Source organism: Ananas comosus, linkage group 4 (genome assembly GCF_001540865.1).
Source record: "Ananas comosus cultivar F153 linkage group 4, ASM154086v1, whole genome shotgun sequence".
Classification (NCBI taxonomy): domain Eukaryota; kingdom Viridiplantae; phylum Streptophyta; class Magnoliopsida; order Poales; family Bromeliaceae; genus Ananas; species Ananas comosus.
Genome location: NC_033624.1, coordinates 6,964,796 through 7,036,884, shown reverse-complemented (window position 1 = coordinate 7,036,884; position 72,089 = coordinate 6,964,796). Strand labels below are relative to the sequence as shown.

Genomic DNA, 72,089 nt, shown 5'->3' with positions numbered 1-72,089 from the left:
AAAGGTATATGACCCTCGCATAATCACCCGTGTCTGAAAGCATATAACCCTCGCATAAAGCATGCGGGCTCATGGGCTGGCACTCTCAACTACTTTTTTGGAAAAGAATACCCTCTTGCGGTGGATCAGACCGTTGGTGTTCGTGAAATGCATACGAGCAGTGGTGATCGATGCTGATATGCTCAATAGCCAAACGTTGGCAACTACCCAACAATCCTACCCCTTAGGGTCTGTCGACCGTATATGTCATCGAACCGTAAGAAACACAAGTACCGACCACTCAGGTTAACTAGGATAGAACAACTCAACATCCTTCCGAAGGTATACAAGTACCGACCACTCAGGTCAACTAACATATATGCACAAGAATCGACAATAGGTCACAAGGATGTGACGTCATGCATCAATATAATCCAGAACTAGCCGTCAGCCACTGGCCAACAATCCTACCCCTCAGGGTATACCGACCGTATAGGTCATCAAATAGTCCAACTGACCAAGTAGGTCACAATAACAATGCAATAAGCCGATCGAATAGGTCACAGATACGAGATGCAAGAATCGACCAACTAGGTCACAATACCAGATGCAGCGCATTGACCGACTAGGTTACAATACCAAATGCAACGCATTGACCGACTATGTCATAAATCTCACAAATAATCACAAAATCGCTCTACTTCTAAAATATGATACTGGGTATGCAACCAACTAAGTAGAGCAATAAAGAGATATGGTATAGGTCCTAGGCTCAACATATAACATGCAAGATAAACAATAAGAAAAGAGTGAAGGGAATGTCACCAAGCGTGCACCACTGTACGAACTTCAGGTCGAAATACCTACCTGTACGAATACGGTACTGGCCTTCCTACTGCGGAGGAAGTATCAATCGGACCTACGAAGGATCCATCGAGTTAGCATCTAACTGACAAATATGAACTACTAACTCACAATCCCCACAAATAAACCCACAGAAATCGGTTTACCAAACCGATTGCCGTAAAACGCTGGAAGACCCAAAAATCGCACCGGGACTCCGCCGGAAACCACGAACTGTTCCGAAACTCAACGACTCATGCTACGAGTCACCCGCTGCCATTAAACACAACTATTCGTGTGACTTGGCAGCAAACACACCTTCTCATATCGAAACGATTATCGTTGGATAATCGTTCTTATCCGACTTTCCGGAAGTGTCAAATTCGACACTGGTATCCACCGTCGCTCACTCATCATTTCTGAACCCTTGAAATGACACGAGTGACCAGCCAACAAGGTTCAGCGACAACACAAATTAACCATGAGGCACCGTCGGAAGAATTTAGAACCGAAATCGCATTTCGTCGGCGGATTTCGTCGAAAAACACACCGAAAATCAACTTTCGATTTTCGAAAAGGCCTGGGGCCTTAGACAACTAGTCCAGAGGTCACCCGCTGCCCGCACACGATGCCAACAGCAACCACAAAATATACAAATGCATAAAAACCACTGTGACTACATAAAATCACATTATTTTATGTGATTTTCGGGGTTTTACTGCCCGTCAGCGCAAACCAAGAATTTTCTGACCAGGCCGAGACACCCGCTGTCAAGTCTCGACATGCCAGAAGTCATGCTCACACTTCGAAGCGCAGCCTCCACTGTGGCAAGAGCGCAAGCGACGCGAAGTTCAGCGAAATAGCACGCACTGCGCCTAAATCGTGTTTAGCTCGCAAACCAGGGCTTCGCTGACCCCAAAGGAGGTGAGCACGATGTTCGGCACGGATCAGGGATCATCGTGCTCACTTTCGGGAGTGTCGAGGTGTCCTTGAATTGCCAGAACAGCGATTCGAACCCGAAACAGTGCGCAGAAAAGCTGAAATTAAGCTTACCGGAGCAAGGTGGGGCACGGTTGGCTGACAGCGGCCGGATGGCGGGTATGCTAGCAGGGGGAGGTTGCAGCCGGTCGGAGGGGACCCGAGTGCGCACTGGCTGGCGACAAGAGACGGCGGCAACGACGGTAGAGCAACCCATGTCCGCGTGGGTTGATGGAGAACTCGTGTAACACACTGGACCTTTACAAATTGCGAGGTTCGAGTGATTGGTTGTGTTCCGAGCTTTTTCATACTTTGTGGACGGTCGTAGACAGTGTTCCGACCCGTGGTTCGAGTCTCGAGGATTGAGGTTAGAAGTCTAGCACCGAAACCCGAAAAATCAAATTTTTGATTAGCTCTCGGGTAGCCTTCATTGGGCTGTGTACCGGTATAGGATTGATGGCTGTACCGGTATAGGGTTGATGGTTGTACCGGTACGGGATGGTGTACCGGTACACAGGCGGCTTTCCTGCCAACCCGAGGCTCGGGTTTGGCATTTTCGTGGGTGGTGTACCGGTACGCGGGCCCGTGTACCGGTACGCAGTGACAGAATCTGAATGTTTGATTCTGCAGGGGGTTTTTCACAATTGTGGACTTCTATTATACCACCCACGCCCCTAGGGCTTTCTCCTGAGCTTGCCACAGCAAGGATAGAGGTAAGAGAGCCCTCTTTGATTTTTCTTTTGCTCTCTTTGGATTTTGGTGGGATTTTAAGAGATTAAATCACTCTTTTTGCCCTTTTGCTTGATTGGAGGCTTTTCCACCTTTGGGGCTTGGTTTTGGAGCTTTGTTGAGAGGAGATCCTTGGACTTGGAGAGTTTAGAGCTTGGATTGAAGCTTCTAAGAGGTAATCTATTTGTTCTCTCCCTCTAAATATGAATTTTATTGATGGATTCAAGATGAAACCCTAGATTGTAGATTTAGGGTTTATTTTGGGCATTTTGATTTTAAGGCTTTTAGAGCTTGATTGATTGGATTAGAACCTTCCTCTAGGATAGATTGGAAGGGTTCTAGCTCTCTTTTGGAGCCTTGGAAGAGATTTCTTCTCTTGAGGTGAGTTTTGGCCCCTTTTGCTTCTAGATTAATGTTTGATCTTATAAGATGATCGTAATGCCCGTGTATCTTTTCGCTCAATACTTTTAGGGTATTTTGAGACTCGGGGACAACTTTGTTCGGCGAAACGAGACACTACACGACGGTTTGATGGGTTTGACCTAGCCACACAATGAGAAAATCTCATTTGTGTTGATTTGAGTACTGTTTAATGTTTATTCATGCATTTCCATGCTAGATATATTTATTATGATTTTTAGAAGGCTTAAAATGCCTATGTTACATGTGGTGAAATTTCGGACCTCTATGTAGTAGAGAGTTGCTTGAGAGATCTATGGTTGCATTTAGCATTCTATATGAGTGTCACGCCTGGGAATCAGCGGAAGCATATCCGGTACGTGCACAGACCCGCCATACACCTGCAGTATATAAGGCGTCTACAAGAAACAAGTCGATAGGAGTAAAAAAAAAAAAAACATAAAATAACCCTATCCAGATATCAGAGCATAGTAAAAGTCACAAGACTATCACAATAGAACAAGGAGCAACAATACCAAAACGGCTTAAGAATCGACCCTAAACTATAAACTAGAGAGAAAATCAAGTTAATTACCTCTCTAAAGCTTTCACCCAGCTTCTCAAGCAGTAACCTCACAGAAACCTCAGAGAAAAGCTTCCTCCCCACGTGCAGGAAGCATCCCAAGAGTCGCCAAAGCAGCGAGCAACGAACACGGCGCGAAATCGACTCGAATGGGCGGTTTTCTCGTAGAGAGAGAAAAACCCTAGAGAGAGAGTGTGGAAGAGGTGGGAGGAGCTCCCTCTGATCACCAGCAATGTATACAAGGTGTCCCTGGTCGAGCTGGGCAAAAGGGATAAGTATGGAGGGTGAAAAGTCCAAAAGAACCCTGCTGTCCCGCAGCAGCTGACTCTGCTGTCTCGCAGCAGCTGACTCTGCTGCTTGCTGTACCGGTACAGCATGATGCTTGTACCGGTACACCAATGCAGAAAATGCAATTCTTGATATTGCAAAGCACTTTCTCATCTCCCCCATTCCTATCACTCTCAAACTTAATTGTAAACCTCTTTAAACCCTTTAGAACATGTGGGAAGATTCCAAATGTCATTCTCACTCGAACTTTATAATCTGTTGAAGTTCAGTATACTATAATGCAACAAGTTTAGGAATCGCTTCGACGACGCACTTTCTTACATCCAAAAGTCTAATAGCTCTCAAAATTGACCCAAAACACCTTTAAAAATATTAGGACCTGTGGTTACATGCCATTCCTCAACCCTACTTCCAACTTTACAATTTTTGCAAAGTTCAAGATACTACATTCACCCTTCCTACAAAAAAGTTTCGTCCGCGAAACTTGTAATCCCTTATCTCAAGATTCCGCCGAGAAAAGATAGGGGTAGTGTTCTTGCATTGCACTCTCCAATTCCCAAGTGGCTTCCCGTTCATCGTGATTGCCCCAAAGGATCTTCACGTAAGGTATTTTGCGATTTCGAAGCTATTTTACTTCTCGAGCTAGGATTCTCACGGGATGCTCCTCAAAGCTCAAATCTTCTCGTAAATCAACTGGGGTACTCTCAAGTATGTGGTTTGGATCAAAAACATACTTTCGAAGTGTAGATACATGAAACACATTATGCATTCCCGATAGATTTGGCGGTAAAGCAAGCCGATATGCCACGGGGCCTATTCGTTCCAACACCTCGTAGGGTCCAATGAATCGAGGACTCAACTTTCCTCGAATACCAAATCTCCTAACCCCTTTTGTCGGTGAAACCTTTAGGAATACATGATCACCAACTTGAAATTCCAATTCTCGCCGACGTTTATCCGCATAGCTCTTTTGTCGACTTTGGGCTGTCAGTAGACGTTCTCGCGCAAGTCGAACTTTAGCTTCAGCTTCTTGTAATACATCTGGACCCAAAACCAATCTCTCACCCACTTCACTCCAATGAAGTGGTGATCTATACTTTCTACCATACAGGGCTTCAAAAGGTGCCATCTGAATGCTTGCTTGATAACTATTGTTATAAGCAAATTCAGCCATCGGCAGGAACTGTGGCCAACTGCCTTGGTAATCAATCACGCAGGCCCTCAACATATCCTCAAGGGTCTGGATAGTACGCTCGGACTGCCCATCACTCTGGGGGTGGAAAGCAGTGCTAAAATCCAATCGAGTACCCAAACCTTCCTGTAAACTCCTCCAGAAATGTGAAACAAATTGGGTGTCTCGGTCAGAGACAATAGAGGCTGGTACTCCATGTAATCGCACAATTTCATCAAGGTACACTTGTGCGAGTCTCTCCCCTGACCAAACTGTATGAATTGGGATAAAGTGGGCAGATTTGGTCAATCTATCTACAATTACCCAGATTGCATCATGGCCTGCTTGTGAACGAGGTAATCCAACGATGAAATCCATAGTGATCCTTTCCCACTTCCACACTGGTATGGGTAAACTCTGTAGTTTCCCTGCAGGAAGTCGATGTTCAGCCTTAACCTGCTGACAGGTTAAGCATCTGGCCACAAAATCAGCAACTTTCTTTTTCATTCCAGGCCACCAGTAAGCTGGCTTCAGATCTTTATACATTTTTGTGCTCCCAGGGTGTAAAGTATACGGATCATCCACCATCATGATCATCCACTCGAAAATCACCACCATCATGATCAGCAGGGATCTTTGTTCGAATCTTTTGCAGAGACTCATCTTGAGCTTGCTTTTCTTTAATTCGATCGATCAGGGTAGGTTGCACTACTAATGACATAAGTCGCCAAGGTGTGTCAGGAGTTACAACTTTCAAATTCAACTGCTCCATTTTCTTTACCAACAGTGGTTGCATGGTTATCGCCATCGCCAAATTTTTCGTCGATTTTCGACTTAAAGCATCTGCTACAATATTAGCTTTTTCTGGATGATAAAGGATAGTCAAATCATAGTCCTTGAGCAACTCTAACCATCTACGTTGTCTCAAGTTTAATTCCTTCTCCTTAAACAGATACTTTAAGCTTTTATGATCAGTGTAGACTTCACAACGCTCGCCGTAGAGGTAGTGGCGCCAAAGCTTTAAGGCAAAAACTACAGCTGCTAACTCAAGATCATGTGTAGGGTAGTTTTTTTCATAATCTTTCAATTGGCGAGATGCATAAGCAATTACTCTGCCATTCTGTATTAGAACACACCCTAATCCATTCAGTGACGCATCGCTGTAAATCACATAATCTACTCCAGTAACAGGTAATGCCAGAATTGGGCCGGTTGTCAATCGTTACTTCAGCTCTTGAAAGCTTCTTTCACAAGCCTCATTCCACAAAAACTTAGTCCCTTTATGTGTCAGTCGGGTAAGTGATGTAGACATCTTTGCAAATCCCTCTACAAATCTTCGATAGTATCCTGCCAAACCAAGGAAACTTCGAATTTCTGTAACACTGGTCGGCCTAGGCCAATTTTTAATCGCTTCAATTTTCTTTGGATCCACAGCTATTCCAACCTCTGAAATGACGTGGCCCAGAAATACTACTCGAAGCCAAAATTCGCATTTCTTTAGTTTTGCAAACAATTTCTTTTCTCAAAGTACTTGTAACACCACTCTTACATGGCTTTCATACTCCTCATCACTTCGAGAATATATCAAGATGTCGTCAATAAACACGACCACAAACCTGTCCAAGTAGGACTTAAAGACACGGTTCATTAAATCCATAAAGGCTGCTGGGGCATTTGTCAATCCAAATGACATCACTGTAAATTCATAATGCCCATACCGTGTCCTAAAAGCGATCTTGAAAACTTCTTCAGGCTTGATCTTAAGCTGATGATAACCTGACTGCAAATCAATCTTAGAATATACTTTCGATCCTTGCAGCTGATCGAATAAATCATCAATTCGGGGTAATGGATATTTGTTCTTAATTGTGACTTTATTGATTTCTCGATAATCCACACACAATCGAAGAGATCCATCATTTTTCTTAACAAATAACACCGGTGCTCCCCAAGGAGATACACTCGGTCGAATGAAACCCTTATCCAATAAATCCTGCAACTGTGCCTTCAGCTCTTTCAACTCAGCGGGTGCCATCCTATAGGGTGCTTTCGAGATAGGAGTTGTCCCAGGGACAAGATCAATCACAAACTCAACTTTCCTATCAGGTGGCATACCCGACAACTCAGCTGGAAACACATCCCCGAACTCCCGCACAACTGAAATATAATCAATCTTGATGGCTTCACCATCACTCACAGAAATATTAGCCAAATAGGCTACACAACTTCTCCGAATCAACTGTCGTGCTCGCGAAGAACTAATAGTCATTGCGAACAATGAACTCCGACACCCCCTGTAAACAAACTCCTGCTGGCCTGGTTCCCTAAAGATCACCGTTCTGTTCGTGCAATCTATGGTGGCATAATACTGAGTCAACCAATCCATACCCAATACTACATCAAACTTTCCAAGTTTGTGTAGTGCCAAAAGATCCACTGGCATAATCCAGTAGCCTACCCTAATTGGGCAGCGAGGGCAAAACTCACGAACATCAAGGATATGGTCAGGTACAATCACTCGTCCAGGATGCAAAGTAGGTACTACCTGAATGCTATGCAACTCGGCGAACTGCCGATCAATAAAAGAATGCGAAGCACCAGTATCAAATAATGCACGAACACGAATATCAAAAAGCATAATGATACCTGCTACGACCTCCTCCGCTGCCGCGGCCTCCTCAGTCTGGGCGGCATACATGCGCCCACTCGAACCCTGTCGAGAACTCTCATACTGCCGCTGACCCGGTGGTCGTCTGTACTGCGAGGGTGCTGACGGGGTCCCCTGACTGGGAGCTGAAGATGCACGTGCTGATGCTGATGAGGGTGCAGGTGAAGAACCTCTCGGGCACTCAGAGCGAAAGTGGCCCTCCTGACCACAAAGAAAGCACCTGCCCCCACGTTGTGGACACTGTGGTGGAAAGTGAGGCACACCACAAATGACACAACGTGGCTGCCGACGGCGCTCGGGTGCTCCACGGGATGCTGAGGAACCTCGACCTCTCGACTCGCCTGGCTGGCCCCTCGGATACTTCGGTGGTCTCCTGAAGGGTTGCTGATCACTACTCTCAGCTGCTGGCCTTTTTCCTTTACTTCGATCCACCACATCTCTTTCTTTCATAATCTCGGCCCTTTTTTCCACAATCAAGGCCCGGTTTACCACCTCTCTATACGTCGATAGGTTTGACGCCTGGACTAATCTGAAAATCGTAGGCCGCAAACCTGCCTCAAAAATCCGAGCCTTATCCTCATCATCTCTGACTACAAAAGGAACACAATGCAGCAATCGGGAAAACTCTCGCTCATACTCTGCTACTGTCCTGTCCCCCTGCCTCAGATTCCTTAAATCCCTTTCTATCTACCTCTTCACACTCTGCGGAAAATAGGTAGTCAACAATAATTCCTTGAATCTTGTCCAGGTGATAGCGGACAAATCAGCACGGGGATCCTCACGGATATCCACCCACCACCTGTAAGCCTCACCGTCAAGATGGTGCGTCGCGAACCAGACCCGGTATCGCTCCTCAACGAAAGTATCATAAAATAACTTTTCCATATACATTAACCATTTCTCAACCAACAAATGATCGGCTTTTTCCCCATCAAAGATACGAGGGTTGCAATGGCGAAATTCATTCAGTCGTTCCATCATCCGCTCTCGCTCCTCAGCCCCCACCATCTCGGGTAACACTGTTCCTGATGCCGCTACAGGTACTGGTGGTGGTACTACTGTCTCCTGTCGGGTCTCTGCCATCGGAGCTACTGGGGGTGTGTCCGGTACCGGTGACAGTGCTCTCACTGTCGCATCCCTGTTTGGTACTGGAGGTATAGAATCAGGAATCTCTCTATCGGTCGTCTGCCGCAATAGTAAATCCTCTAATCTCTTCATTCTGTCTTCCTGTCGGTGCGCGGCATCCATCTGCTGTCGAGCTGCCGGAGCCTGCTGAGCAACCAAATCCGTCAGCTTCGCGACTTGATCCTGCAACTCATGGATCCCACTAGCTCCAGAAGTAGCGGAGGTCCCCACTTCCTCCGCATTCGCCGCCTCAGCTGCCCCGGCGGCTTGCGAACGAGTCACAGGCATTTTAAGCTGCAGCACAAAACAAATATAGATTAATAAAACCTATACTATTGAACCTTTACTTTAAATATAAACCAACTAGTCAAGCGAAAGTAAGGAAATTTAACGCGTACTAACTTCCGATGTCACGTTGTCGGCCGCCAACATGACCCTTTGCAAAGTTAGTAATTGCACATTCCGATCAAACTCCTACCATTCGGAGTTTATGAATTACCCAATCAAAGTACTTTCGCTAACAACAAACTCAACTAGACCTCGTCTCTCACGAGCTTATTCTTATAGTCCAACCAGCCTAAGGTTTGCTAGGTCTACTAAGACTCAACCCTAGGCTCTGATACCACTATAATCTGTCACGCCCGGAAATTAGCGGAAGCATATCCGGTACGTGCACAGATCCGCCATACACCTGCAGTATATAAGGCGTCTACAAGAAACAAGTCGATAGGNATTTTAATATCTTTGGTTTTTTCCAAAGTACACCAACACGACCCTTGGTCGTTTCGGGATGAAGTCAAATCCTCGTATTTCGAGAATTCACTTCCTCACATAGAGAATAGTGTTGGATTACTTGGACTTACTTCTAGCATAGTTTGGGGTACTTGGATATACATACATATATGTAGCATGCTAGGAGATGTTGCTTATTGCATCCATATATACATTGTCGCCATGATAAAGCATGATCTTCATAATTTCATAAAGCAAATAATGAATATTACTTGTGGTCATGTTGGGACGTACTTGTTCATAATGAAATAGGTGTACATCATATTTGACACAATGTAGTAATTTAACAATTTTAATTATGTTTTCACATTTGCAATTTATTTATTGTTATTACTATCTTGAACTTACCCCTTTCCTTTTGGGGCCTAGTGGTGCGATGAGCTGAGGTCAGTAATTGCCCACTGGGAACTATAAATTATAGTTCTCACGCCCTCTGTTTTATGTTTTCTTTCAGAGCCTTCCACGCAGGGAGAGGCTAGGGACCGCGGGAAGGGAATTGCTTCGAGCTAGCTTCCTTCGAGGACGATTTGATAGGTGGTCTACCTCTCGTGGTTTTATTTTGTGGGAGGTTGTGAGTTGTACCCGTATATGTATAGAGACCACCCTTCTTTTGGATCTTTGCATTCCTTTTGAGGAGATAGCATTGTACTACTTTGTGGCTACTTTTATTGTCTAGTTATGTTTCTTTTACTCTGGTTTAGATGATAGAACTTTACTCGCTCTGATATCATTAGTTGTTATTTATCCTATTTGTTCTATCTCTTGCTTCTACTTCCGCTTTTATTGTAGACGCCTTATATGTGTAGACATATGGCGGGTTTGGGCACGCTACTGGGAGGGCCTCCGCCGGTCCCGGGGCGTGACAACTCGGCTCCATTCCGGCTGGTAGGGGGCTCCGGCGGTGGGAGTGCCAGCGGTAGCCAAGGGAGGGTGGTAGACCAAAGGAAGCCGATGCTTGGGTCGGCTGGCGATAGGAGGCGGCAGGTGCTGCGGGCCACGATGCCCTAGCCCGCAAGCACCCGAGGAAGAAGCCCAGGCTTCAACTCCGGCAACGGCGGCCACGGGGCGGCGCCGGTCAGCGGCGGGGGTCCCCCGAGGGTATCGGGAAGAGAGGCGCAGCCCCAGGCGACTGAGGCGATAGCGCGCAACCGAGCTTTGTCCGCCTGTGCTCGGCTTGACTGCGGTGGCACCCTGGTCGCGCGGCGGTACCCTGGGCGCGGTGGCACCCTGGGCGCGCGGCGGTGGTGGCTATGCCGATCTGGTGCGGGAGTGCCAGAAAGTCGAGAGAAGGGTAGAGCAACCCTCGGGATGCACGAGGGAGATCCAGCGAAAGCTCTTGCCATGCACGAGCTCCTGCCGCTCCCCGCAGGCCGCAAGTGTAGCGGTAGCGCACGGCGCGGGCGCACGGCCGGGGAAGTGTCAACTGGGCTTAGGACGACGTCGGCGACAAGCAGAGGTGGCCGACAACCCAGTGCTTCATCTCCAACCAAGAGGGAGAGAGGAAGGTGAAAATGGTGGCAATGAGAGAGGGAGAGAGAGATAATGGCCGAGGAGGTAGCTGGCCGGCCGGAGCTCGGCCGCAGGTGGCCGGAAAGCGCGGCGCATGTAGGTAAGAGAGGAAAAAGGAGGTGGCTAGGTTAGCTAAGCTAAAATTAGGGTTTCCATGGTGCAAACCCTAAAAGCTATATATATATAAGAGCTCATTTTGCGCAAAAGTCCTCCAAAACTCCATATTTTAAACTGAGTCCCTCACAGCGTGAGTAAAGCGCGTGAACACACCCCCACAATCGATTTCACGCAAAACAATATATAAAATGTAGGGCTTATCGCAAAATTACCATTTTGCCATTAATGACCCCTCCTCGATCAACGCGCGACATAAGGAGATCCGTTCGTCGAATTTTCGATCAGATCCTGTCAGCGCGTGCAGCACGACTGGGGCATCGAACCCACGAATATGTTTAGCCTGTTTTGGCCACAGATTCATGACGAAACCCATATCCTCTCCAATATGAAAAAATCTCTTTTTGTGATAAAATCCCCTTTTCTCGAAAATCGTGCATCAGAACCCAAATCCGTTAGTGTAAGGAAGTGAATTCTCGAATTTCGAGAGTTGAACTTTGGTTGGAATCGATAAATTGCCGATTGGCTATGCTTCGGAGAATCTGAATGCGATGGAAATGCAAAAGGTGCATTGTGGAGGACCCGCGAGAGCAACCTGTGCAAAATCTGCACAATTGCTGATTTTATGCTCTCGGGGACCGGTCCCTCAGTCCCCGATCCCTCAGGGAGGGGATCGGTTCCCGTACACGTGTGGAGGCTGAGCTAATGCTCAACCTGGGTAAACTGCCCTCGGGGACCGGTCCTCCCTTAGAGGGACCAGTCCCCGTAGCCCGAACAGCCCCAAAATGGGCTGTCACATGATGGTATAGTTGAGGGGGTTTCTTGCAAATGTGGCTTAGTGGAGAGTGTACAAGAGTGCTAGGGCATCTCTTCTTCCCCACTCTTTACCATTTCACCCAAATAGCTTCTCTCTCGCTCTCTAGAGCTCACTCTCTCTCTTTCTCTCTCTTCAAGGTGGAAAAGGAGAGGAGGCTTGGTGGAGATTGAAGCTAGGAGCAAGAATAGCATCTTCTTCTCCTCTTTCTCAAGCTTGGAGCTAGGTGTTGAGGTAAAGCTCTAAGCCTTTCATGGCATCTTCTAGGGTTTAGATCCTTTTACTCTAAAATTGGTTTTAGGTTGACCCTAGGGGATGATATAGGTGTTTTATGCTTGAATCTAGAGCTAGAATGGTGAATTCTTGCATAGGCTTAAACCTAGGGCTCCAATTTGGGGTTTTGAGAAATCGATGAGTTTGATCTCATTTGGTTGGTTGTAAACCTAATTGCTAGGTGTTTAATAGCGTTGGCGAGGACGGTTCGACGATTCGTCCAGTCGGTGAAGAGTTATCGGCGAAAAGGGGCGGTCGTAACCTTCGTTTCTACTTGGAGGGCCGAAGCGACATCCTAGAGTTGCTGAGTTCCGTTCCACGAGTCGCAGCATCGCCGAGAGGTGGGTGGTGCCATCCCAAAGCAATTGGACTGCTCCCTATGTCTAAGTGCTATGATTGATCAAGTTGCATATTGAGCTATCGCATTATAGGGTGCTTAATTAGATGGTTCTTATATGTTCTTGCATGCTAGTGGTAGCGCAATGTTGCTTGCTTAACACTTGAACCTAGTATGCATGAGATAGAGACATAATGACCTAGAACCCTATAATGAGATGATAAATGTGGATTGGACCCTAGGTGAATGAAAACCTAGTGAATGTGTAATTATTGTATTGAAAACACTTAACTGATAACAAGTGGCATCTAGTTAATGTTGAACACAAGAACGAGTGGCATATGGAAACCTTAGTGTAGTTGGAACACTAGGATAATGAGTGTAGAAATACAGTGATTCCATGATAATGATAACCCTAGTTGTTAGGGTATCCTCAGTTGACGAGGATTGGATCGCGCTCGCGTAGCTTGTTATATGCTTGTTGTGGTCGCTCCACACAAGCCGTGCACTCCAAAGGTTTAGTCATATGATAGGGCAGTAGCTAGCTGTCCGCAGGTGATCTCGGGTGAGTCGAGCGGCTTGGGACTCCTCACCTATGGGATTGAGACGTGAGTTGAGGGCGAGCCTTCGGACTAGCCGAGTGATTGGGTGATTTAATGAATAGCATTGTTGTTGAACATAGTAGCATGATAGCTAGTCTTTTACTATGTAGTGCATGCATTCATTATAGCGGATTGAGGCATGGTAGATTACTTGTATACCTTTTTACTATGCCATTGTTGCTTCTATACCTGCCTATCTATCTATCTATCTATCTATCTATCTATCTGCCTATGCCTGCTTAGACCTAGTGGGGAGATCGGCGGAGTTAGCGGCCGAACCCACTGGGAACTATGGACAATAGTTCTCACCCCACTTTGTTGCAGGGCCGAGTTCGAGCACCCCCGGTGAGGATCGTGGTAAGGGCATAGCGCCCTAGTGGTTGTAGAGACCTCCTTTTGTATTAGAGCTACCTATGTACATGAGTGTAGATGATGTATAGGTGGTGAGGTATTTTGGAGAATTGTAAACCTTTATGTTTGTATTTTGGAAGAATAAATGGTAATCAAATGTGATGTAATAGTTAGAAATCTCTCTTTTGTTCACTTGTTTATCCTAATGACACTTGCTTTTATTTGTTTAGCACTGGTTGTGCTCTCGCTATTGTTGTTGATTGTGTATGTATTTCAAGTTGTTTTTCCTGGGCACTTGTTGTACACAATCTTGATGCTTAGCCTTGGGCGGACAGGGGAGGTGCTGTCCGTACGGCGTCTGTTCGACGCGCCCGAACCAGACCAAATTGGTAGCGGTCTTGAGGTGTGACAGTTAGTGCCATTGGGTCCAGGATAATTGAACCATTGAAAACGAGTTATTGGATCACTATGAACGGAGTCCAATACACACCAGAAGCCATCTCCACTGATCGGCCTCTCCAAAAAATCGGAGTTACTATTCACTTTAAGTGATTAGTAATGATCGCATAACTTTTTCATCCTAACTCGTTTTCTCCTGAAACTTGACAAGTGCTTATGTAATTAAATTATACACAAAAATATCGTCAACAAAGAGTTTAGCTACACTGTCAAAGTTTTAGTCTTGACATTATCCCCTATTAAAAGAAGTTTCGTCCCCGAAACTTGACTACGCACCTACCATAATCAATTTCGGATACCAAACCGCTATTGTGGTTTATCCTTCGAGTATTGATGCTACTTCCAATTCAAATTTCTAGTCTTGAATCTGGAAAGATCAATCTCTGATGTAGGGGAGAATAAGACTGCGGTTCCACTCAGATGAGACGAGGGAAAACATACCAGCCCAAAACTCTATGGACCAAGACCCACCGGGATCAACACCATCCTATAACCTACGGACAAAACAATTCCGCGAGCAGGATTATCCGATTCCAAATCTGCCAAATCTGAGATAACAATTCACTACTCAGAAACTCTAGGTCTATTCAACCTTGGTACGCGTAGCAGTAGCCGACTCAACTTCGTCGAAAGTTCATGTAGAAAAGTCACGGGACAACGCCACAAGTCTAGAGTATATTTTAGTAGGTCAATACGACACACTCCGACTAGCCAACAACATCAACCGGCTCACCCCGAGCGAAGGCATATCGTTGTCTTAAAACCTGAGTCAATAACACTCACCTTAGAGATCACAATCTCCCACCAGTTTAAAACATTAACAACCGAAGTCAAACCCCTATCATCGAAAAACCATCTGCGGCATTCGACAATCCTAGGTCCAAGACCGCACCTTCTACCTTGCGAAAAGGTCCAAGGCTAACATTACCAATTGAGCTCGACAATTTTGTCTCTTCAAAAACTTAATCCGGTACAATCAAACTAACATATGCTTCATGCAAGTCTATCACTTGAAGCACAGGATTGCCAATCGCAATTGCAATAATAACCATCAGTGATGCCCAATACCTGTCTCTACGAGACCCTGTCGCTGCCGTCCTAAAAAGGACCCTAGCGATCGATGTTCCCAGCAACACCAAATACCTGTCTCATTGAGACCCAGGTGCACCTGTCACCAAACAACCGAACAAACATACCATTCCAAGGTTTGCACGATAAGTCGAGACGCAAACCTTATACACTATCACATACCGTGACAACCGAAGTGAACAACCAGGCTCAAGCCACTCAGCAACCGTGATTCTGAACCTCCCGACAAAAGGCCGAGACTACTAACCAAACAAACCTTTTAGCTACGGAAGGCACAACTATTGAACTAACGAGCACCCAGACTCGAACCAGAGTCAAAACTATCAGTAGTGACGATAATCAACTGCGCAAAACCTGCCGGGGAATAACCTAAGGCTCACAATGTGGTCAGAGATGACCAATACTCAAGTTTTCTCACAAGACCATCTATAGAGATTGTCTTGCAAGAGAAAACACCGACCCAATCCAAAAGTCCTAAACGGGGAAGGGTATTCCGTCTGAACTTCCGATAGTACATTGTCTGCAGCCAATGTACTTATCAAAAGAAAAGCGAAATACTCGAAGATCCACTACCAACAACAAGTTGGAAGCACGACACATCAAAGTATCAAGCCACCTGATACCTCTTTATTGAACTAAAAGTTCACAACCAAAAATCGTTGAAACATTGACTTTGCAAATCGACATTCGAAAGCAGATCGACCTTGAACCGACTCACTGGGAGTTCCACAGCTTTCAACATCCAGAAGCTGTTAGCGACACTAAGCTGCGAACCGTACAAACTGAGGCTTTAGAAAATAATTTCTCTAACCGATTTTCGCACCACAACTGCACTATACCCAAAACTTCGAGAACTTCGACAATACCCTGGAGTATCTCGAGTCAAGACGAATCCTACCATAAACCACAGACTAACTCACAATACACCAATTTAGGTGTTAATAAAACCGCATATGATGTATGCATCAATAGAAACTTGACAACAAAACTATGTCTACTCGGTTCTAGTACACGTCAGTCTGACGTACGTGCTAGTTAAAGGTCAAAAGACCCGCACCGACAATTCCACCAGCAATCGAGAAGGAGAGATAGGCATCATAACCCTATCAAAAATCTGAGAAAGTAACACCAACGTTGTTGTCGCCTAAACGGCCGCTTTCCAAACCTTGGGCTACACCCTAGTAGACCCACTGAAGTCGCGACCGTATCAAACCTTAGTGTCGTCTCCGTGGAGACGCTCGCAACAGCTCTCGTGCCCTAAGTAAGGATAGTGGCCTGGGCGCCGGTAATTAAGACAATCGTCTAGGCCTAAATAATCACTGGCCCTTCAACACCCCACCTGACAGAAGTGGCTATACCTGGTAAACGTCACCCAGCCACTCAATGTCCGTATATGTACACCGCCACTACTCCTGACTGTGACACGAGTTTGTGCGAAAATCGTAGCATGTACGAAAATCCTGACCCCCAGGGTATGCAAGATCCGCCACAAATATAGAGAGTCCACTGTTCACACAGACAGAATCTTTTCTGTATTTGCACGGCGTCACACATGTACAAGATACACAAAACAAGATACAACCACCAAATATGAACATCCACATATTCATACACCATTCACATCAATAGTTATTTCATCATAAATTTTCATAACTCCACATCTATCAGTTTAAAAATATTTTCTGCCCGGAAACTCGTTTTGAAATACTAACATCCAGGAAAAACCAGAAAATTCTTTTAAAAATCGTTTACCACACGAAAACCTTTTCCTTTTAAAACTCGCAACCACGAGGGGTAGAAAACTATTTTATTTTTGCAAGAATCATAAATCCTTTATTACATTCATAAAGCCAAATGAATCCAAATGTAATGAACCACTGAACCATAATTACTGTCTAAGTCATTTATTTAAAAGAAACTGAGTTTAAGAGTTTAACAAAAAACGGGACGGTAGCTCTACCGATCACTAAGTATGCTCCTCACGAACCGTCCCACTAGGACCCGTGACATCACCTGTAATGGGGGGTGGGGGTGAGAATATATATATACACATGTCTCCTCTCTCAGTAAGTACCGCAAGCAGACGAGGGCGAGGGGTACGCACCAGTCAAGGAGAATAAACAAAGGTATGGATAAGTGTAATACAGTAGCAATAATAAATACATAAACGAGATGTATAAATGCATAACTACCGCTACTGTATGAATGCATCAACCGCACGACAAGTCCAAAATACCCAATCTGAAACTGCTATATTGGTTTGCACACCTCAGGCCTGTGCCACAACTGCTCTAATCTGTAAATGACCCTCGCATAAGCACTAGGGTCTAAAAGGTTTCAGACCCTCGCATAAGCACCCGGGTCTGAAAGTATATAACCCTCACATAAAGTACCCGGCCTCACGGGTTGGCACTTCCAACCACTTTTTCGAAAAAGAACACCCTTTTGCGGTGGATCAGACCGCTGTTGTTCGTGAAATGCGTATGAGTAGTGGCGATCGATGCTGATATGCTTAATAGCCAAACGTCCGCAACTAGCCAACAATCCTACCCCTCAGGGTATGTCGACCGTATAGGTCATCGAACCGTAAATAATACAAGTACCGACCACTCAGGTCAATTAGGATGGAACAACTCAACATCCTTCCCAAAGTATATAAGTACCGACCACTCAGGTCAACTAACATATATGCACAAGAACCAACAATAGGTCACAAGAATGTCATGTCATGCATCGGTATAATCCATAACTAGCCATCAGCCACTAGCCGACAACCCTACCCCTCAGGGTATACCGACCGTATAGGTCATCAAATAGTCCAACCGACCAAGTAGGTCACGATAACAATGCAGTAAACTGACCGAATAGGTCACAGATACGAGATACAAGAACCGACCAAATAGGTCACAATACCAGATACACCACACTGACCGACTAGGTCACAATACCAAATGCAACGCACTGACCGATTATGTCATAAATCTCACAAATAATCACGAAACCGCTCTACTTCTAAAACATGATACTAGGTATGCAACCAACTAAGTAGAGCAATAAAGAGATATGGTATAGGTACTAGGCTCAATATATAACATATAAGATAAACAATAAGGAAAGAGTGAAGGGAATGTCACCGGGCGTGCACCACTTTACCTACTTCAGGTCGAAGTACCTACCTGTACGAATACGGTACTGGCTTTCCGATTTCGGGTTAGCATCTAACCCACAAACACGAACCACTAACTCGCAATTCCAACAAATAAACCAACGGGAATCGATTCCCCAAACCGATTGCCGTAAAATGCCGGAAGTTTCGAAAATCGCACCGGGACTCCGCTGGGACCCACGAACTGTCCCGAAACTCACCGACTCGTGCTACGAGTCACCCGCTGCCACTAAACACAACTATTCGTGTGACTTGACAGCAAACACACCTCTTCACATTGAAACGATTATCGTTGGATAATCGTTCCTATCCAAGTTCCCCGAAGTGTCAAATTCGACACCGGAACCCACCGTCGCTCACTCGTCGTTTCTGAACCCTCGAAACGACACGAATGACCAACCAACAAGGCTCAGCGACAACACAAATTAACCGTGAGCCGTCGGAAGAATTTAGAATTGAAATCGCGTTTCGTCGGCGGATTTTGTCGAAAAACGCACCGAAAATCAACTTTCGATTTCTGAAAAGGTCTGGGGCCTTGGACAACTAGTCCAGAGGTCACACGCTGCTCGCACACGCTGCCAACAGTAACTACAAAATATACAATTGCATAAAATCTCCTGCGACTAAATAAAATCACATTATTTTATGTGATTTTCGGAGTTTTACAGCCCGTCATGTGATTTTCGGGGTTTTACAGCCCGTCAGCACAAACCGGGGTTATACACCATCGAAGACACTCATATATGTTTCCATTTACTTATATCATAGCTCTTCTATGAACTACTAGTTCCAATCCCATGCATACTACATGTAAACTTGCATAAGTTTCCTTCAAGTACGTCATTCTCTTGCTGTCTAATAGAACCAAATAATACTATTCCAACTACATAGGAGTTTCCATTAGATCCATTATGAAAATGCATAATTAAACATGCCCAAATTCAATCAAACAACTTAGATTCATATAACTATGTAACGATTCCGATTCCATATGTCCAAGATGGCATAGAGGGAATTCACCCTTTTCGGAAAGGTCTGACCCACCTATTACTAAGCTCAATTCAGCCTAAAGGAGTCCCAAAACTCAGCTCAATTGGTTCTCGAACCTGCTGAAATCAAGTATCAAAACCGCGTTAAAATTAGGATCAAAATGTCTGAAATCGGCACAATTTTCACTTAGTGTAATGTCGTAACTTAAATCCCTGTTTTGGTTCGTTTTAGTACCTCAAGTTCAACGTAGAAAGGCTCTCCAATGTCAACCGAAGATAATCCAAAGGTCGGTTGCACTCTTGCTGCAAACAGCACCAAAACGGCATTAAAATCCTCGTATACTAGTTAATTTAGCCGGAAACTTGCGAAATCAATTTTCTAACGGAAATTTCTACTTACCCCTGGCTTAAACACCTTCCAAACCAGTTCCCAAAGTCACCAATTTAGTTCAAAGTGGTTTGGAAAACCTGCTGCGAAGAAGTAATTCCAAACTGCGTCAATTTACACATTTAACACGCGTATAGTCCCAAAATTGATTCAAAATCACTAATTACCTTTATCAAGCTTTAGAGCAACTTTTTCCTGAACTAGAGTGGATAAACCTCAGCCAAATAACTCTTCTTTACTGCTGGAAACTCCTTCTAATTCATCTGGGAGCAAAGAAATCGGAAGAACCCGAAATCCGATATTAAACTTCAATTTAGAGAAGTCTTGAGCAATATACCTTTCAAAAGCTGCAACTCAACTTCCTCTATAGCTAGGACCATAGAAAAGCAATAAGAATTCTTCTCCCTACGTTCCAAGGACTTCCCTTGAGGCTCCAAACCAGCGAACATCGAGCGGAACGCGAAATCGGCGCGAATCGGCGGCTTTTACTTGGCGAAAGAGAAACCCTAGAGAGAGGAAGTGAGAGAGGTGCAAACCCTGTTCTCAGGGCTCTAGTATACTCCACCAAGCTCCAGGAGTCGTGCTGGGGGAGATAAGGATGGGTATGAGGTGTGAAAAGACCAAAAACTCCCTACTGCCACGCAACTACTGCCCCTCTGCTTGCTGTACTGGTACAGCATCATGCATGTACCGGTACACCAATACAAAATGGCCAATTTCGCAGGAGCAATGCACATTCTTGCTTCCCACATCCCGATCACTCTCAAACTCATTCATAAACATCTTTAAACCCTTTAGAACATGTAGGAAGGTTCCGAATGTCATTCTCCTTACTCGAACTTCGCAATTGACCCAATTCAGAGCATTGCATTTGAGTCAAGCATTTGCAATGCACTTTTCCATTTTCAGATATCTGTTTGCCCCCAATAATTTGCAGAAGCCTCTCAACAAGCCTTCAAAAGTTGTAGAAGAGTTCCACTCACTATTCCAACCCTCAAATTCGCAGTTTGCCGAAGTTCAGTGTATTACAGCAACCCTCGGGACGCACGGGGGAGATCTAGCGCACGCTCTTGCTATGCACGAGCTCCTGCCACTCCCTACAGGCCGCAAGTGTAGCTAGAGCGCACGGCGTGGGCGCGCAGCCGGGGAAGTGTCGGCTGGGCTTGGGATGACGTCGGCGACAAGCAGAGGTGGCCGACAACCCAGTGCTTCATCTCCAACCGGGAGGAAGAGAGGAAGGTGGAAATGGTGGCAATGAGAGAGGAAGAGAGAGATAATGGCCGAGGAGGTGGCTGGCCAGCCGGAGCTAGGCTGGAGATGGCCGGGAAGCACGGCGCACGAGGGTGAGGGAGGAGAAAGGAGGTGGCTAGGTCAGCTAAGCTGAAATTAGGGTTTCTATGGTGCAAACCTAAAAGCTATATATATAAGAAGCTCATTTTGCGCAAAGTCCTCTAAAACTCCATATTTTAAACTGAGTCCCTCACAGCGTGAGTAAAACGCGTGAACACACCCCCACAATCGATTTCACGCAAAACGGTACATAAAATGTAGGGCTTATCGCGAAATTATCATTTTGCCATTAATGACCCCTCCTCGATCAATGCGTGACATCAGGAGATCCGTTCGTCGAATTTTCGATCAGATCATGTCAGCGCGTTCAGCATGACTGGGGCATCAAACCCACGAATTTGTTTCGCCTGTTTTGGCCACATATTCCTGACGAAACCCATTCTTTCTCCAATATGCAAAAACCTCCTTTTGCGATAAAATCCCATTTTCTCGAAAATCGTGTATCAGAACCCAAATCCGTCAGTGCCATTGGGTCCAAGATAATCAAATCATTGAAAACGAGCTATTGGATCACTATGAACGGAGTCCAATACGCACCAGAAGCCATCTCCACTGATCGGCCTCTCCGAAAAATCGTAGTTACTATTCACTTTAAGTGATTAGTAATGATCGTGTAACTTTTCCATCTTAGCTCGTTTTCTCCTAAAACTTGACGAGTGCTTATGTAATTAAATTATACACAAAATATCGTCAACAAAGAATTTAGCTACACTGTCAAATTTTCAGTCCTCACAATCGTGCAGGTCACTACACTAGTTTCATCATAATTTCTTCTAAAATAAAAAAAAAATCTATACTTTCTCTCAAAGGGAGAAATTTGATAGATTGAAACATAGATGATGTGCTACCACTGGTATATAAAACACTGCCGCATCATCGACAAGCTATTTTGAAATAGATCTCTCAATTTTAAAAATTTACTTGGAAAACTAGCTATCTAAAGTGGTAAATGATTTATTGCTTTCTCATTGTGTACAAACCGTCGACGATCCACCTCCTTCTTGTACGTACGGACAATATCTTATTAAAGAGGAAAACTATAAATATATATATAGATAACATAACATATGTAAATTAAAAGATAAGGAATTCTCCACTCGAAATTTTAGGTAATTTTATTTTTGTCAAAAAAATTTATGTATAACTAAGTTGTGAGTAACATATTAATAATACATAACTAAGCTGCATCGAGACATCAATTTGAAGTTTCACATTATTTATATTTTTGTTGTATAGGAAGATTTCGAATTATGTATAAATAAAAGGATGATATCTTTTAGTTATGCACATAATCAAGAAATCATTAAGAGAAAAGAGAGAAAAGTTATTTTTATTTCTGTTAATTGTGTATACGGCTGCTCGAAATTATGCACACGTGTAAAATTATGCATACATGAAAAGAGAAATAAGTTATTTTTTTCAAGTAAAAATGTACATAATTTATTTAAATTATGGATCTTTTGAATCAGTTACCTAACTTTTCTTCTCCTTTTCCTTTATCATGCATACAGATGTCACAAAATAATCAAGAAAAAGGAAAAAAATAGTTGTTTATGTAAAAAGCAGTATATAGTTCACCGAAACAAAGACAAATGATTTTTATCTTCATAAATGAACATGATATAATAGAAAATAAGTTTTGTAAATAAAATTTTCAGGAGATTAAATCTCAACCTTTTTATTTTGAAAGGATTAAATTGAAGAAAGCTCCTCAATTAGCTACTTGTAGTTAATTAATCTAGTTTTATTCATCACAAAATACTTTAAAATATTATGTTGTTACATTTTTTATTATTAAATATGAAAATTTAATTTTTGATAACTCCTGCATTTATGGAGAAATACAAGTTACTTCACTTTACCTCTCTTTAATATCTATAACTTCCTTTGCTCTAAATGAAATCTAACCTATACTTTGGTAAGCTCCTAAGCTTTAACTAAATGTCATGTAACTTATGGGTTTTAATTCTAGCTTATAACTCCTATTTTCGAAGCTTATATGTAGAGTGCTTCTCTATTCTCTTCAACACAAGAATACAACACAACAACGAAAAAAAGTGAAGGATCAAATGACAACTAAGAGGAAGGGTGAATTAGTTGACAACTAAAACTCAAGTAAAATTAAATCAAGATAAAATTGCACAAGCAAATAAGAAAAGAAAATCAAACTCAAAAAACACAGATGATTTATTCTGATTTGGCCTTCCGCCTGCTCCAATCTGCTTATTCTTCTCCTTGAGGTACTGATTTGATCACTATCACTTGGCCTTTTAAATAGGGTAAGACGAAAGCCGCTTATAATCACACATAATTTTTTTACTACCTCTCAATAAAGCTCACCATTACAAAATAAAAAATTTTCTAAAGCTATCTCACAAACAACATCTAAACCCCTCTTTAAATACTGTAGCCATCATTTCAAAAATAGAACAAAAGTATGATTAAATTATAATTGATTTTAATTTGAATTTTAACCGTACTTGCTAATGCATTTGAATTAATTTCAAAATAAATTTGATTTTATACCACATTTGCAAAACACATTTGAAATATTACTATATTAAAAGGTTCATTTGAAATTATATCGAATTTGTAAAACCTTTTAAATTAATATTACAACTGTAAAACTTTTTGAATTCATCTCATATTTGTAAAAGCTTTTGAAATAATACCATACTGGTAAAACTGATTTATATCATATATTATATTTTTTTAAATTCATGTCATAATAGAATTATTTTTGAATTTATACCATATATCAAATCTTTTTCATACCATATTAAAAATAATGAGTAATTTGACGTTAAGCTCAAATCAAACCCAAACAATGAATTGGTTAACTAGACTAGGTTGACCTGCTCAAATCCAATAAATTGTAAAGAAGTCCTCCAACTTACTGTTGCGGTATTTGCATCCAATTTGGTACAATTTGATTTTGTCTAGGTCAATTTAAACAATTTGATTGAATGGTTATCTTTGATCAATTCCGGTTTAGTTTGAGCCACTTTAAATTTAAATACAACCTAAAATTGCTAAATGACAAATTAAATCTAAAATTTATTTGTTATCATCAAAATTTATTATTGGATAAAATCCAACAAAAAGTACAACAAAGAAAAATAAAAAGAAAATTCTATTCTATTTGAGAGAGAGAGAGCGGCTAAAGAAAGTTGTTTCATTTGATGGAGTTTTTGGCTCGTTCACTTGTACAAAGTTGGTAAAACTATACGACGAAGGTCGAGCCGTTGTATTGGACAAATCATTATTCTGTTGCATCGGTTTAAAAGTTTTGTCAATCGCAGAGAACTTGAATTTTCTTAAAGAGAGTGAGATTTCCGTGGTTCGACTTATCGACTCGTTGATACTTTTTATATTATTTTATAACTGACCTCTATTTTTTTTAATATATACACCAACATATTAGATTTGCTTAAATTATTAATTAATTCGAAAAAATTTTTAATTTATTTAGCTAAATCAGTCAATTCTACAAATTAAAAAGATTGAGAGAACCTCAAACCAAAAAAAAAAAAAAAATCATAATAATCTATAGTTGAGCCTATTGTTGAAGTTGTCTCCACAAATTTTTTCTTTAGAAAACATATTCTTAAATTATTATGGGAAAAGTGTCGGAGCATGCCGCTATCATGATTACACTTGTAAAAAAGTAAACCTTTAGCGAGTGGCGTCTACAGCATTTTTATCAAACAAGCGTCCAAGCCAATTGAACATTTTATAGTGTACCTTGTAATTTTTATCATCTGACACTGTCCACGCAAACTAATATTGGTATAATTCTAAAGAGCTTTTTTTACAAATAGCTCCTGATAAAATTTTATTTTAAAATTGGCTCTGTCAAAAATTTATTTGCAAAAATGGCTCTGCCCCTGCCACGCAAGCGCCACGTCAGCGCCACGCGGGCGGGGCAGGAGTTTAAGTTAAACACGGTGAATGGTTCACCGTGTCAAATACAAATATCATATTGGACACGGTGAACCATTTAACTTGGCTTAACCAATTTTTGACTAAGTGGGGATATTTGTATTGGATTTACCGTGTCTAACACAACTACCTAGGACTTAGTCATTTTTTGGCTAAAGCTGTATTAGTATTGAACGCGGTGAATGGTTCACCGTGTCCAATACAATATCATATTGGACACGGTGAACCATTCACCGTGTTCAACTTAAATTCCTGCCCCGCCCGCGTGGCGCTGACGTGGGGCTTGTGTGGCAGGGGCAGGGCCATTTTTGCAAATAAATTTTTAACAGGGCCAATTTTAAAATAAAATTTTGTGAAGGGGCTATTTGCAAAAAAGGCCCAATTCTAAACTATGGCTATTATAAAAACGACAAAAGAAATACGCCAACTATTAGGTTTTCTCCCTCTCTAAAAAAACAAAATAAAAAAATTGTGGGTTTAAAATTTAAGAATAATTCCTACGTAAAATCTTTCCATATTCCGTACAACTTTACTGTAAGGTACAATTTTGTTTATATGCACATGAAAGTTCAAAAGATATTTTGAAAGAATGGGTTAAAAAATAAGAAGTTTCACGTTTGGTTAATTCTTACAATAATCTGATGTGGCATAAATTTTTAATTCTTAAAATAACTTCTAATCCTACAAAGAATGTGAAAAATTCAAAATCCACCTTCTCATTTGGTAATCTGTTCTCTCTTATAAGAGTTTGATTTTAGTAGACCAAATACTACATTTAAATCTGGTATCTATCATAATTTTTGGTACACGATAGTGTATAATATCAATCTCTATTGATAAGCATATATATTTAGGGATGCAAACGAGATGGATCACGGAGCGGGAGGGAGCGGGAGTGTCCTCTATCTTCCACTCCATTTCTTATCGAGGCGAAGCAGATTCGAGACAGGTTATTTTTTATTTCATTTTTGGCTCTCAATTACCGCTCCGTTTGGGGTGGATTGGGGCGGGACCGGATTTTTAACAAATTTTTGACGGATTGGAGCGCATATTGAAGGAAGAAAAGAGTTTTCTACCTTCCACTGCATTTATTTGGTGGATCGGGACGGGTTCGAAGCTAGTTATATTTTTCTATATTTTTTATTTCCACTTACCGTCCCATTCGGGATGGATCGGGGCACGAGCTCCACCAACACTAATTTATTTGCATCCATAAGCATATTACAGTAAGTTTGTCCATATACTCAACTATTTTTCATATTAAAACAAAACACTGAAAAAAAAAATAAAATATTCTAGGTACTCTAGGACATTTCTAAGAAACTAATGTTTTGTGAAAATTTTAAATCTTGTGTACCAAAATAGGCTCCAAGATTTTGATCACTTAGAAAATACGCATATGGTCGATCTTTTAAATAAAATGAGTGAGTCGATGTATTCATTCATTTTACTCATAGGTTATTTTACAAAGAACTAGACATGAAAATTTACAGTTAATATATAAGAAATTAGAAAAATGTTCTAGTAAAAGGCATGTAGACAGTTGTAACACCATCATATATACTATTAAATACAAAATGATTAATTGTATTATCAGTCTTCAAGCTTTATTCTATTTTTAAACTGATATCTAAATTTCTAATTTTTGCAATCGAGCCGTTAATGTTTACTAAATTTTGCAATCAAATTTCTTTCGTGAACATAGCTATTAATTTATATAAAAATTATAACATGTGATGAATTCACATTGGACATGTCAACACTAAATCTTCTCATGTGTCAGCAATTTTTGTCAAACTAAACAAGAAAAAAAGTCTTCATTGTACTAATCTTTCCATGCAGTAGGAATGTTGGGCCAACTAACCAACACCCCACATATCATGTACAGCAACAACAACAACAACAACAACAACAACAACAATGATTGCTCATAATAACAGTGTTACTTTGAGATAGCAATAATGTCTCAGTTTCACGCAAATGTAATAAGAGATTGGGACATGTTTGTTTGGGTACACGTTTTATTATAGGGATAATTATCTATATACCCCGATTTATCCCTATTTATTTTCTCTTTTTAAAATACCCCTCATATGTTCCACCATTATTGCAAAATATTTCCGAAGTTATTTCTGTTAAGTTAACTCGTGAGTTAAATATCTACCACAGTTAAAACAAATTAAAATAACAATTTTGCCTTTAACTTAAGGGCAAATAAGAAATATTAGTGGCGGTAGAAGGGTATATTTGAAAAGACCAAAAGTCAAAATACTTTTTATGCTCCTGATTTTAAGGACAAATAAGAAAGTCGGTGATGGTGGAAGGGTATATTTAAAAGGGCAAAATAATAATTTTATAGAGATAAAAGAGTTAATTAACAGATATTTTTTTTTTTTTTGAGAGATAGATAGCATGCTATCCGTTTCGTTTATTTCATTTAATTAACAGATTTTAACTCTAGAAATATTAGAAATAGTTTATAACGTAAAAATGGTGAGAGAGAGAGAAGAGAGACAGAGAAAACTAAAATAAGGTTCAAACATAGTCCTACTCACAGTCACATGAGGGGAGGGGAGGGGAGGGGAGGGTGGGTTAATATGGTATGGCAATTTGGTCGCGCGGGGGCCGAGTTCGTTCGTTGTTTGGCCAAAGTTCTAGTGTAACACGCACGCACGCTTGCGTACAAAACGCCTGCGCGTTCGACGCGTGTCGCAACTGCGATGGTACGTTGCAGCCGCTCGCACACAACGGCTCGAACTGAACTTTGTAATGGCTCACAACTAAATAACCTCGACCCCGCGCATTTTAACGAAAATGCCCTCCCTCCTACGAACGAACAACTGACGTGCGAGAGATTTTTATAAACTCCTAATGGGAGGGGTGTACATGAGTATTTTTCAGATGGAAATAATACAAGTTCCCATGTTATCAAGATATTACACTTCAGTCCTTATATTTTATTTATTTTAATTCCAACTTCCTCATGGCTTTTAAGTAAACTGAAATAAATAAGTTATTTTCTTTTTAACATAACTATTTTCATGAATAATTGATATTTTAAACAAGGATATATTATACTTTAGATAAGAAATTATAATGTATTAAAGTTTTAGAGACTAAATAAATTGTTGAGCGGCCCATGTTTTGGTTTGAGAACCAAAAGTGTAATTTACCATTTTAACAACTGGAAACTAAAGTTTAATATGTGAGAAACTCAAAAAAATTAAATTGCTCCAATTTAAAATGTATGGGATGTATAATGGATGCCCTCTAGGCTAGCTATTGGCTATATTTTTTTCCGTTGACACTGGCTTAACTTCTATTTTTCTAGATTAAATTAATTATTTTAGATAATTAAAGTAGAACTTTTATTAAATTTGTTGGTGATTCTATTAAAATCTAATAATTAAAATTTTTTTTTAGCAAATTAGACTAGAATAATTAATAATTTATGGCTTATATTATTAAATTCAATAAAAATTTTAATTTAAACAATTAAGTTATTTTATATTATAAAAGGGAAAAATGGACATTTCACTGTACCCAATAGTTGAGGACTAGAATAATTATTAATAATCAAGGTAAGATGCTATCAATAACAAAGAATTAATTAGCGTTAAAGAGGCCACTTCAAAATACCCAATAGTTGAGGGGGGCCTCCGCACTTTTTACCTGACTCTTCCGCACAATTGTAATTTCGCTCAGCTACGGGGGCCTTTTCATTTAGAAAGAGAAGATAAACGAATAACTGGTCTAATAGGATAATAATAAATACTAATAAATTAAGGAAAAAGGACGAACACGGGGTCCCGTGGCGGAAATTTGAATATCAGGTGGAACGAACCCTAAAAAAAATTTTCCTCCTCAGAGGGGGAGAAGCGTCTTTGTTCCCCACATCTCCGGCTCGCGGCGAAATTTTAGGGTTAGGGTTCGTGATTTCGACCTCCGTTGTCCAGTTCCCCTCCTCGCAAACCACTCGCTTTTTCCCTGCCATCTTTTGTAAAGATCGCAGCTTTGGGTCGGCCACTTTGCGTGTTGGACGCTTAATTCCGTGGATTATATGGGTATGGCCTCGAAACCCTGTTGATTTTGTTCGTTTTCCTGCGAGAAACTGCTGGGATTGTTGATTTCCTCTTCAAAATCGGTTCTTCCCGCGGGAAGTGGCGAATATTTGTGGTTTGGAGGCCTTTGGGCAGGAAATTGAGGGGAGATTTAGGGTTCGAAATCGTTGGATTTGGGAATTGGGGATTTGCGGTGCGGCATGTTAATGTCGGCAGCGAATATGGCTCCTGCGGCGGTGAAAAGCTCTTTGGAGGTGATGCTGGACACAATTAGGCAAAGGGATGAGCAGCCGAAGGACGTCCCTCCGGCATTGCCGGCCCGGCCCACTTCGCGAGGGCGATTGCCCTCTGCCAGAAGGTCTCTCCCCGTCGGATTTAAGCTTGAGAACGGTTTGCCCGACGGCTGTTCGGCGGAATTCCTCAATGGGGAAAGGAAGATAGAGGGGCAGGACTCAAGGGAAGGTCGGGAGGTGGGGTTTGGAAACGGGAATTTTGGAAACAATGGGATAGCTCAGGTGGATATGATGGAAGAATCTGCAGATGCTAATATGATGGAATTAGATAGATCAGAGAAAAGAACCCTAAAGAAGGTAATATGCCATTTTGGTTCACTGCTTTCGTAGAAGATCTATTTATGCGTTGGTTTTTTTACTCTTTTCTATCTCTCCTTTTCTAAAGCCAATTATTTTGGTCCTAAGCTTGATGAATTAAGATGCTCTGTTTGTTAGACCATGAAGATTGAACGATACTCCATGTAACTTGGGTATAAAATTATGTTTGGAAAAATGCTATGCTTACAAACAAAGTCTACAACACAACAGTTTACAGATATGAACTTTAATGGTTGGATGTCACTATCGGCCTTGTAATTCGCAACTAACACTTCATGATTGATGCCTTCCTATCGATCAAATACGGCCATATATGTGAGTTTGTAAAACGATGTAGAGTTTGTTTGTAGGCATAGCATAACATTTTCTTTGCTTCTGATATATTTTACAACAGTTGTGATATCGTCCAAAAGAAATAGCACTCACCCACCTTGGAGTTTGGATTGAATTGGCAACTGAGATTTAAATAATGCTCTGTCCTCTTGGAGTTATATATGACAACTTCTTTCAATGTCTAAGAATTATAAATTGGTCAAGTTTTCAATAAACTGTTAGGGTTCATTTGGACAGTGTTATCTTGGATATATTGCCTTATATGTATTTGTTATGATTTTGACTAAATGAGTAATCAGTGATATTGGGCCTCAAAAAAATCAGGGCTGGTTAATAATCCATTTTTATTATGTGGTGATTGAATTTTTCTAATTAGTTGGATGTTTCATTTGCATAAATAGTATGCTTTTACTTTGAGTACTTTTGCAGCGCACAGATTTTTATTTGGTTAAAGAATCTTCTTGTAGAGGGTCATGAAGGTTACTTTTGTAGGTTTTTAAACTTCAACAACAAGCTGAAGTCACAAAATTGGAGTTGATGGAAAAGTTGGTCAAAAAGCATCTTATCAAATCTCGTAGCAACTTCTGCTAAAGCATTACAAAAGCATCTTCTCAAATCTCCTGGCAACTACTGCTAATGCATTAAATCTTCATGTTGGAGCATCTATTTTGAAATTCTGAAAGCTTATTATAGCTTTCTGGTAAAAAAAAAAAGAAAAGAAAAAAAGCTCTAGACTTTGGTTTTCAAATGCCTGATTCCACTTCTTGTAGAGAAGCTTTTCCAAAAGTCAGACGAAGAAGGACTTAATCAGCAGTCTGTAGCTACTAATTAAATGACAAACTAATTTTGCAATAAACACCTATTGAAATCTGATCATCTGTTTAGTGATATTTAGAGATATTTTCAGTTATCCCTGCGGAATTTACATATATATCCCTGCGGAATTTGAACTTTCATATGTACCCTTCAAAACCATGATTTCTGATAGATAAATACCCTCGTATTTACAATAATACACATCTTCAATTTTCTAACAAAACACCAATTTACCCTTCATGAGGTGGATGACTCTCCTATTTAAGCTATGTGCCTTTTGTAGGGAAAACCAAGTCTGACCGACAAACACACACACACACACACACACACACACACACACACACACACACACACATATATACATATATATATACATGTATAAATGTATACATATATGTATACATATATATACATATACATATATACATATACATATATACACATACATGTATGTATATATATATATGTATATATGTATACACACATTATTATATATATATATGTATACATATATGTATATATGTATACACATATGTATATGTATATGTATATATATATGTATACATATATACATATACATATACATATACATATACATATACATATGCATATGTGTGTATATATATATATATATGTAATGTATACATATAATGTATATATACACATATGTGTNATCTATATATATATATATATATATGTATATATATATATATGTATATACATATATGTATGTATATATATATATATATATATATATATATATATATATAAAGTTCGGCTGGGATACTATCAATAGCACCAAGGACTTGGTGCTATCGAGTTTTCTACCGTTAGATTTAACCCTTTGATTATTTTTACCCGTTAGATTATATTATTCAACCAACCACCCACTAAACCCTAGGGGGCCCAAATCATCCTAATCGCATATTTCTTAATCCAAGGGCTAAAAAACTAATATCACCAATGACTTTGTGCTAGTAATAGTATTCCGGCCTAGTTCTATATATATATATATATATATATATATATATATATATANATTATAAAGTCGACCAAAAACAGGAAGTCACAATATAGAGTTTTACTCTATATGCTCTTGCATGTTGTATTTCTATATATATATATATATATATATATATATATGAATTCAGATTTTACAGGGGCATATATATGAAAAAATAATCTCGAGAGTTTTAGATGTAAAATCCGTACTGTTTAATATTTGAAAGCCTGAAGTATCTTTTGAATTCAAACTGAAATTCTAGTTTCTTGATTGCTGGATAACGTTAATATAATAAGCAACACAATGTGACAGGAAAACAATGATGAGGCTTCTTCGGTTATTGCTGAACTTGAGAGGCGAGTCTTGAAAGCAGAACTCGCACTGCGAGAAAAGGAAGAGGAGAATGCTTCTTTAAAGCAGCAGCTTCAACAGTACGAGAGGAGGTGGTCGGAGTATGAGGGAAAGATGAAGTCCATGGAAGAGACATGGCAGAATCAGCTCAATTCTTTGCAGGTAAACTTCTACTTCAATTCTTTTTCGTTTCCAGCTATTCCTTTGAAGTCAGAATCACCTAGTTCTATAAAGAAATGTTTCTATTTCCCTATGATTTTAAATCCTTATTTGCAGTGGCTGTTAGTTTTTATTCTTTTAGGCAGTGTTTGGTTAGAGCAGAGAATGGGGATGGTGAGAAATATCCCCTTTACCCCGTCAAACACAATGGTATTATCCTCATTTAGAATTTATCAACAAAAAAGATATCACCATCCCCTGGATAGAAATTCCATGGGAATGGGTAAACTTGCAATGTCAATCTTTTATCCTCACTATGGAGAGTAAAGTGGAAATAGTAGCTTGAAATAAAATTCTTTCTGGGGATATTACCCTTTATCCCCAATATAACATTTTTTTTTAAAACCAAACACTGCCTTATTACTATAATGGTTGTTGAACTTGATGCTCCTAACTCAATAGAGAGTTTTTATGTTATGTTTTCTATATGAAACTTCTGCCTGGGACTAGTTTGTTCGTTTCTTATTTTATCAACAGTCCTCTATTAGTATCCTAGATTTTATTAGATGTTTGCTCGTTGGAGTTTAGGTCGGGTGCCAAGTTAGACCCGACACTTTTAAAATCTTGAAATAAAGGGTCTGTGGGTAAGGGGGTGTTTGATTGTGTGTGGAACTATTGAAAATAGTTTTCAAGGAAAATGAAATTTCTGTAGAGAAAAAAAATTTATGTTTATTAGCATTTGTTTTGTTTGAACTTTGAAGGAAAAGAATTTGCAGTGTGTAAGAGAGATTGAGGGAAGAAAGGTGTTTTCAATTTTCATTTTCCATTTGTTGAAGAAAAATCTGGAAACAAAGTTGTATGCTTTCCCTAAAATACGTAAAACTATTTTCTAAGAGGGTATGCTTGTGTATCCCCACCTTTGAAACTGGAGGGAGATGGCACCAAAGAGGCAGTATGAACATCCTACATGACCTAAGAGGGTATGCTTGTGTATACGTTCCACATAATAAACTCACGCGTCTTACATGAGTGATGTTCTAATTTTAATTTTCCGGCAAAGTTGACAGTGGAATGTCCCTCACGTGAGAAGTTGACTTTCACATGCAGGGGTTAGATACAGGTTCACCCCCATAGGCTATGTTGGATGTTTATTTGGGAGGTTGGCTATCTCTCTTTGGTTTCAACAACAGAGAGTAACTGAACTATATTGATGCATGATTTGAATAGAGTAAATTTTTATCCAGCCCTAATTTCAAGGGCTAAAAGTGTAATAAACTCTCAATATATTGGTTTCTTGTGCTAATTTTATTTAAAACCAAAGCTCCTTTCACTTTCTAAGGAAATGATTTCCATTGATAACTCTACCAGTTTCTTCTAAGAAAAACAGACATTTGAAATTTTATCTCAAGGATTTAAGTGCCGTGACACGGGGTCGTGCCGAAAATTTACCGGCATGGTACGGCACTGCGTATCGCACCGTGCCAATACATGCCGGTCACAAAAAAATACATGCATACCGACACATAATAGTATGAAATATTTAATTTTTTTAGCAACAAAATATATATTTTTTTGAGAGATAGGTAGCACGCTACCTGCTTCGTTTATTTCATTAAAAAATAAACTTAGTTGGAAATGTGAATCAACTAGGATTCGAACTTGGGACCTCGGGTACCAACCACTAAGCCCTTTGCCACTTACTCTAGGGACGGTCGGTAGCAACAAAATATTATAATTGCTTATTATATATATATATTTTTAAAATCTTTTAAACTTTATTGAGAAAATTAGTTATCAATTTAAAGAACAAAGGGGGTATTGAACTTTGCTATTGGTACGGAAGTTGTATCGTGCTGATATCTGATGGGCACTTAAATTCTTGTCTTACCTATAGTTCTCACTTGATCATTTTGTACAATCATAAATGGAGTGCATTAACTTGACCCTGTTTCCCGTTCAATTTTTCTTTCAGCTGAGCCTTGCTTCTGCCAAAAAGAGCTTTCCCTCTGATGAAATAGCCATCCATCCAGTAGTGCTCAATTCCTCTCCAATCCGCCTCCATTTTGAGTCTGATCCTGCAATTCTCTCTAAGACTGCCATACCTTCTGCCGAAGCACTTCCCAAACAAGCCAGTGCTTCCGAGGCCCAAATAGTAGGAAATTCTAATGGGCCCAATGGGCCTCATATGGCAGTTGGCCACCTTGTGAGGGAACTAGAGCAGAAAAAGCAGGCCTTTGAGAGCGATGCGGGTCAATTAATAGCAGCGAAATCAGGTCAATCTGATGTGAACGTAAACCCTGATGAGGAGCTACGGAGATTGAAAGTCCGGTTCACTGCATGGAAGAAGGACTATAAAGTTCGGTTAAGGGAGACAAAGGCGGCGCTTCAAAAACTCGGCAATCATGAGAAAACTCGCAAAAGATGGTGGCTTAAAAGGAGCTCAAAGTGAGAGAATCCTTTCCTTTACTGTATCATCTCATTATGGCTTTGGGTTTTTGCATATTTAAACCTGCAAATATGTGAAATTTTGCACGTACCTCTGCAAAGTTGGTATTTGCATGCATGCTGAAAGGCTTAATTATTTGCGCTCAAACCTGCTAGGCACATCTATCGGAAATGACTTTGGCACATTTAATTCTGACAGGTGTATAAATGCAAACAAATAATGGTTTTCTAGGATATGCATGCAGATACCAACTTCTCAAAGGTACTTGTGCAAATATGTAGGAAGACCCATGGCTACCCATGGTGGGCCTATTTTGATCTTGATGGCTCTTCTCCATTGAGCCATGAAAAATCCTATGCTACCCATGGTGGGCCTATTTTGATCTTGATGGCTCTTCTCCATTGAGCCATGATAAATCCTATGCTACCCATGGTGGGCCTATTTTGATCTTCATGGCTCTTCTCCACTGAGCCATGAAAAATCCTAAAGTTTTCAGGCAATCTCTGGAGAAAATAAGGATATAGAGAGCATAATGCTTTGGTTCCTGGTTGCTCGTATTTCCATTTTCTCAGCTCATGTATATCTTTTGCTTTACCTTTTTGTTCTCTTGCTGTTTTCTCTATTAAGCACCTCGAGATACAAAGTTCGACGGAAGGTGTGAGAGTGAAATATCTTTGTACATTCTATGTTATTTAATGCAACTCAAAAGTTAGAATTCAGCATTCTGGAGATGGATGGATGATACAGTATTGCTTGCTAAGCATGTCTTATGGAATGAATCTTGTCTCTCCTATTGTTATCTTTGAATATACTGCTTGGTTTTGAGTTACAGAATAGTTTATTCTGCTTAAAACATTGTATGCTTGATTGTCTAAAATATGGTTTCCTCGTTACTGTTGTGCTTTTAGGCTTGGGAGCCATTTTGTTTAATGTAATGACCACATAATTAGATATACATGTAGTTGGATATGTAGATGGTACATTTGAGTTTAGCCTGTTTGGCGATATTTATAGATATAATGAATCGAGAGTTCTACTGTGGCCACGTGTCGCCTTTTCAGCGTCCCTCTCCTTCGATCCCTTCGCGAGCGCGGGAGGAGCGCGGGTCGCGAGAGGCGCGAGCGGGCGCCGGGCGCAGGTCGCGCGCATGTGGTAGCACGGGCGGGCCTGGGTGCGAGCGGGCGCCGGCCGTGGGTCGTGTGCAGTGGCAGCATGGGCGGGCGCTGGCGCGCGAGGGGGGCGAGCGGGCGCTGGGCGCAGGCCCCGGGGACATGGCAGGGTGAGCAGGCGGCTCTAGGGGGCGCGGGCGGCCCGGGTTGCGACGCGAGGTGGGTTCGGGTGCGCGGGGCTAGCGCGGCGCGGGTGGGCGGCTCGACCGGGTGCCCCCCTCTCTCTCTCTCTCTCTCTCTCTCTCTCTCTCTCTCCGTCTCTCCCCACGAGCGGGGGCACCCGCGGATGCGGGCGGTGGGCACGGGTTGCGCGGCGAGTGGGTGTCGGGCGGCCGGGGCTGGCGCTGGCGCGGGTGGCTGCTCGACCCGTGCGTCCATCCTTGCTCTCTCTTTTTCTATTCTTATCTTCTCTCTCTCGTCCCTCTCCCCCCACGCTAACGGCGGTGCGGTCTCGATGCCGTCCACGAACCCCTCTCCTCTCTCTCTTCTCTCTCTTTCCTCTTTCCGCCGTCGCGTGTGACAAGCGCGCCCGAGGCAGGCGCGGCGGGTGGACGGCTCGAGGGCGCCCCTTCCATCTCTTTCTCACGTCTTTCTCTAGCTCTGTCTGTCGCCCTCTTCTCTCTCTTTTCCTCTCTCCTCTCTCAGTGTAAATTTAAATGTAAAATTTTTAAATTTAAGTTTGAAAACTTTACATTCAATTAAATTTAAATTTAATATAAATATTTAAATATTTAAATTTTTTATTATTAAAAATAAATTTAATTTAAAATTAAACGTTGAAGTTTTAAACTTTAACTTTTAAAATTTAAAAATTAATTTTAATATTTGAATTTAATATTTGAATTTTTTAATTCAATTTATAATTAATATTTAAAATATTGAATTTGAAATTTAAAAGTTAAAACTTAAAATTTAAAAATTTTATATTTTATCTTAATTACTAAAACTAAATTTTAAAATATCCAAAATTTAATATTTAAAATTTTTAAATCCAATTTATAATTTAATTTTTAAAATATTGCAATTTGAAATTTAAAATTTAAAACTTAAAATTTAAAAAATTTATATTTTATCTTAATTACTAAAACTAAATTTTACAATTTTATATTTTTAAACTTCAAATTTCAGTTCTTGAATTTTAAATTTTACATTTTATATTCAAAATTTTAATTTTAAAAGTTAAAATATAAAATCTAATATTTGAAACCTAAAATTTTAAATTTGATATTTGATATTTAAAAGTTAAAAATAATATTTAAAATCTAAGTCTGAAAGTTGTTTATTTGAAATTCATCAATTTTAAGTTTTAAATCTGAATGATAGTTTAAAATTCAGCTATAAAATCAAAATTTAAATTTAAATTTTAAATCGAAAATCAAACTGAGATTTAGGTTGCCGATGTTGATCTGTTGCGAAGCATGGGCCCTAAACTAGTGTAGTTGAAAGTGAAGCATTGGTTGTTTATAAGCTGGTGCTTGCATATTTTATTATTGGCTTTTTTGCATAAAAATTCTATTGTTTGTGTGATTTTGTAAAATCGAGCTGTCTTTTTAAATTTGCATATTTAGGTTGGATTTTTTAAAGAGTAACTAAAATATCTCTCTTGTTTCTCTTTGTTCATTTCTCTGTTCTTGCTTAGTTTCTCTTCTCCTCCACTACCTTGACATCGCTACGCCCCTCTCTGCCTACCTTGCCTACGTCAACATCGCTGTCCGCATCGAGCCTCGAGCCTTGATGCCCTTGCCCTTCTCCTTCATGCCCTTGCCTCATTGCACAAGGGCATAGCTCCGCAAAGAGCCTCTCCATGGCGGTCACTAGGAGGTCTGCCACCGGGCAAGGATAATAGCAGCACACCGCTGCACACCGAGGGTTCATCTGGGGCCTGTCTACTGTCGACTCCCTTGGCAGCTACGGCGGCGGAGGATCTCTGGTGGAGGAAGATTCGGAGGCATCGGTGCAGCGGTGGCGCAAAGGGTTGCGCACTATTTGACCATATTTCACTTCTTTATAATGTGGAAACAACAATAATATTAATAACGTGCAAGAAGAAAAAGAAGAAGATAAAGGAAATAAAGAAGAAAGAGAAAGAAAGCAAAAAAGATACTATTTAAGATTAATTTGCACTAACATAAACTGTGTTGCAATATTTAATAAGTTTGTAACGACCCAACTCACTAGCAATAATAACTCGTTGTGTCCAAACCACCAGCCCAAAATGCTTAAACCCAATTATTATTATTAGGGTGGAGTCCTCTTATCAACTCAATGACAACCCCATTCCCATCCAATATAGGACTATTGGGATGTCACAGACCCCCCCGTTTAGGCCTTGATGTCCTTATTCTCCGGTTTAGGTCCTGACGTCCTTGTCAGCTCTAAACACACACAGTCCAAGATCACTAGGCGATGTGAGACTTATTTCGCTAGGCTTTGTCATTCCGACTCTGACTTAGCTTGTCAATCACCAACCCTAGCTTAGTTTGTTATTCCGACCCTGACTCAGCCAAGACTCATCTCAACACTTCCGGCTGGTGAATCTGGCTCTGATACCAAATGTAACGACCCAACCCACTGGCAATAATAACTCGTTGGGCCCAAACCACCAGCCCAAAATGCTTAAATCCGGTTATTATTATTAGGGTGGAGCCCTCTTATAAACCCAGACCCCATTCTCATCCGATGCGGGACTATTAGGATGTCTATCGCGAAAAGATCCAAAATGCAATATCGACCCACCCTCGAACAACGTGCGATTTCGGACGATCGGTTTATCGGATTTACGAACGGATTGCACAAGCACTTTCGGCATTGCCAGTCCTTCAAACCTGTGATTTTGTTTCACGTAAATCGGTCACCAATTTACAATGAAACCATTCCCTCTCAGCTTCCTCAACCAAACACCTATATATATATATATATATACTATTTATATAATATCTATATATATGCATGTATATACATAAAAAATTCAAATTCAAAATTTAAATTTCAAATTTAAATTCTCATGTATTACATCACCCCCTCCTTACAAGAAGTTTCGACCTTGAAACCTAATCACTCAGCTCCCCTAAACAACTGAGGATAACACGCTCGCATAACAGATCAAGCTCCCTGATAGCCTCATGTTCCTCGTGCTATAACAAAATTAAGTTTTAGCGGCGATTATTTTTTAAATTAGCGGCAATTACAATTGCCGCTAAATGATTCCGTGACAATTATGATAATTGCCGCTATTGGTAAGGTCGCTAAAAGTTTTAGCGGGCATTTATTCCGGCGATTGGTAAAAATCCAAAAAAATGCCGCTAAATATTATACAATAACAACTATTATAAATGCCGCTAAATAGTATGCAATAACAACTATTATAAATACCTCTAAATACTATACAATAACAACTATTATAAATGCCGCTATAATTAATTATAATTGCCACAAAAAACATACTAAATAATTGATAAATAAAGCTTATAGCGGCAATTACAATTAATATTAAAATACTTAATTCACAACTAAATACTACAATGAATTGAAATATTAAAAAATAGTAATAACCAAAAAGCATTAATAATTTGTATAATAAATGGTCTCAACTCTCAAATTACAATCTCAGTATTCAAATTAAATTTCGAACATAAGTTCTAACAAAAAATATTTGTTCAAAATATAGCCAAAAAATAACAAACACCGCATGTTGAAACTCTTGCTTCCTACTTCAATTTCTGCAGCTCCAGCTGTTCTGGATTAACCAAAAAGAAGTCATAAAATCAGTGTCCGAAATTACCAAATAAAAATCATCATATCAAATTTCTGAAATAAAAGTTAGGTTGTACTGATTTGGTCTAGTTTTTCTTTTCATTTTGTAACAATAGCATTTAAATTAAGTAGACAAGCACATCTGAAAATGAACATGAGAACAGCGAAAAAGATTTCAGGCCATAGGCTAAATCTAGACTTGATTCAAAAAATTTTGAAGTTACCTAATAAAATATATAGACAGTGCGACCTAAGTCGAATTAAGAGTTCAGTAAAAATTTGCCACCCAACAAAGTGAAAATTGGTATCTGCACTACGAAATGCATTAAACAAAAAAAAAAAAAATTAAGATCATTAAACAAAGGTAGAAAAGCCACTCAAAAGAAAATGTATCAAGATATAAAAGAACAAAGTTAAAGCAACATAACCCACATCTTTTTTTTAGTATAGTAAGAAGATTCATGCTCATATATGCTCCTTCATTATCCAACCACAAGTAAATTACGGAGAGTCCCTATTTAGATGCTAGGGTATCAAGTCGAGGCAAGACTACTAGATGTCGTGAGGCTTTGGCTGACCACTACATAAGCCGCTGGCGGAAAGGCAAATGGTGTGTAAACCAATAATTAATAGAGAAGGATCGGGATACATATTCGTATATAGTCTAGAGTATGATACATATTTATTCATCTACGAATATAGAATCAATAGCAATAAGCCTTGTTTGAGAGGGCATTAACCAAGATTCAGAAGATGAAATTTCCCCTCCCATCAATAGGTGTAGCCAAAGCATTTATAATACGACCCAAATACCCTAAACCCTAAGCTCTAAGCCCACAACCCTATAAGAATTTGTTGGATTTGGCTTTAGACTTGGGCTACACTAGGGCCCATATAGTGCTTTTGTGCAGCCCATCTGATTCAACTCAGCTTTGGGTTGAATTTTATTTTGGGCTGGGATTCTGCCAGTTGAAGTACATATGATCCAATTCTGATTGGACTTGGACTTTGATCTAGATTGGGCCCGTATAAAAGTTTGAATTTTGGTTCCCTAATGTATATCAAAAGAAAGGAAGAAAAACATAGAAGAATGAACAAAAAAATAGATGTAAAAAAGGAGAGAAGAAAGAGAAGATTGGCTTAATGAAGATTGCTAAAAGGAAGGGATTAAACATAGAAAATGCAATGGAGGAGATGAACCTGCACTGAGGGAGATACCAAGTACTTGCTTTAACCATCTACACATTAATCAGCAATTCAGAGCTTCACGGTACCAAAATCAGTGCAAATCAATTCAAACCATATAAGAAATAAGTTTCCAAAAATGGAAATAAGAAAAGCTTATTACGTTTAGCAATCAGCTGGAAAAGGTCTGCCTCAATTTTTATTATAACAGAAAAGGGAAACCAGAGAGAGAGTGGCATAAAAACGAAAAAGATCAGATATAAGTATCAAAAATGCATCCTTAACAAGAAAGATACCATCAACATAATGTAAAAGTGCACTGCTATATGTAGCAACATGAAAATAAGATGAAACATATGCAAACATACATGATATAATCACTTTCACTTATCAAAGCATATAATAAAAGGTCAAAGGCGAAGTTACTTATACCTGCTTTTGTTCAGCTATGGAGCAAATTTCTTTTAACGCCTCGAATGAGTCAACCTACGTATTTCATCTTTCTCCATATAACCTAGGTGACAGTCAGTTGCAATGAGCACTCGGATAGTTGTTAAGAACCAGTATGCAGCTTATGTTTTATATACACAGACTGCAGTAGGAAAAGAAACAAGTTTGGAAAGTTACAAACCAAGAGATAAGAGGAAGAACTACATCATGCACAAAAGGGATAATACACAAGGGCATGTACCAGTGTGCCTAGCAAAATTATAACAATATTTATTGAAGTTTCTATGTTAGACTTATAAGTTACAATATTATTAGCATCAGTAAGGGAATGCATTCTCAGCAGATTCCAATTCAAAAGCATCAAGATATACTTTTAAAATCTGTCAGACATAGTATTGAAATCCTGCAATAATTCCGATAGAAGGTTCAGAAACATCTGCAATTTTGCATGACAAATAACATTTTGAGAGATCTACTACTGTTCTAACTCATTTTCAGGCATGCAAATGTTAACAAAAGATAATCACAAGGGACATAACGATTCCGTCTTAATAAAATAATGAAGAACGACTATATGAAAGCAGCAACGACACAAGGAGAACAAAAAAAAAAAAGAAAACAAAAAGGAAGCCGATTACTGCTGTATTGCAAAGTCTAAGTAGCGACATACTTTCTCTTCTCCGTCTCTGGAAGATTAGTCCTTGAAAATTTCTCAACAACAACCTTGGAAAAGACAATTACGGAAAAAAAAAAACTACATCAGCGTCCAATAATGGTTACTTCATTGATGCAAAAGGACACATTCAATTGAGGGATGGAAAAGATCGTGTGGTTTCACAGCATATAATAAAATGGCAATATCTATGCGACTCAATTGTTACTCGTCATGAAAAGTATGTCTAAGCACAACCAACAACATCTGTTAATCACAGTCACACAAGGCACGCATCTACAATTAGTGGGACTATTCAGCTTGTTATATAGAAGCCCTAGACATAAATTAGGAAAAGAAAATAGAACGGTTATTATTATTTGAGTGCGAGGTCTCCTATATTTCAAATCAAAATCCCTTTCCCATCGTGTGGGACTATTGAGACGTTATAGATCCTACATCTAATATGAAGCCAATTCAAAATGCTATCACTATATGACAAACAAAGCAGATGCTGGATTCCATTTGCTAGAGGCAATATAGATGCAGGATAACATAAAGCTTGATTATACTACTGGAAACAGGGGTAACACCAAAGAACAGAGCACATAGTTATCCTATTGATACACATCTAAACCATGCCCTTGATTGTAAGGGCCTATAATCATGTCAAATTTTGCAATTAAGCGTATTTGATTTTGAATAAGTCCAAATTTGCAAATAAATAAAGAATAAGAAAGTATGAAACATCTAAATCGTCTAAATCATTCCTACAACTAATGATTTGAGATAACTGAGGATTTGAGTACGAAACTAATGATTTGAGATTGAGAACTCTTACCAATGGATCGGAGCATCGAATTGAGAAGAGGAATCGAGAAGCGGCACTGCTGAGGGCTCGGATCGGATCGTCGAGGATCGTCCTCGCGGGGTCGAGTAGGTCATGGGTGATAGCAAGGGAGATATGGGGATCGCCGGGTCGAGAATCGGAGCTTGGAGAGGATGCGGAGGATGAGGAAGGAGGGGATGAGTAGAGGTGAAGGAGCTCGAGCTTGAGCTCGAGCTCGGAATATACTATAAGAGGGTTCCTCCCAAATCCCTCAAAGCAATTTTATCACAAATGAAATGAGATAAGACCACATCAACAATTTTATACTTCTCTGTAGTAATCTCTCCCCAAACGTTTTCTGTATCTACCTACTCTCGTCTCCTATACAATATAAATTAGTGTTTACACCTATGATTTAGAACCCTAGTAGAAGTTACTATAACATCATTCCTAATCTGTAGCAACAAGAGATAAGATTCAAAATGCATTTCGTTAACAAGAAGGATCCGTTCCCAGATCCATACAAATCCACGCCTATTCAAATCTACAATAAGCAAGACGATCAAACACAATTTTCTCAAATTTTTATTAAACTCGAACATTAATCTCGCAACAATACATCAAAATTTACATCACAGGATTGAACTAGATCAACATAAAGAGGACGAAAATGAGATGAATACATCCAAAAACCTTACAGTTGATGAAAATTAAATCTCACCATTAATTCTACTATACTTTGATACACAAACATCATAATTTCATCTTTGATTCCTTTCCTCTGTAAATTACACTCCTTTTCTTATCCTAGAAAAAAATTGAATGCTACTGATTCTTACTACTACAAAAACTACTGCATCTTTCAACTCAAACATGCAATCACATTGTATTGCCACCAAATCACATTTAGGTAAAATAGCATAATCGATTTGACACAATACCAACAAAAACCAAATTAAAAGCTATAATCACCGCCATTATGCAGTCCTTTACAAAATTAGGGCAATAACCAGAACGATTGCGGGAGAAACCAAACTACAAGTGGATTGAAGAGCTCAATAGATACGGATTTCGATCACCAAGAAAAAGAGATATTGGAGAATTAGAGGGTGGGTGGAAAGAAATCGGAAAAGGATTGGTGAGAGATCGAACCAGAGGAAGAGGGGAGTGAATCGTGCGGAAAAGGATTGGTCGCCGCGGCTCCACTGGAACCTTAGAGGCCGCCGCCGAGAGCTTCCTCAGCCACTCCTCCGCCGCCGAGAGCTCCTCCGCCGGATCCGAGCTTAGAGAATGCCGCGACGCAGCTTGGATCGAGAGGGGAGGGAGAGGGGGAGGGGGAAAGGGGGGGATGTAGGGTGCACGGGGGTGGGGATGATCCACTCGCGATAGAGAAAGGGCGCGAGCTGAGGTGATTGACGCAGGGTGGTTCGATCCGGTGTGTTCGGTTAGGGTTGAGGTTAAGTTAGGATTATTATATTTATTTAATATATAAATATTAGTGGGTTAAAGATATATATTTGAAATTAATTGCCGCTAAAGGGATAATAAAATAATAGTAATAGTGGCCGTTTGATAATCACCGCTAAATAATTGCCACTAAAACTCAGTTTTGTTGTAGTGGTCCCCCTACTGAACCTTCGCATACGGAATACTTTGATTCCGCAGCAGCTTCACCTTACGTGCCAGAATCCGCAACGGAGCCTCCTCATAACTCAGATTCTCCCGCAGTTGGATAGCCGTCGGACTGATGATGTGGGACGGATCTGGGATGTACTTCCGGAGCATGGACATGTGAAACACATTATGCACCCGAGTGAGACTTGGAGGAAGAGCCAACCGATACGCCACCAAACCCACACTCTCAAGGATCTCAAAAGGTCCAACAAACCGCGGACTAAGCTTATTCCGCAATCCGAACCGTTTGATCCTTCTGGAAGGTGACACCTTGAGCAGCACATGCTCGCCGACCTGGAATTCCAAGTCATGCCGTCGCTAATCCGCATAGCTCTTATGTTGACTCTGCGTGGCTAGTAACCGTTCCCTCGCAATGCGAATCTTGGCTTCCGTGTCCTCCAATAAGTCTGGCCCAATCACTTGCGCTCTCCGACATCGTCCCAACTGAGAGGGGACCGACATCGACGCCCATACAGAGTTCGCATGGCGCCATCTCGATACTCGCCTGATAACTATTGTTATAGGCGAATTCCATCAGCGGTAAGAACTTAAATCATCCTTCATCGTAGTCCAAGACACAGGCGCGAAGCATGTCCTCGAGCGTCTGGATGACACGCTTGGACTGACCGTCGCTTTGTGGGTGGAAAGCCGTACCGAAGTTCAGCTTCATACCTAGAGCTTGCTGTAAGCTCCTCTAGAACTAGGATACGAAGCGTGTGTCCCTATCTGAGATGATCGACACTGGTACCCCATGAAGCCTGACTATCTTACCGAGATAATGCTGTGCCAAACGCTCACGCGACCAAGTCGTGTGCACTGGAAGAAAGTGGGCCGACTTCGTCAATCGATCCATAATGACCCAGATCGCATCGTGGCTTCACTGTGATCGAGGCAAACCCGTGACAAAATCCATGGTAATCTGCTCCTACTTCCACATAGGGACCGGAAGTGGTTCAGCTTTCCGGAAGGTCGTTGGTGCTCAGCCTTCACTTGCTGACAAACCAGGCACTGAGCCACGTGCTGAGCTATGTCCAATTTCATACCAGGCCACCAAAAGTGCTACTTCAGGTCGCAGTACATCTTGGTTCCGCCGGGATGCACAACGCATGGGGACCGATGTGCCTCAGATAGGATGTCTAGCTCTCCTCAAATTCGGATCCTCAGGCACGCACCTTCGGCCCCGAAAGCAAAGAGATTCGTTGGAGTGGACTGTGAAATCTACTACTTTGCCCTGCTCGACCTCCGCCCGAATCTTCTGAAGATGCGGATCAGATTGCTGCCCAAGCAAAATTCGGTCTGCCAAGGTAGGCTGCACAACTAGAGTAACAGCTAGGCCGTGGCCCCAGTAGGTAAAATCTCCAACTCCAACCGACGAAACTCCTCTATCAAGCGATCCTGCTCAGTGAGCATGAAGAACAGATCAGCTGAAGGCTGCTTCTGGCTCAAGGCGTCTGCCACCACGTTCGCTTTTCCCGGATAGTACTGAATAGAGAGATCGTAGTCCTTCAAGAGCTCGAGCCGTCGCCTTTGCCTGAGGTTCAACTTTTTCTGAGTGAAGAAATACTTCAGGCTTTGGTGGTCTGAAAACATCTCGCAGTGTGCCCCATAGAAATAGTGTCTCCATAACTTAAGGGCGAACACCACTGCTGCAAGCTCGAGATCATGAGTCAGGTAGTTTCTCTCGTAATCCTTCAGCTGACGCGATGCATAGGCGATGACCCGATCCTGCTGCATAAGAACACACCCTAACCCGATCCGTGAGGCATCGCAATAGACCACGAAATCCTCACTGGGTCGCGACAATTCCAAGATGGGGGCGTGGGTCAACCTGTCCTTAAGTTCCTCGAAACTCCTTTGGCACTCCGGAGTTCACAAAAACTTCTCACCTTTCCTCGTTAGCTTGTTCACCGGAGCAGCAATTTTTGAAAAGCCCTCGACAAACCGCCGATAGTAACCCGCCAAGCCAAGGAAGCTCCTGACCTCGGTCACTGTAGTCGGTTTGGGCCAGTCAACTACTGAGTCTGCTTTCTTCGGGTCCACTGCAATACCCCACCACGTTATGATGTGACCTAAGACGGACACCTTGCGGAGCCAGAAATCGCACTTCTTAAGCTTCGCATAAAGCCTGTGCTCTCGATGCGCCTGGAGGACTCGCCGGAGATGATCCTCATGCTCTACGTCGCTCCGCAAATAGATCAGTATGTCATCAATGAAGACCACGACAAACTGATCTAGAAACGGCCGGAAGACCCTGTTCATCATATCCGTGAACGCGGCCGGGGCGTTAGTAAGCCCAAACGGCATCACCATGAACTCGTAATGACCATAATGAGTTCGAAAAGCGGTCTTTGCCACATCCTCTGCCTTTATCTTAAGTTGGTGATAACCTGACTGTAGATTGATCTTTGAGAATACCGACGATCCTTGCAGTTGGTTAAAGAGGTCGTTGATCTGTGGTAGGGGATACTTGTTCTTCATTGTGACCTTATTAAGCTTCCGGTAGTCGATGCACAGCCGCATACTACCGTCCTTTTTCCTGACGAAAAGGACGGGCCCACCCCAAGGAGAAACACTAGGTCGAATGAACCACTTATCCAGAAGATCATCAAGCTGAACTTTCAACTCCTTTAACTTAGCGAAGGTAGGGGGCCTTCTACATCGAGGTCGTGCCGGGAATTAATTCGATAAAGACATCAAGAAACTCCCGAGCTACCGGGATCTCCTTCAACACTGGTGCCGCTCGGTGGACTAATTTACCAACACTTATTTAAGCATTTAGCAACCGCTGGAACTCTATCTCGTTGGCTGCGGTGGCGGAGGAGAAGAAGAACGAAGGGCTCTTCCTTTAGGGTTTCAGTGAATTGAGTGAGAGGAGAAGGGGAGATGGTGATCGTTTTTTTTTTTTTTTCTTTCTTTTCTGTTTGTAATCGGACCGAATGGGCTAGGTGAGGTGGGTTGAATAGAGTAATATTTTATTTTTGGTTGGATTAAGCTTCATATTTAGGCCTTTGTAAGTTTTTTTTTAAAATTTTGACATAAATAGGACACTTACACAAAAATGTTCCAAAGATGTGTCCCTATAACCTAATTCTGTTGTACTGGTGGCCTGGGTCTCTCTTTTTTCTTTTCTTTTCCGTATTTTTTGGTCCTTAATTTAAGTTAATGTACCCTTCAATCTTTTCATTTGAATAATAATTGGGGGCATCTGTTCTCTTTTGCTTGTGCTAGCCTTGCGAGCACTCTTCTGTTAAAAATCCCTTTTTGAGTTTGAATTCAGCAAAGTGAGGCGATTTTTAGGTGGCTTCTCCTTTATCCAAATCGTCCGTACTCAGCTGGCCAGTGTTATTCAGTATGGTTGAATTAATTAAGCATTAAGTTTTGGTCGGTGAAAAAGTTGGTATTTGTGAATGGTAATGTCACGCCCCGAGCTCCGCCTATTAGGTCGGATTCGGGCTCGTCGACAGACCGCCGAACGGACAGAGCCTCCCCTGTACGTTCTAGGCGTCAACAATCTAAACAATGCAATACAAGAGGTTCCAAACAGTAACTGTAGCAAGTATGTAGATTGCATATGTATCGAAAACATAAAGTGCAAACTATGCTATTACAAGCATTCATCTCAGAGATTCTTTNGACACTGTGCATTTTCTGCTAATTTTCTCAGTCCCGTTCTTTACAGAAAATTCTAAAGTTTCCGTTTTCACTCCGATTTCACCCAAACACTTCCAAAATATACCAAGGGACCTTCATAAGCTACCAATTTAATTTGGAAGCAATTTCTTTTCATTTTGACATTATTGGAGCCGAATTAGCAATAGAATCAGCTCCAATTTCATTATGCGGCAGAAATTTCTCCTTTTTGCACTACCACTTCGCACTGAACACTTCAAAACCCTTTGAAAACACACCCTTGGCTTTTCCGAAACTTCACAATTGATTCGGAGATTCCACAATTTATCCTTACGCCTTACTTTAATTCTTTTAATCAAAGTTAGCGTCGGAAATCCGAAATTCTCTTTATATTTCGTTTCGCGCCCAATTTGCGCCGAAACACTTATTTATCTCGAGATTTCATTCACACGCATCACAAATCACTCGGGAATGATGTCCAACTAGCTCAATCCTCACTTTGATCCCCTAGATCAAAGTTGACATCGCAACTCCAAGTTTTCATATGTTACAGGTAATGTTTTAACATTACAACTACTGTTTCATGGTAGACCAAGCATCTCTCAGTTCCTATGAAAAGTACCTTAGACATACGTAGGTTCAAACCCATAATGTGTTGCATTAAATTAATATGATATATATTAATATAGAAATCTGCTATGAAGTTACCATTAAGATTAGATATAGTAATTAATTAATACATCACTAGAAGATGTGACTTTCCAAGCTTAAGCATTAAAACTGACCGTTATAACTTTACTTGTGTTGAAAAAGAGGTTCTAAGATATACCGAAAGAAATGCAAAAACTAATAAGAAAATAACTAATGTAACTTTTTCATTTTTCTTATGTGCTGGTATTGAAATATTTTAGTAAAGTAAATAAGAAAAGTAGGATAATTACAGTTCCAGAGTTATTAAAAACTTTCTATTAAACAAACTGGTTGAAAAAAAGAAAATTTCACATGAACTTTAGTTTAATTAATTATTTTCAACCTAAAATTAGTTATGGACAAACGAACAAACCACAAGTGGCACGTTGAATTGTTGCCCCATGTTACTATTTATTATTTAATAATTTTGAACGACTATTTAGAGATAAAACTATAAGAGAGATTTGGTATGTAATCATTATATATAATCTATAGCAATATGTAATTAATACATAATGTTAAGTAATTAATTTGATCATTAAAAAATTATTTCTGAAGGTAGTTAATTTTTTTTTATTTTTTATAAATCAAAAGTTTTCTTAAATTAATTTATTATTTTAAAAATAAAATTTTATAAATATTTGTGTACAGCACACAGGCCAGCTCCTAATATTTGTGACTTTGTATATATAACAAGCGATTAATTGTAAGTAGATTAGTCTACATGTGTATCACACAAAGTACTTAATTAATTGCGGGCCACTGTTGACCATCGAAGGAATCAACCGTTCAATCCGTTTAGTAATCAATGATTGATTGATATATATATATATATATATATATATATATATATATAGAGAGAGAGAGAGAGAGAGAGAGAGAGAGAGAGAGAGTCACTATAGATTTTCAAAGGAAAAACCAATTCGACTGAGCCTGCATTGTATCTATTATACTAGATTTGTAGACTAAANAGAGAGAGAGAGATAGGTAGCACACTAGCAAAATGATTTTGGGAAGTCAAAAATAATTAGTAAGTAGTTTGAAAGCTCAAAAATAATTAAATACCGCTGGCATCTCTTGTGGCGATGTTCACCACTATTTTATTTTATTGGAGGAAGAAAATTCTAAAGCAGTTTTGAGTTTCCAAATTAAGCATTAATCGAAGCTTGCGTATTTGGACACTGCAAATCATGGCCGAGGAGCATGTTTGCCCTGGCTTAGCTAGGTTAATTTTGGAGAAGCATAATTTAAGTTGTTTGAGAAATAGTATTAATTAAGTGTTTTATACAAATTCGGTAAACAGCTTTCTACATGTTTCTGCAGAGATAAAAGCTCTTAAGTTAGGAATTTTATTTTTAGACTTGAGAAGCTAATTAATTGTAGGTTCTTAATTGCGATAGTACAAATTTTAAATTTTACCTCAGTTGTCAAATATTTGGCTACATCAGTGCTCTGTTGATTAATTACTTTATTTGTATGAAATTGAGCCTTATGGCCTTGAAATAATTTTGTCATCAGTGCACCCTTCAACTTAGCCAACTAATTAGCTGAACTAATAACTTTAATATTTAGAGAGTGATAATTATAAATATCACTTCTTCTTTTTTCTTTTTTTTTAATCCATATGTGATAAAATAAGAAAACAGTTAGAAATAGCCAAAAAGTGCGTAATTATTGAAGATAATTTCATGTGGTAGCTTTCAATGAATTTTTCTTGGAGGCTTTTTTTTCTGCTACGAAACGAATACTTCTCCTTCTCATTAGAATTGCTTGTTTTTGTCCCAAATTTATAATATTTTTACTAGAAGATTAAAGATAATTTATAAGCGATATCCTTTAAAGAAATCAAAAAAGCTAATACAGATTGAAAAGGAAACGGAAATAAATAAATATATATAGTGCCAAAGGTTGACAAGGAAAGAATATTTGAATAGTCGCTTAATTGGAAGTTGGAAGGAGAAAGGAACTGTATATAATGGAACTGTATATAATATAGAAAATAAAAATAATAAACAGTACTGAAGTAAAGTGTAATAATTCAGGCGTTCGTTTCCTGGTTTACACGGCTGTTGTAATCCGGGGGAAATGGGAAGTCAGATAAGTACAAGAAGAATAGTATTCTCGAGCCACAGAAGAAGACCCAGAAAAATAGGAGTGTTCACACATCGCATGTCGATCTGCATGAGAAAGAAATAAAAAAAATGAAATATGATCTCCGAACGCTTGATTTTCTCATCTTAATTTTTGTTACCCGCTATTTTTCTCTATATATGCATGTCGCTCTCACGCTAGGAGGAAAAGAAAAGGAAAAAAGAAAAAAGAAAAAAAAAAAAAAAGCCCTTAATTCTGTCATGTACTATATATAAGAAGTTCGATCGATACTCTCTCTCCATCGTCTCCAAATTAATCATCCCTACTCTTTCTCTCTCTCTCTCTCTCTCTCTCTCTCTTCTCTTTTTGTATAGCTCAGATCTCGGCAGCGGCGATGGCGGGAGGCGCGATAGTGAGCGCGGCCGGGGGGAAGGAGTATCCGGGGACGCTAACCCTCTACGTCTTCCTAACTTGCGTCGTCGGCGCCACGGGGGGCCTCATTTTCGGCTATGATCTTGGCATCTCCGGTAATCATTCATGATCAGCTACGTACCTCAACTAATTAATAAATAAAGGCTAAAGCTTCAAAATTAAGCTCCGGATTAATTAGTGCAGCTGATGAAGCTCATGCTCTACTAGAGAAGTATAAATATAGTACTTCGATGTACTCCTAGGTTTTTACCGAACCAAAAGCTTCAGCCTTCATGGATCAACTTTATCTAGTAAAAAACGGTGTTATATATATATATATATATACATAGGATCTTGCATGTCCTATATATATATGATCAGAATATATCCCTGATCTTTACGTACTGAAATATTTATCGACAAGTCCAAATATTTAAGCTAAATATAAAAAAATAAATAGCCTTTTGATATTTTGATAACTTGGCAAATTATAGTACAGAGAATCGTCTATTTTGCTTTTTTTTTCTTTTTCTTTTTTTTTTTTCTCTCACATGCATTTTGGATAATATAAAATCGGTGTTTTAATCTGCAGGGGGCGTGACGGGGATGGATCCCTTCCTGGAGAAGTTCTTTCCGTCGGTGTACCGGAAGAAGCAGGACGAGAGCACGAACCAGTACTGCAAGTTCGACAGCCAGCTGCTGACGGCGTTCACGTCGTCGCTGTACCTGGCGGCGTTGATCGCCTCCTTCTTCGCGTCGTCGGTGACACGGATGTTCGGCCGCAAATGGTCCATGCTCGGCGGAGGTTTCATCTTCCTCATCGGCGCCGCCCTCAACGGCGCAGCGCAGGACATCGCCATGCTCATCATCGGCCGCATCCTCCTCGGCGTCGGTGTCGGCTTCGCCAACCAAGTAAGTCCACTATCAAGAAGCAAACTAAAAGCAAACAATTAAAAAAAGAGGAGGAATATATAATATATTTTCTGAGGACTAAACATAAATGAAGTAAATTAATAAAGCTGCGACAAAATCTATATTTTGTTCGCAAAGAAATTACATAAATATAGAATATAAACAGCACTCTGTGATTATTAAAATATTTAATCATGTAAAATTTAGATTAAAAATTAAAATGTGTAACTAATGGGGGCTCTAATATAGTACATCATTTTCTAGCTCAAATATAATGTATCATTTTCTGGTGTTATCTTTTTGACACATTTTCAGGATCGATGTTCTTATTTCGTGATTTGTTTATTTATTTATTTTCCAGCAGGAAATTAAGTTTTCCTGCTGCTGTTTCGGGTCTAACACTCCACTTGGAAAGTGGACTATTCTTGCTGCCGAGCAAGCTTGGTCAAGCATGTGACGCCGTTTAGTTCAATAATGGAGATAATGACGATCGAGAAACAAATTTCAATTTTTAATAATTTCCGTTAGTAATCTTTTTTTTTTTCTTTTTTTTTTTCTTTTTCTTAATTTGGGTAGGACACAATCGTCGTTCTCTTCCATTGGTAACAGTGCGTACAAGCCAGGATTTAATCACCGGGTTAAAAGAAATATATATATATTTTTTAAAAAAATTTAGTGGATAAATAAAATTTAACCTAATTAAAATAATTTTGAAACTTTTTACTTATATATCTTTTATTACTAGTAAACATTTTTAAATTTATTCTTTACTATCCAAAATTCCTTTTCAAATTCAATATCATTCGTAAACCTATTGGTGTAAATACATAAACGGCTGTATCCCCTCTAGCTAGGCTACAACGATTGATCTAATTGACTTCACCAACTCTATACAATTACATAAGCCCAAGTTTCAAAAAAAAAAAAAAAATCCGTTTTTACTTCTCTCTCTCAAATAGAATTGTTATTGCATTTTCAAAGAGAAGAGAAACTCGCTATATAGACTTCACAAGTCTATAGATTACAACAACTTAAAATTATAGGTTTTATTTTATTTACNAACTCTCCCCCTCTCTCTCTCTCTCTCTCTCTCTCTCTCTCTCTCTCTCTCTCTCTCTCTATATATATATATATATATATATATATATATATTTGATAAAGATAGGTAGTATGCTATTTGTTTCGTTTATTTCATTTAGAAATAAACTTAGCTGGAATTAAATGTGAATCAACTAGGATTCACACTTGGATCTCGAGTACCAACCATCAAACCCTTTGCCACTTGCTTTAGGGACGGTCGGTAGTACGCATATATATTAGAATTCATTTGTTGTAGGTTCAAATTCCGAAAAATATAAATTCACGGGTTTTTAGGAATTACACCATGAATGCAAGATTAAAAAGATCATAGGTACATAATTGGGTATAAATACCATAAAATTTATTTTATTTTAAAAATGAAAAGTTACAACAAAACCTCTAAGGGAGAGAGAATAGTTAAAAGGATATTTTAAAATTCTCCAAAAGTAAATAAAATATCTTTAAAGTTTTGAACGTATTTTAGATATTATTCCTAACCTTTTAATAAAAAGTTTATAAATTAAATTAATTAATATAAAAATTATATTTTATAATAGCTAATTATTTTATTTGTATTATTCTATTCAAATAACTTAATAAAATTATTTTTTCATCTAAACTCTGTGTCAAACGCTTTACTACTTTTAACCACAATTAATTCTCCAATTTTGTAGAAATTATTTTTTCAACAGCTAGGCCAAACGAGCCCTATATCTTTATAAATTTTTACAAACATTTTTTTTTTCAAATTAATTTATTGTTTTTTAAAAATAAAAGTTAAAAATATTTCTGTGCAACGAATGCGTTGACGACTAGTGCATGTACAAAAGTATATGTAGGGTGTCAGTGTGAGGAGGGTATCTAGTCTAGAAATTTATTCCTTAATTTCTGCCAACATTTTTGTTTAGTTTTCTATGAATCATTCCCACGTCCTTAGTTAGAATTTGAACTTGAATCAGATGTTAATCTACATTTACTGATGTTGGCTATTAGTTCTCGCAATCGGGTTATGTTCCGAACATGATCCCTACTCCAATAAATTTGGGTTTTGTATTGGGTTTCTGAGCCTAGATCAAAAACCCAACTTAACAATGTCAAAAAAAAAATTTTAAAAAAAAAGAAAAAGAAAAAGAAAATCCAAATCCAAGGTGTAGCGGCAGTGACAGAAAATTTCGTGTATCAACTAACTGCATGCCGACAAATAACTTTTGGTCTGACAATGTTTTGGCAATTATGATGATACGTACAGTCTGTGCCGTTGTACCTGTCGGAGATGGCCCCGGCGCGGCTCCGCGGGATGCTGAACATCGGCTTCCAGCTCATGATCACCATCGGCATCTTCTGCGCGAACCTCATCAACTACGGTTCCAACAAGATCAAGGCCGGGTGGGGCTGGCGCCTCAGCCTCGCCCTTGCTGCCGTCCCCGCCGCCATCATCACCATCGGATCTCTTTTCCTTCCCGACACCCCCAACTCCCTCATCGAGCGCGGCCACCCCGACGAGGCCAGGGCCATGCTCCGCCGCATACGAGGCACCGACGACATCACCGAGGAGTACAACGACCTCGTCGTGGCGAGCGAGGAGTCGAGGCGCGTGAAGCACCCGTGGGTCAACATTCTGCAACGCAAGTATCGGCCGCAGCTCACGATGGCTATATGTATTCCCTTCTTCCAGCAGCTCACCGGCATCAACGTGATCACGTTCTACGCTCCCGTGCTCTTCCAGACGCTTGGGTTCAGCGGGAATGCGGCGTTGATGTCGGCCGTCATCACTGGACTAGTCAATTTCATCGCGACATTCTTATCCACCTTCACCGTGGACAGGCTCGGCCGGCGCATGCTCTTCTTAGAGGGCGGCTTTCAAATGACCGTATGTCAGGTAAAAACTAACAACCATTATTTCACTTCACCATGGTTAACACTCTAGTTAGACAAATATATAAAGCATATTTGGTATGGTAATCACCAAACACACACACACACACACACACACACACACACACACACACGCAGTTAGGTTGATAGTGTTCCGCTAGGGTTGAGTGGATGGTTGGTTGAATAGTATGATCTAACGGATGAAAATGATTAAAGAACTAGATCTAGCGACCAAAGACTTATGAGTATACAAGGGACTATACTCATAAGAGTATAGTAGCCAGACTCTCTCTCTCTCTCTCTCTCTCTCTCTCTCTCTCTCTCTCTCTCTCTCTCTCTCTCTATATATATATATATATATATATATATATATGGCCATGGCTACTATACTATTATGAGTATTGGAGCCCTCATACTCATAAGTTGTTTTCAATGATGGAGCTTCCGAATCGACGATCCACTCCGTTAAATATGATCTAGAGTTTTTGAAACTTCTAGAAAATAAATTTCATAAATTTTCGAAATCATAATAAAGTCCATCAAGTGGGCATAAAATGAACAGTCAAAATCGAACGACGTTCTAAAAAGGATGATCGGATCCTTCAATTCAAGATCGGAGTTATTGATCTTTATTTATGTAGTGAATAAAATTTTCTATCAAAAATTCAACAAATTCCGATTCTTTTACACCGTTAAACTAGCAAGTATCTCATACCGACCGTTAAAAATTGTCAAATTTGTGACCTCTTGATCGTAAGATAAATGATGTCAAAAAATTATAAAATTTGATTTCTAGAAGTTTTAAATGATGTAAATAATGTTTAACGGTGTGGATCATCGATTCGAAAGCTCTATCATCGAAAACAACTTATGAGTACGAGGACGATCGTACTCATAATAGTATAGTAGCCGGACCCATATATATATATATTTCAATAGCATTGATCACTAACTTAATATCGTTATGCTTTTTCGGTTATAATCATCATATTTGACCAACTTCATTAATTTGCCAAATCTGTTTCGTCCACTACAAGAATTCACAGATCTTCGACATCCAAATCTCCACAAATTTATTTTCTTGCAAAGGAAAAAATAAAGATCACTGACAAACCATTAACCTCTTTTTTTACTTTGCATTGTTATACTTATCCGATATGAAATTAGTTTCGTATTAAGTTAATTAGAGTAGTTCATTTTTAGGACTGATGAATCGTGGAAATTAAATCTTTATTCTTGTTTCTCAGTGTATTTTTCATGTGTGCTAGACTGGTAACTGTGGGCAGTGCCTTCATAATAAAAGCAGAGCTTGTGCTTGTAGATATATATATATATATATATATATATATATATATATATATATATATATATATATATATATATATATATATATATAGGCTGGGGCTGCTATACTCATATGAGTATAGAGCCCTTTGTACTCATAATTTTTCGGTCGTTCAGATGAAAAAATGTGCGGTTGGGATGAGATTGGTTACGGTTAGGTTGATAGTGGGCCCCCTTAGGTTGAGTAGGTGGTTGATTGAATAGTATAATCTAACGGATGAAAATAATTAAATGGTAGATCAAACGGTAAAAAATTTATGAGTACAAAAAGCTCTATACTCATAAGAGTATAGTAGCCGGACTCTCTCTCTCTCTCTCTCTCTCTCTCTATATATATATATATATATAGAGTCTGACTAAGTTGCTTCTAATAACACAAAACGTTTGGTGCTACCAACTTTTCTACTATTAGATCTACTTCTTTGATTATTTTTATCGTTGGATTAATGCTATTCCACCAAGTGGTTGGTGTTCACTATGTACCTCATGGAATTTACTTGCAGACACAACTTCATACAAATTTTTGTTACTTATTTGCAGATCATTGTGGGAACTCTGATTGCCATAAAGTTCGGCACCAGCGGAGAGGGCCACATCTCTAAGGGGTACGGGATCATCGTGGTGCTCTTCATCTGCATCTACGATGCGGGGTTTGCCTGGTCGTGGGGCCCACTAGGGTGGCTAGTCCCTAGTGAGATCTTCCCTTTGGAGATTCGGTCGGCCGGCCAAAGCATCAATGTATCAGTCAATATGCTCTTCACATTCGTGATTGCGCAGGCTTTCCTTACCATGCTTTGCCACATGAAGTTCGGCCTCTTCTACTTCTTTGCGGGCTGGGTCGTCATCATGACCATTTTCATCGCGCTCTTCCTCCCGGAGACAAAGAACGTGCCCATTGAGGAGATGGTCATAGTATGGAAGGAACACTGGTTTTGGGGTCGGTTCATTAACGATGAGGACATCCACGTCGGTGTCGAGATGATCAGTGGCAAATCAAAGGATGCCAACGTCGCGTGATCAAGACTTACAAATGAGATAACAGCTCTTCTTGATTAATTACACCATAAAAAGTAAAGTTTGCACGTGGTTGCCAATGCTTCAATCATACACACACAATTTGACTAGCTGAAGCTTGATTTCATCAGTATGGGTTCAGAGTGGCCTGTTATGTATTATTTTTATGTATCTTGAGCTTTCAAATGTTTTACATGTGAATACACACTTGCATGCTGGATATGAATGACATATTGAACATCATCGAGTTCTGGAATTGAATGTGTGAGTTTTGGATTCGAATGTGTTTTGCATGTATGATGATTTCGGGGTTATTTTCTTTTTGTTGAACATCTTCCTTCTTGCCTTAAGCACCATCTCAATAGTTGAACAAAGATTAGTTCTCCTTTGTAAATATTACTTCGAGAAAAATGTAGAATCCAACGATTTTTTATGGTAACTTTCGTAAAGACGGAGGATTTATTGCATAATTGGATAGTTTTCAATGAAACAACAGTTGTCACTTTTGAAGTTCGATAGTACTGTAGGTTATGAAAGGAATCTAGGTGTAATTCATGTGATAAACTGATACTTCAAAGTTAAAATCGGGAGAGAGTGACCAAAACCGATAAATCATAGTTTTTATTCAAAAAATGAGAAATTTCATACTTCAAATTGCATGATTTTAGAGATAGAAGAACTTATGTGCGAAACACATATGTAGGTGAGTTTTGAGTAAGAAATTGTGAACTAAAGAAGCTGACATGTGATTTTTAAATAATATAGAAAATGGGGCAAAGCGTGAAAAGTTATCATTTGATCTGAAAAATTTTGTAGTTTTTAAGAGTGAAAGGACTTAAATGAAAATAGACTCAGAAAAGAATGCACGGATTAAAGTTTCACTAAATTCGAGAATTGTTATGGAAAATAGCATAAGCATGCAGATTGAGCATTGAAATTTATCGGGGGGTTTACTTGTAGAAAACACAACATTTGATGCATGAAATCATGAAAATTCACTTGTTGAAGGGCTCCTATGCAAAATGCGTTATGCTATGGGACTGTGGGCATGAGGAGGACAAATAGAGGGCATGTTTATAATTGTTACAGCAATAAAAAAGAATTGAATCCTAAAATCACTCTTAATTTTCTTCTCTCTTCCTCTCTCTTTCTCTCTTTTTCTCTCTTTTTCTCTCTTCGTCCCATTCCCCTACCTCAGCACTGCCTCCTTTCTTGAGCATCGCCGTGCTTCGGCCGGCAACCCTCGGCCGGTGATACTACAAGAATTAGTGATTTTAACGACCAAATTTTAACGATGGGAGTCAAATTTGGTCGTAAAAACATACAAATAAGTGGTTCGCGCGCGCCGAGGCAAAATAACTAGATTTTTAACGACCATTAAAATTTTGGCCGTCTTATGTGTGGTTCATCCCTTCGCTATTGGTATAGATTTAGTGCCTTTTTTTTTTTTGGTTTACCGCGCTGAATTTTTTGGCCACCCACGCACGCAAACTCCTCTCTGTTAATCAACAGAGCAACCTACTCCTCTCTCTCTCTCTCTCTTTCTCTCTCTCTCCCAAACCCTTTTGCCTCTTCATCTTCCTCATTCTCTTCCTTTCCCAACTCCACAGACAATCCCCACCTCCCAAATCCCTATTCTCCTCTTCTCTCCGCTCCTCTCTTTCCCTCTATTTTACCCCCCACCCCTCCCCGACCCTAAATCCCAAATCCCGTGGGTTCGAGAAGCGTCACCATGGAGAATTAGCACTAGTTCGTCAACGCGCGAGCCATCAGGTTGTTGGAGGGTTTGCTTCACACGTTGACGAACTAATGTGTGGGGCTGCAGAGTAAAGGGTTTTGCACGCTGTAGCCTCCGTTGGCCTGAAGTGGATCATGCACACTGAACCCTCCAACAACCTGAAGCAAACCTTCCGACAATCTGAAGCGGAGCTTGCACTAGTTCGTCAACGCGCGAGCCCTCCGACAACCTGAAGCAAACCCTCTACTCTGCAGCCCTCTCTCATCAGTTCTAGCACCCTGCAGCCCATTGCCCCTTTAGCCCTCTGTGAGCCGCGCCTAGCCTCTGTAAGCAACGCCCACCCAGTCATTATTGATGGATATTTTTGCTTAAAATCCATGATTTTCTTGAATATAGAGTGCTTACAAGAGTCCTTAGGTAAATGTTTCTTAATTGTGTAGATTCTTTCAACAACTGAGGATCTTTCTTAATTGCTTGCTTATCTCACACTTTCCATTTATATATGTTTAGAAAGTGATGCAATTTTAATTTATGATTTTAAAGAATATGAATTTAAATTTTAATTTATGCAATTCTAATTTTTTTATATATAATTGCTATACAGATAAAATAGGGTTAAGTATCTCAAGGCACCAACATTAGCACTTGTTGCGCCCCACACATTTTTGAAGAAAAAGCGGATCTTATGTTCTCTTGAAGGTGTAACCTGAGATTTCCCAAGCTTCATGGAGGTTAGGATATTCTCCTGTACCTACTGTTTTGACTTTTTTATTTGCATAGAAGTAATGATATTACTCGTGTAATTTCAGTCTTTGAAATAACTCTGTATTGTATTTAAGTCACTTTCAACGGTGTTTGTGTTACAATAATAACTTCCCGACCAAGTTACAAAGAATTTCTTATGGACAGAGTTTGCATCTGATAGAGGTTCAGCGTTTAGGGCCAGAGATAGATCAAGAGATTCACTGGTGAGAATTATAAATATTTTTTAGTATGACTGGTAGGTCTAGTCTCGGAAAAGATTTTCAGCTTTAATGGTGCCTCAGTACACAAGTTTCTATGCTTTTAGGTGGTTTCATGAATATGAAAATCAATTCGGTCTATGTAAGGAACATAAAGTGGTGCTGAGGAGTTGTTAGAAAGCTTATTTTTCTCATTTTAAAATTTTCAATAAAAGAACTATTTATGTTAAACAACACTTCAGTCTCAATTTTTAGGTTTCTGAAATAGTGGATTAGTTGCTAACTAGGAAATTTCATAGTATGAAGAAAATGATTTATTCGGAAGAGTCTGAAAGTTTCTGAACATGGCAGAAGAAATATCTGTTTGGCACTTGGTATGCTTTAGAGAAGTGGCCTCTGCCGGGCAGTCAGAGAGTAAAGGTGTTTATGGCAGCTTGCTTCCAATTTTCCATGGAGGTTAGATCTTCAGGAAGAAGCTAGGAGGCGATGAAGTTATACATTTTAGGAATCTTGAAGGACTAACTTCGACGAATCCTCAAAACCAAGATGAATGCTACGAGTGCAATACTAGGACCAAAATTCAACCACATATGTAAACCGAGTAATGAACTTATGATTTGATAAACTTAACCCAAATTACCTTCTCAACCAGCTACGGGAACACGATGTCCATAGTTAAAGCAAGAAGAAGTCAACCAAGATCCATTCAACGCTTAGCTACAAGAATCGAACAATGAAGAATAACTAAAATCCATCTAAACACTCAATTTCAGCTCAAGGAGCAGAACTACATCAATTTTGAGTCAACTGACCTGAAATTCGGTAGAAAGGATTAGTCCACAAGTTCATCTCCTCCACAAGAGCACCCTCAGGAACTCATAACAGTAACTTGAAGCTGAGCTAGGAGAAATGCGTAAAGAAAATAATGAAGAACCAATAAAATCCAAATTTCAGTTTCGAAGCACCAATTACTCCAATTCTCACCATTTCACCTCTACTTACCTACAATTCCAGCTAGAAAGAGCTGTAGACTGAACTCCACTAGTCCCTCCCTTATTCTAAACAACTTTCATTTCGAAATTGGAGCCTCCAATTGGCTACTACCCTGCTACCGTTGCTGCTGGCAGCATGCTGCTGCTACTAGCAGATTGATGGTGTTGCCGCGCCGTTTGCACAAGAACTAGTTGGCAAAGACAGAAATAAAGAGAGGAAAGAGAGAGTTACTTAATCAGGTTGATACTTAGCTCCCAAACACTGAAAGTAACCAGTAAACACCAACTATGCTCAAGCAAAAAGTCGGAATTAGATTAAGAACACTAAAATCAGCATGAAAGTTAAATAGAAATTAGAATCAAAATTCTAAAGAAACCGACAAAAAATCCAATTTCCCCACAAATCCTCTAAATCACATCAACCTACCTCTAATCTAGTAGCAAGAAACCAATCCCCAAGCTCTTCTCCATCATCCATAGCTCGAGCAAGCTCCAATTGAGCAATGCAAAGGTACAAATTAGGTCAATTTGGCCTCCAATTAAGCTGCTATAGATTTGCTGTAATCACTCCTGCTGGCTTGTTATTGCTTATAGGATGCGTAGGGAGGAAAACAGCAAGGTGCACTAAGAGGAAAAATGCAAGGAGCGAGAGAGGAGGAGAAGAAAACTTGCTAATAGTTGACACAATGTTGCTGCTGCTGATATCCTGCGCTGGGAGTAAGGCACCAGGGAATAAGAAAAAGAAGTGTGAAAGAAAGAAAAGGAAATGGAGTAGTTCTCAGCCAATCACTACAGTCCAAACTTTCCTATTTAGGGTGGTTGGCACTTTCATAAAATGTGCCTTAAGCACAACTTAATAAAATGTGCCTTAAGCACAACTTAATACTGAAGCAATGTCTACATATATGGTGCATATATGCTTGTTAAACCTTTTACAGTATGATATAATTAGTAACCAAGAAGATCGATATTGGTTAATAAGTTAGAGTTTAATCTTTTTTATTGTTGTTATAATATCCATGCCTCTATAAAATTATTAAATTTTCAATTTCATGGCCTAAATTTCCTGCTACCTTTTTCTAATCTGCAGTAATACAAAATCAAAAACTTCTCATTGGGAATATGGTAGTAGCTTATACTATGACTTCTACAATCTGCATCAGAGCTCTGATTTTGCTGTTAATGTTGTAGTGAAATCAAGTCATTGTGCTCTTCTGGTTAGTGGCACCTGAGTAGATCTGAACACTTCTAGATTGAAGCTTTTTCCTCTTCTTCATCTTCTTCAAGGTTTGTGCTTTTTTATTATCGAATTTCAATCAATTGTTAATTTTAGTGATCACTACCTACTTATGTGTTGTTGAAAGATCGTGCGAGGATATGTAATTATGATTTGTCCTTTTGATTTTGATGTTAAACAATGTAATTCTTTCTAATCTTTGAACAATTCTAATCTTTAAGTTGTATGTACTAGGACCTCAAGAGATTGTTTATGCTTCGTTCTTTATTTTCTCGCTTTCACGCTGTTGTTGTTTCTATTTAGTATGATATCAAATTTTGGTTTATCGAAAACTTCTCTAGTATTATGACATTGGTGAAATCTCATTGTATCTTAAACTTTTTATAGATTTTCATAAATTACTACTAATCTCTTTGTCAATTTGCAAAAAGTTTGGAACTAGAGCTGAGCTTCAAGCTAAGCTTCGTGAAACTCAAAAAGAAAATGATTCGCTTAAGAGTCGTATGGATGAAATGGAAGCCGAAATAAGAATGATTAAGGAAATGTTTCAACGCCAACATTGTAATCCTATTTAGATTAATTTGTATAATTTCTGCATGTTTATATTGGTATACAAAATGTAACGCACTGGACCTTTGCAAATTGCGAGGTTCGAGTGTTTGGATGTATTTCGAGCTTTTCCACTCTTGGTGGATGGTTGTAGAATGTTTTCCGACCCAAAAAGTTCGAAAACTGAAATTCTGGACAAGTCCTGAGAGTTTTTACTCTCGGGGACCGGTCCCTGGAAGGAGAGACCGGTCCCCCAGTGAGCAGTGCTGCGGCAGCCCTGAGGCAACCGGTCCCTGGCGGGCGAGACCGGTCCCCGAGCGCGTCTTCGCAATGAGAGACCGGTCCCGCGCAGGGAGAGACCGGTTCCCGAACGCTGGTTTTTCGGGTTCGCAGCGAGAGACCGGTCCCTGCTGGGGAGAGACCGGTCCCTCTGGGCGAAAACTGCCCAGACCGGGCTGTTGCAATATTGGATTTTTGAGGGGCCTCTTGGGATTTTGTTACAATAGAGGGTCTATATGACCCCTCCACCCTCTCTTCTCCTCATTTCTCTTCTCTCAACTCTCTCCACACCCTTGGTAGAGGAGAAGAAGAAGAAGGAGAAGGAGAAGAAGGAAGGAAGAAGAAGAAGATTGAGAGCTTTTAGAGGACTTGGAGCATCTTCCTCACCCTCTCTTCTTCCTTGGTGCTTGGAGCTTGGTCTTGGAGCTTGCATAGGAGGAGATCTTCACCCTTGGAGCTAGGATTGGAGCTTCTAAGGAGGTTGGTTGCTCATTTCCCTCCTCTAGATCTTGTTTTGCTAAGTTTTTGAGATGAAACCCTAGATTTGATACTTAGGGCTTATTTTTGGGCATTTTTGATCTAGGGCTTTTGGACCCAAATTAGTTGGTTTAGAACCTTCCTTGGGCTTGGATTGGAAGGGTTCTAGCTCTCTTTTGGAGCTTTGGAAGAGATTTCTTCTCTTGAGGTGAGTTTTGGCCCTTTTTGCTTCTAGGTTAATGTTTGATCTTATGGTTGGTCGTAATGCCCTCGTATCTCTTCGCTGATTACTTTTAGGGTACTTTGAGGCTCGTGGACAACTCCGTTCGGCGAATCGAAGGAGCACGCGACGGTTCGGTGGGTTTGACCTAGCCTATGATATGAGAAATGCTCATATTTGGCAAATATGTCTTAAAAAATAGAAATTCATGCATTTCCATGTTAAATGTATTTAATATGAATTTTAGAATGCTTAACATGCATATATTATGTATGGTAAAATTTTAGACCCCTATGCGATAGAGTGCATGCATGTGAGACTTAGCATTCTAGTTAGGATTGTGGATCATGATTCCTATTGTGGAAATGAATCTTGCCTTCATGCCTTTAACCTATATGCCAATTGTGACATTAGGAATTTTAGAAGCCTAGAGAGGGCTTGAGAAATTGGACTATTTGAGTATTGGGCCAATGTCATAAAGAGGCATTGGGCCCGGGCTATAGTAGTCATTAGTATTAATGTTTAAATGAAACATAGAACAAAAATCGAGCTTGATCGGTGTGATGCTTAAGTGTCATAAAGAGGCACTAAGCAAGTGAGTGTTGGGACATCACTTAGAGACATTGGGCTAGATCTTTGGGATGCTAGTGACCTTGCCATGTTAGAGACATGCGGATAGAGTATTTGAGACAGTGACCTTGCTTGTTTGCCATTTGTGCTCATTCGCACATGCTTGTGAGGGTCGCTCCCTACAAGCCGGCACTCCGGAGTTAGCCTACGCGACCTATGTTCGCTCGTGCGGTATTGAGAAGCCTACGGGGTCGAGTGGGACAGACACATCCCAAGAGTAGGGATGTTGGGCTACCACAGGCACTTAGGCGGCACAAGCTGGACTACCTTTGGTAGGTCCTTATTTGGAAATGGAAATCGACACGGTGTTGGGTTTATTATGAACACTACTAGTCTGAGAGTAGTAGTAGGATCACTTGGACTTCCTTCTAGCATAGTTGTGGACATTTGGGTATTCATACATACATGTAGTATGCTAGGAGATGTTGTTTATTGCATCCTTATATGCATTATAGTCACGACCAAGTATTACTTTCATATCTGTATAAAGTAAAGCATGATATTACTTGTGAATATATATATATCCATGACAAGATAAAGTCGCATTAGGAATGCCATGTTTAATTGCAAGTTGTAGCTTAGCATCCTAATTATTATGCTTTCTAATATGCAATTTACTTGTTACTCTTATTGTTAGACTTACCCTTTTCTTTGGGCCTAGTGGTGCACTGAGCTGAGGTCAGTAATTTCCCACTGGGAACTATAAATTATAGTTCTCACGCCCTCTTTTTCTCGATGTTTTTCAGAGCCTTCCACTCAGGGTGAGGCCAGGGACCGCGGGAAGGGAGTTGCTTCGAGCTAGCTTCCTACGAGGACGACTTGCTAGGTGGTCTACCTCTCGTTGTACTTTATTTTGGAGAGGTTGAGGGTTTTACCAGTGTACTAGAGACCACCATTTTTGTATTAGAGTCTGATATTGTATAACTTATGCCTACTTTTATGTACTAGTTATGTTCTATTACTATTAGTATAGATGTTAGAACTTTACTCGCTCTGATATCATTAGTTGCTTGTTATTTCACTTCTTTTATTTGTTCCATCCCTTGCTTTTACTTCCGCTTTTCTTGTAGACGCCTTATATGTGTAGACATATGGCGGGTCTGGGCACGCTACCGGGAGGGCCTCCGCCGGTCCCGGGGCGTGACACAAAAGTTGTTTTATATTTTATGAGTTGTTTATTTGCTTAATTATTTTGCTATCTAGCTATTTGCAGGACTTATTTTTACATTGTTTTTCCTTGTTTCTTTTGTAGGTAGCTCATGGTGATTTTTGGAACAAGAAAAGACGATGAATTGCAAGCTCTTTTTTTTTATTTTTAAGCTAACCTTTTTTGGAAACATGGTGATAGTCGTTGATTTCAGTACTTTGTTTCATTTTTTAGTAAATGTTGACTATATATGTAATGGTGCGATGAAAACTATGTTGTGATGGAAACTATATCTACTAGATGAATGTTTTGGAAAAAATATGAATATTATAGATGCTAAGTACTTTTATTGTTAATGAAGTTTTATTACATGTTTACAAATTGTGGATTTGATGTAAGTTTGTTTATATATATGTGTGCGTGTGTGTATGTATTTATATCATTGTGTATGCAAAGTAATTATGTGCATGGTTAAAAATAATAAATGGTCAAAAATAAATTATGATGAAATGCAATATTTGTATCATTAACGACGGGAAGAACAGTCGTTGTTATATTATCTTCTTCTATTTGTGAAATGCTTTTAACGCCGAAAAATTTTTGGTCGTTATTAACACTATGAATAGGATAAATGTAGTTTTTGTAATCTCTATTACGACGGTAAAATTGGTCGTTATTGTAAAATGGAGTGGTTACTAATGTAACTAAATAACGACGACAAACGATGTGGTCGTGAGTAATCTATAACGACTGGCGATTCATTTTGGTCGTAACTGGTTTTAACGAAGGAAGCTTTTATGACGGGTCACGACGGGTGAACTGTTCGTCGTTATTGACTTTTAACGACGGAAATCTGGGCATATAACGATGGTTTCTCCTTTCGTTAAATAAGGTATTTCCTGCAACCCCAAATTCCTTTTCTCTCTAGTTCTCTCAATATCTATCTCTCTTTTGGAGATCAACAGCTCGGGTGTGTTGCCATTGTTGGCCACAAACCCCTTTGGTGTCACCTTGCCTCTACCGACCAACTTGATCCGGTAGGCGAGCCCCCAGACCAAGAAAGCCCAATCTTCTCCATCTTCTCCTCTCCTCAGGCTATTGCTACAACCACTATAGAACTTGTAAAATTTGAATTCTATAATAAAATTTAAATTTAAATTCAATAAAAAGAAATTGAATTTTTATATTTTGGAGAATAAAAAAGAGTGAAGATTAATTTCGCAAATCAAAACCATTTCTAATGAAACGGAAACGCAACTTTTAGAGTCTAGCAGTGCTATAAGTCATGGTGAAGTGCATTTTTAGTTTCTACACAGCAAAAGCATGGAATAAAGCAAAAATTGAAAAGGGTTCATATTTGGAAAATAGGTATTTTTGAAAAAGCGCAACATTTTATGCATAGATTCATACAAAACTGCATGGGGAGGTGCCTCTCTACATAATACGCGTGTTGGTTAAGGGCAGAATTTTAAATAATGAAGTTGGTGGTGTTAATGTGCAATTTTACCAAAACCCTTATATAAGAAATTAGGGTTTTCCCAAACCCTAATTCAACCCCTCTCCTTCCCATAGCCCCCAGCCGCCCACCACCTGCACCGCCACTGCCCCACCCCCGATATCATTCTTTCGACTGCTAGAGCCCAAACAAGGCCGTCTTAGCCATTGTTTCCATCTCTCTCTCTCTCTCTCTCTCTCTCTCTCTCTCTCTCTCTTCCCTTCTCAAGGCACATTGGCCCAATCTTCTCCCTTCGATCGCTCCACCCTAGACCCATGCTGCCAACCTCTAGGGATCTCAGTGATCCTCTTTCAGTTAGCTTCGATGCTGCTATGTGCCTAAGAGCCCATGGAGCACCTTAGAACTAGATTTTTGAAAGCTTGGGTCGCATCCCCTGTCCGGCGCTGCTGCCATTCCCCTCATGGATACTGGAGCACGCTATGGTGCTACCCCATCACCCTTTGGGCCTCCTCCTTGCTTAGGTAGCTACCCTTGAATTATAGAAACTAAAAAATTTTGTATTTGAATAATAAGATTTAAATTTTGAATACTAAACTTTGGAATTGATTTTTATTCAATTTTTGGCACTCAACATGGGAGATAGCTAACTTCGCAAAATAAAAACAAAATTCGATGAAATGAATTCACCACTCAAAGGTTCTAACAATGCGAGAAGTTAGGGTGAAGTCAGTTTTCGAATTTGACATGGCAGAAGCTAATAATTAAACGAATTTCAACAATTCATCGAAAATGAGAAATCGATGTTTTATGCGCAAAAATTTGCGAAATTTGGTATAGAGGGAGTTCTATGAGAGAAGGCTTGGAAAGATTCGATCGGCGGCTGCCGACACTACTGGCCTCCCTCAGGTTCGCCAAGCCACCTCCGGCAACCCCCGGCATGGCTATGCCCTCCACTTTCTTCCTCAGCCAACCTGTAGCCGGCTGGGAGAAAGCTTGGCCGCGGCTTCAAGATGTGCACCGCTGCTGCTCCCTACCATTATGGTCTCCCTCCGATGACCCTAGGGGGTTCTTCTGGCATTACCCCAATGCCCCTGGCCACTACCTTGGCTTGGGCTCAAGCTGAGCTTGATCTAAACCCTAAATCGGCCACATAGGTTCCAGCACTTCGGCCACCCCCACCGCCTCTCGTGTAGACTATCACCTCCCTAGTCCCTCCCGACTGGCCTCGACCTTTCTCTGCCAAAGCTCAGCACCGCCAAGCCACTGGAAACTAAGAAGACACTGAACCGACTTTGGTAGGGTTTTGGGCTTAGGGTTTTTGAAACCGATACCTCTGTTCTAACCAAACTGTATCCCAGCGATCCTAGGAAAGGTAACCACGACTCTTCTTGTGTCTAGTAGGTTTTGAGGCTCACATTATTTTGGATCTAATGACCATTAGATCTCTGATTAGGTTTTGTTGACTCTAAAAGGCTCTAAACTTCAATTCAAGTTATTCCAAAGACTTTTTCGACTTTATTTGCGCGCCAAATAGTGAGCACAGTTTCAAGAGCATCAAGACCTTCGAACTACTCTGTCGTTTCGGTTTCAAAACTCGGAATCATCGGTAAGTTACTCGAAAATCCCTATTCTATTGTATTTAACATAATTAGGCAAAGTTAGACATCTTCGGTGCAATTGCTGCATACGGGTTGCCTTGGGTAGCATGAGACCACCGTGGGTGACCTTCAGCCTCATTGTCTAAGGAACAATTGATTTTACAGAACGTAAATAGTTTTCTAGTTTAGTTTCTGGCAATATCGCTGATTGGAAAATCATAATTTCGGTTCGAGATTAACGTTTGCGTAATTTGGATCTATGAAATCTTTCCACGAGCCTTATTAGCTGATAATATTATTGTTCCAAGTGTCAGGTAAGGGTGATTTGGTTACAGTGGGTTTTGGGACTGAAATCGAGGATTTTCAAAAACCCGGTAAGATTTAAAATAGGATATTTCACCTGTTCTTACACCAATTGGCATGTGGCTTTCACGATACCCAAAAGTGAGTGTTTTTAGATAGCAAGGAATGTTAGGTAAGTTTTGGAGTGTTTTGAAACACTTTGGTGCTGAACCGGACCCTAAAACATGAAAATTAGGTTATTTCAGGCGCAGTTTCATGTTGTAGAGGTTGCTGCTATTCGTAATGATTATTTCGCCTTATTGGCTAGTTATTATATAATATTCTACACCTCTTGACGCAGCAAGAGGGTTGCGAATTGTTTCGGTGCCGAAATAGGCATCATGAAAACCAAATCGACTATTTTCAGAGTCCCGGTTTTATGTTTTGGCGCACTTTTTGTGCGGCTATCCCAATGGCATTAAATAGGCATTTTGGGATAATGGATACTTGCCTTATTAATTTCCTGATGGCCCATAGGTTGGGGTGGCATTCTAACAAGTCGGTGCAACAATTGGGCGAGTTTTCGGCGACTGTTTAACAAGATCCGAAAATTCAATTATATGTCTACTTGAATTCATGAATTGAGTCTTGAGTTTTTGTAATTACTGGGTTTGGACTAGTTATGGATTTGGATTGGACTTTATATAGATCCGGGCGTAGCGTGAGGAAGGAGGTCGACGACCCATGTTCTATACACGACAGAGATGAGTGCTTCGAATTGGTAATTGGTGGGCATTATCTTTCTAGTTTTCTTTCTTTATACACCACAACAGATATTATTTACTCTTTATATGTCAACATTGTTATTTCATTTCTAGAATTTATTTATTACTATAGCTTGTATAGTGATAGACAGTTATTTGACATATAGAGTAGGCTCCTACACTTCTTGTCTATCAAGGGACCTTTAGGTCTAGGTGATGCGACACCTTTCCATATCATAATGGTTCGATATTTTTTATCTCGGATTCCACCATCTATGTGCCATAGTATTGGCTTCGGCCATGGTATTGACTTTTTTTTGCTGAAGGTCATTTGATCATTCCATGTAATTGGCTACTAAGCTTGGGAGTATTCACAGACACTGTGTTGACTCGCCACCGACTAGTAGTGGTGTACTTATCTGGATAGGTCATCCATCATGACGTATGGATCAGGTTTGGTGCATTATAGTGGCAGCCAGTGTCTGCAATTAACGTACCAATATGGCAAGTTGGGGATTGGGTATAGGATTTTGGACTATTCGTCTATTAAGCATATATGATAGGCTTCTTTTATAGTAGCGGCATATTGATTATTTACTTTTCATATTTATATCTCTCGCTACTGTAGGTTTACATTTTAGTTCATTATATCTATCTCTATATCTCTCCTTCACTTTATAGTAGCGGCATATATAGTAGTTAAATCTGATTAAGAGTACTTTTGAATCAACAAAATAAACTTGAAGGATAGTTATCGTGCATTAGAACTCCAAAGAGACAAATTAGTATGATAGGATACTAAATTTTAATATGTTAGTACATAAATTCGACAAATTGCAAACTTGACAACATGAAGTATATATTCAGCTGTAGCAATACCTCTAGACATTAGGTCAAATAAAATTAGTACAACATAATTTTTTGAAGTCTCTTTTCACGTTAAGTTTAAGGGTATTGTGTTTCACTTCAAATTTTCAAATATATATGTATGGCTGACAGCGTAAAAGTAAAGAAGTTGTATTAACTAGAGTAGAACTTTTCAAAATCACGCATACGCACAAAGATGGAGCTCCTGTGAATACTGAATTAATGTGTGAGAAAAATTATAAGAGATAATTTTCTCGATGTACCTTCCTATTTCTTATATGTTAAATGGGTGCAACATGAACTTAACATTAATTGGTCTAATAATAATTACAGAGTGATATTGATAAGATGACCATGGATAACCCACAGAAGGCAAATAAATCTATTAAAAAAGGTGATTTATTTTTAGAATTTTTTGGAAAGAAAAGACATGGTCATGTTCGTGGCCTTGGTTTAGGCCCTTGTCCTTCTGATATATGGAACTCAATGCCTTCACATCCGACAAGTGTATGAATGGCATACGAAGTTAAGAAAAAAGCTGAAGCAGAAACACGAGCAATGCAAGAAAAAATGACAGCTATGGAGCATGAACAAATTGAGCTAAAAGCAAAATTTGCTAAAATTAATGGAAGCGAAGATAGATGCTTGGCAACGAAGCCCAAATGATTTTTACCAATCTAATTCTATGAACACTAGACAGGTTTAGTTTTACCATTTCTTATGTATATAGGTGCCCCCACTCTTTTGCAATGAATGACCAACTTTATTAATAAAAAAGTGAGTTATTTTTAATGACTTTTAATTTATACTATGTTGAAAGAGGAGGGTTTTTTTTTCCATGGAATGAAGAGGCATCAAATCGAAGGCTAATATATTCCCAAAAAATTTCTGACTTTTTGATTTACCCCTCTTAGAAGGCTAATATTGAAAATACCTATTTTATGTTCCAACATATTTCTCATATACTCCTAGAGTTAAAATTTGTTAATAAACTCTATTATCTCTATAAAATTACTATTTTGCCTTTTCAAATATACCTTTCTATCATCACTAATTTTTATTATTTGTCCTTAATTTAGGGGTACAAAAAATATTTTGTTTTTTAATTTTTTCAAATATACCTTCTACCATCACCAACATTTCTTATTTGCCCTTAAGATAAGGGCAAAAGTGGCATTTTAATTTTTTTTTAATTGTGGTAGATATTTAACTCACGTTTAACTCAAGTTAACTTTTTAACGGACGGTAACTTTTAGAATAACGGAGGAATGTATGAGGGGTATATTGAAAAGAAAAAAAAAAAAAGGATTAATAAGATATTTCCAAATTTGAAGGGTATATAGGTAATTATTTCTAAATTTATTTATCTGTATCAAAGTTACAGTTAAGAGTGAAAAATGCTAACCAAGTGGTC

At 39.6% G+C, this 72,089-nt stretch overlaps 2 protein-coding genes and 3 long non-coding RNA genes across 5 annotated transcripts; 3 read left to right on the top strand and 2 right to left on the bottom strand.

Moving 5' to 3' along the window:
• Positions 28,725 to 35,525, top strand: LOC109709380 (myosin-1-like). Its single transcript, XM_020231589.1, has 3 exons — positions 28,725 to 29,589; positions 32,075 to 32,275; positions 34,245 to 35,525. The coding sequence occupies exons 1-3, from the start codon at positions 29,200 to 29,202 to the stop codon at positions 34,719 to 34,721; spliced, it is 1,068 nt and encodes a 355-aa protein (XP_020087178.1). The 5' UTR covers positions 28,725 to 29,199; the 3' UTR covers positions 34,722 to 35,525.
• LOC109708588 lies at positions 39,460 to 43,618 on the bottom strand. Its single transcript, XR_002215785.1, has 4 exons — positions 42,769 to 43,618; positions 41,946 to 41,998; positions 41,258 to 41,339; positions 39,460 to 39,623 (listed from the first exon to the last, which is right to left on the bottom strand). It is a non-coding gene; the product is annotated as an uncharacterized LOC109708588 (long non-coding RNA).
• On the top strand, positions 51,095 to 57,755 carry LOC109708566 (sugar carrier protein C-like). The gene is made up of 4 exons (XM_020230365.1): positions 51,095 to 51,368; positions 51,845 to 52,164; positions 54,494 to 55,123; positions 57,004 to 57,755. Exons 1-4 carry the CDS (start codon positions 51,236 to 51,238, stop codon positions 57,478 to 57,480), a joined length of 1,560 nt encoding a protein of 519 aa, XP_020085954.1. The 5' UTR covers positions 51,095 to 51,235; the 3' UTR covers positions 57,481 to 57,755.
• Positions 59,005 to 62,450, top strand: LOC109709516. The gene is made up of 3 exons (XR_002216131.1): positions 59,005 to 59,541; positions 59,820 to 59,946; positions 62,361 to 62,450. It is a non-coding gene; the product is annotated as an uncharacterized LOC109709516 (long non-coding RNA).
• Positions 60,861 to 62,037, bottom strand: LOC109709515. The gene is made up of 3 exons (XR_002216130.1): positions 61,597 to 62,037; positions 61,180 to 61,357; positions 60,861 to 61,072 (listed from the first exon to the last, which is right to left on the bottom strand). It is a non-coding gene; the product is annotated as an uncharacterized LOC109709515 (long non-coding RNA).

Coding starts and splice junctions, on each gene's coding strand:
- LOC109709380 (XM_020231589.1), top strand. CDS start 29,200: ATGTTAATGTCGGCAGCGAATATGGCTCCTGCGGCGGTGAAAAGCTCT. Junction 29,590..32,074: donor AGAAAAGAACCCTAAAGAAG/GTAATATGCCAT, acceptor ACAATGTGACAG/GAAAACAATGATGAGGCTTC. Junction 32,276..34,244: donor ATCAGCTCAATTCTTTGCAG/GTAAACTTCTAC, acceptor TTTTTCTTTCAG/CTGAGCCTTGCTTCTGCCAA.
- LOC109708566 (XM_020230365.1), top strand. CDS start 51,236: ATGGCGGGAGGCGCGATAGTGAGCGCGGCCGGGGGGAAGGAGTATCCG. Junction 52,165..54,493: donor GTGTCGGCTTCGCCAACCAA/GTAAGTCCACTA, acceptor TGATACGTACAG/TCTGTGCCGTTGTACCTGTC. Junction 55,124..57,003: donor TTCAAATGACCGTATGTCAG/GTAAAAACTAAC, acceptor ACTTATTTGCAG/ATCATTGTGGGAACTCTGAT.